Below are 72089 nucleotides of genomic sequence, written 5' to 3'. Positions count from 1 at the left end.
GTAACACGTGGTAAACATCATTTGTCTTCAAGACAACGTTCTGCGTAGTTGTGAGGGAATCATGGCAGAGCTGAAGGAATTCCAATGCGGTCAAATTGTTGTGACCTGCATGGTGGGTGCTTCTGTAACAAAGGTAGTGGAGGTTTTTGCTGTATTACGAGGCACAGCATCTACGATTATGACCGCATACAGTAAGACTGGAAAAACCGTGTCCGACAAACCCCAGCGTGGACGGAAATGTGTGTTGAGCGACAGAGACAAGCGATCATTGTGAAAGATTGTGATTAAAAAAAAGCAGATTAGAGTTTTGGTGTTTCCATATTTTTGTCCACCCCTTGTACAAACTTTATGCAGATTTTGCCCTTGCTCAGATTTGCATATAGGACCCCAGCACTGCAAGGTAACAGTGCTAACCACTGAATTTCCTGCTTCGATAGGCTGAATTACACGATAAGCTTTGGACTCTTCTTTGTTGCTGTGTGTTTTGTTTTGTCTTACTATCTGGATTTTTAATGTATATTAAAGGAGATGTCCCGCGCCGAAACGGGTTTTTTTTTTTTAAACCCCCCCCCCGTTCGGCGCGAGACAACCCCGATGCAGGGGTTAAAAAAACCACCCGCACAGCGCTTACCTGAATCCCGGCGGTCCGGCGTCTTCATACTCACCTGCTGAAGATGGCCGCCGGGATCCTCTGTCTTCATGGACCGCAGGGCTTCTGTGCGGTCCATTGCCGATTCCAGCCTCCTGATTGGCTGGAATCGGCACGTGACGGGGCGGAGCTACACGGAGCTACACGGAGCCCCATAGAGAAGAGGAGAAGACCCGGACTGCGCAAGCGCGGCTAATTTGGCCATCGGAGGGCGAAAATTAGTCGGCACCATGGAGACGAGGACGCCAGCAACGGAGCAGGTAAGTATAAAACTTTTTATAACTTCTGTATGGCTCATAATTAATGCACAATGTACATTACAAAGTGCATTATTATGGCCATGCAGAAGTGTATAGACCCACTTGCTGCCTCGGGACAACCCCTTTAATAAAATTTAGCTTTTTGGTATAATTTATGTTCAGCGTGTTGTCTTTGCTGGTGAAGCTTCTATGAGCGTTAGATTTATCATTCAGCCGAGCTACTAAGCATTTTAAGAATGTTTAGTCTAAGGCTTCTTTCACACAAGTGGATTTCACGGCTGGCCGAAATACATTGGGGGCGAAAAACCTGGTGAATGGGCGCACAAATTAAATGTTTGTGCGCCCATTCATATGGCCTGGTGAGGCCGGCGCAAATGTGCCGACCTCTCCAGGCCATTTCCCCTCCCCTTCCCTGTGCAGGCTCACCTCTCTTCCTCCCCGCTCGCTCTGTGCAATGGGACAGGGGCGGAGCTAAGCTCAGGTCCACCCCGCCTCCTCCCATTGATGGTTATGGACAAGGGGCAGGGAGAGGGTGGGCGCTTAGCTCTGCCCCCGCCCCTCCCATTCCACAGAATGAGCGGGGAGGAAGAGAGGTGAGCCTGCACGGGGAAGGGGAGGGCTAAACTCCCTCTCACCTACGGCTGCTGCCATGGGCTCTCATAGGAGCCCATGCAGCGGCCGACAAATTCCGCCCCAAAACATAGTTCCAGGACTATGTTTTGGGTCCGACATAAAAACGCCCGGTGCTATATTGGGCTGGCTGGGCATTTTTACATATCACAAATACGCCCATGTGAGAAAACAGCCGGCCAATATGCGCTTGTGGGAAAGAAGCCTAAGGCTAGTTTCACATGCCCGAGAGCGAGTGTCACAGCCCAATATAGAGCTCGCCAACGTGCTATTTCTCCACAGATGCAAGGCATTTATGTGTCGAAAACGCCTCGCATCACTTCAGGGAAGAAGCGATCCTCAAGGATCGCCAAGTGTTTCCCATTGTTTTCAATGGGAAACCACGCATCGCACTCGCGTGCACTTTGCAGGCTGTGCAATGCTTTTGCCGGCCCAACTGAAAACAATGGGAGATGCGTTCCAAGGGAACCCCTGAAGATAGGACATACCACGAATTGCTCATGTGTATGACCTCATTCAAAAGAAGGTCATTTATATCCGTGCAAGATTTTCTCGACCGTGTGAAAGCAGTCTAAGTTTGCAGTTTAACTTTTAGAGAGTATCAATAAATAAACCCCTGTGTTCCTACGAACCGCCAAGCTATTGCCTCTATAAAGAAGTGTAACCAAAAAGCTATTTGTCTTTGTAAAAATATGTAAGCACCAAGCCTGCTGCTCTCATTGACAGATTGTAATCACCACCCCTTTTACCTCATAGTAAGGGCCCTCCTTCACTGAACGACTACGCATGCATAAAAATCATATTACGATTGGCCTATGCAAACAGGCAGTTGTTAATATATAAAAGACTGCCTGTTCAATGTGAATAGAGGCGAGTGGGCCAAACATTCCCCCTCTTCGCCTGTAGTCAATAATGATGATCACTCCTACAGGAGCGATTATCGCTGGGATGGCTGAAGGGCACTTACAGTTGTTCCATATTAAGAGGGTTCTAAGTAAACGTTCTTTCTCGTTAACCCTGCTGTGTCCATGCTGAGTAGCGTTCAAGTCACACACTCTGACCTATAACCTGTAAGGACTGAGCCCCTTACAAATGGTCTACTGACTATTCTGAAATGCAAATGTTAGTCTGAAGTCAGCATATTTAAGAATTACAGAAGTTGCCCAATTCCTCCAGTTCTTCAGTGAAGTCTACTACAGCACATACTGATCCATGAATAGCGGGGAAATTTTGCTAAAAATAATAATGTTAAGTGGAGCTAAATTTTAAGTCCGGCTGTTAAAGAAGGTGTTTCCCCTGAACTCAATGATTCATGTGTCTGATAGGAACTCTCAGTAAACTATGCAGATTGGCAGCAATTTTGTGTGCAGCATGAAAGACCTGCCTTGCAGTTGTCAGTAATAACTTGTTCCCAATGCCCATGCATCAATCATTCTGCATCATATATTAGTGATGACAACCCCTCTTTACCAGAAAATGTCTAAAATGTTGTCATGATTGCACCCCAGACACAAGTACAACCATTTGTAAAATATGATTAACTACATACTGCACATACCACGAGTCACATTTCCTATAAGGGCCTGTTGAACTAACAAGGCGGTAATCACCAACCTTAAAGGGGTTGTCCGGCCACGCAGAGTGAATTGTTTTTATATTAGTAATGCTTTCCTTTCCGTAAGCATTGTAACACACAGCATACATGGGTTCAAAACGGCAGGCGTATCAGCTAAAAGGTATGTTTCTTACTTTGTAATCTGATGCTGTGGGCAGCTATCAAAGATGGCGCTGTTGTGCTGACTTCCCACAATGCCATGCGCCTCTCCCCTCTGTGTACGCACTCCCGATGACAGGAGAGCAAAAAATGTATTCTCTCCTGTCCTCGCTCAGCTCCCACCCACCTCCATTGAACTCAGCAGTGTTCTGGCCCCCCCAGCACAACAAGCTACACTGACAGCAGTCAGTTAGTTTTCAAATTTATCCATATGCAAATGAGCAGAGAAGAGTCCTTAGGCCGAGAAGAGTCATGCTGATTCACTACATATATTATGAAGGCTAATGGAATTCTATGGAATGTCATTTCTTGACGCAGAATCTACATTAAGAAATCTGCATGCAGATTTCTCTCATTGAAATGGGCTAAATTCATAGGTTCTACAAGTGCAAATATCAGAGATATTTTGCGCACGCTGTTTTCTGTGGTCTCACTTGGACCTTCTTGCATTTTTTTTGTGCGTGTGAAAAACATGGTGAACACAGATGCAACATGGACATAAAAAAAATACATACGCACCAAAAAAGAGCAACGAGAAGTATCAGAGTAGTAGTCATAAGGGGGGATACTTGCGAGCACATGGGGCAGAGACCAGCTTGGGGGAAGGAAAAGTCAGATGGGGCTGTGCATCCTAGATTCCCCCTTCCAAAATTGCTTGTGGAAATAGGCATAGCAGGCCAGGGTAGTAGCAGGTACAGGGCAGAAGCAAGAAATTTGTATAAGGGGAGAGGAGGCAGGAAAAGGGAGGTTGCCGAATGCAAAGATAGAAAAAGGGGACGGATCCTGGCCTGAGGGGATATGAAATTGACGAGTCCCAGCAGTACTGTTGTCAACGGAGCTGTGGGGATCAAATGATGCTATTCCCAGAGTGGTGCTACCTCCCCGGAGTAAAAACTCCCATTCACGAACCAAGTGGTACTGCTATTGATAGCAGAACTATATCTGTTGAGGAGGCCAGGTTCTCGCGGGCCTCATATGGTGCCCCGGGTGAGAGAGGAAGCGCGCAGCTGACAGTGAGCATGACTATCGGGTGGCAGGCATAGCTCGATTAGTTTCGGGAGCTGGGTGGCAAGCGAAGTCCGGCAACTCTCAGGAGGACAGTGCCACGATTGGAGCAGTGGGCTCCCCTTGCGTTAAATATAAATAGTAGTGGATCCACAGAACTTTTTTCCAAAATAGATGCTGAATGTAAGTTTTGTTTACTGTGCCATCATGGTTGGGTAGTACAGAAGCTGCGGGCAAATCTGCACCACTTAGGCTGGGTTCACACGGGGCAGATTTACCACGGAAAATTAGCCTGCAGCCGCTTATCCCAGGATTAGCCAGCAACATGGACGAGATTTCTCAGAAACCTCGTCCATACAGGACGGCAAATCCGTCGCGGCAAAGCTGGCGTTGTGGCACGGATTCGCCGGCCACAGCATTTCCATTCTTTTTTCTTTTCTGTTGCGGCCACGCTCTCCTCTATGGGAACGCTGGCCACAACGGAAAGTGTGCAGCCAAGCTACTCCAAAACCCGCAGCTAAGTGTCGCGGGTTTTGAAACAGCACTTTCCCAGCTGAAATCTCATGGTTTTTAGCTGCGGCCAAACCGTGAGATTTCCGCCGGGAATACGCCGTGTGGGAACCCAGCCTGAGGCGTTTTTCCCACAAGCGCATATGTGGCACGTTTTCACGCCTGGGAGCATATACGGTACCCATGTAAAGCATTGATTTCCAATGCAGCTGTTCACACGGGCGAATATATGGCACATAAATACATGGGTAGCGCGAAAAAAAGAACATATACGCGGCCAACGCATATACGCTCAGCCAAAACATAGTTCTGGAACTATGTTTTGGCCAATATACGCCAGCAGGTCCTATAGACTTCTATGGGAGCAGGGAAAGAAAAGGAAGGGGAGGCATTTTTGTAGCGTCCAACGCTCCGAAAAGCTTACAGGTGCCTATACATAGGCACTGGAAGGCATCCCGAGGATTTTGGCAGAGCGAGGGTTTTCCAAGGTGCGGCATATTTTTTCGCTAAAAACGACGCTTGCAGTCGTGTGAATAGACGAGAAAACGCTGGCTGTGATCGCAGAAAAACGCCCATTCAGGCGCTTATACGGTGCAGGTGTGAAAACGTAAAAACGCGGTCTTCGTATATGCCCTCGTGGGAAAGAACCCTTAGGTATACATTCGGCCACTGCATATTTCCAGCTTAATTGCTACAGGTTTTCCGTTGTGGAATGCCTCCAGCAATTACGCATAGTGTGAAGGCGGCCTAATAAAGACCCTAAACACTGTATGAATCCGGCCTTAAAAAGGGTTTTTTTTTTCCTTTTTGCTTTTGCTTATTGTTAAAGTTGTGTATAGAATTGTGTGTCTGCAGAGAAAAGAAAAAGACAGCATCATTTATGGAAACAAACAATGATTTTCCAGAGAGAAATCCATCTTACCCAGAGATTACCGCACGCCAACGCAATTGTTCTCCAGGAAACAAATTATAGGGTTCTTACAAGAACAAGCAACACACATGTCATCTTCAACTCCCGGCAATTTATCCCCTCTTCTACTCTTCACAAATTCCACTTGCTGGCTTATTATCTCACAACTGTCACCTAGGCAGCCCAGGGCTATAGAATCCATTCAGCAGAAAATAAATGATACATCTGTATTGTTGTGGCACATGGGTGCTTTCCAAATAGTAAAACACTGGTATCCACAGCACTCAATCACTCAAGCCTGACACATCCCCAGATCACATGCATGAAATTACACTTCAGAGAACACTTCTGCAGTGTCATCAGCCCACTGCGCCTCCACGCTGAACGCATCAAGAATATTGTGTTAAGGACTATGGCGCAGATTTATTAAAACCGCTGTTTCCTACACTGGCCTCAGTCCGAAGCCTGCTGTCAGAAGATACACTAAGGGCTCATGCCCATGACAGCGTGCACAGACGTATGATACGCGGTGAATGGGTCAATGAAAGTCAATGGGCAGAGCGGAAAATTACAAAAAATAAAATCACACTGCGCAAGTCTGCGAGCGTTTGCTTCATGGGCATGCACAGTGACATATGCAGTTGTACGTACCCACTGACAGCAGGCAGCATGGCTGCAAAATGTGTTGTGCGCATAGGCTGTGCACATGGGCGTTTGCAGAAACACAGCGTTTTTCAACGCTGCGTTTACTGTGGTTTCAGCAGCGTTGGCATGCATTTTTGACAATGTTTCTGTGCTGAAAACGCAGCCATATTTGCTGAAAAAAAAATCAATGCTCACCCAGCTGGCGCTGTCCGGGTCTCTCCCGCTGCTCTCCGGAGCTCCCGGTACTTGTCATCACCGACAGAGGATCTTTTGCTAGTGACGGGGTTTGAAGTCCCTGCCTCCAGCAAGAGATCGCTGATTGGCTACGCTCACGCAGTGTCAGCAGGCTCAGCCAATCACAGCGAGGGTTGGATGCACCAATCATAGCCATTCACAGTCAGCGCTTCTGAAGCAATCAGAGCAATCTCTCGCTGGGAGGCGGGGATTTCAAGCCCCCTCACTAGCAATAGATGCTTTGTCAGCTTGACAAGTACCCGGCAGCCTGCCCGGAGCTCTGGAGAACAGCAGCAGGGATCCTGACAGTGGCAGCTTGCTGAGTATTCCCTTTTTTTTTAGGTAGTGCAGCTAGTGCTTGCGTTTAGCGCTGCCAAAAATGTGGTCCCATGTTTTCCCCAGTGGTGAAACCACTGCGCATTCATTTCAATGAGCGACACAGGGCTGAAAATGGCCAAAGATAGAACATGTACCGCTGTTGCAGACGCTGCGTTTTGATGCTTGTGTGAACAGCCCAATTGAAATGAATGAGAGCGTTGTACAGCGTTTACCGCAGCACTGAAAAGGCAGCGCTAAAACGCTGTACAAAAATGTCTGCGTGAGGGAGGCCTTAATGTTACTAAGAGCTGCAAGTCTCTTAATACATTTGGCACATCTCTGGCCCTTTGTGTGCCACAATCCAAAATCTACTCCAAACATGAGCTGCAGATTTGTGTTTGGTGTTCCAGATCATATCTATTCAAGGAATGAGCCTGTGCTGCAATACCAGACACAGATAAAGATACAGTGCAGTTTGTGGAAACATTTTTTGCAATTCTGGATAACTCTTTCACCTCTAAAGGACCAGGCTACTTTGTGCCTTAAGGACCAGACACTTTTTAGGGATTTTGCCCATGTGGTGATTTTACTGCCTTATTTTTTTTTCTTCAGCTACCAAAAAGCTAAGAAAAAAAAAATATATATTTTTTATTTCTTTATGGTTGTTTACTTTTTAAATTAGTATATTTGTGCTAAAATAAAGTTTTTACTTTGTTTCAGACATTTTAATATATAATTTCTCGTCTCAGATTACAGAGGACAGACGATGACGGTTTTGGTTGGCTTTGGGTCATTTTCTTTTTTATGTATATATTTTTATTTTGTCAGAAATTTTTGTAACAATTTTTTTTACCATCTATGTCCCCCATGATGTCATATAAGAACTCTGGGGGTCATTCACATTTCTTTTTTTTCTTATTGCATACTTTTCCACTTCAACTGAGGAAGCTATAGAAGCAGTATCCATTGGACCCCCAGTTATAGGGGATAACATCCCCTTGTAGTGACAATAGTTACTAACACAGCTGATCAGGGTCTGCTAAGACCCTGTAGCTCTGCTGTACCAGGGGGCACCCGGCATTCACGTGACCGCTGGGTCACATAGCAAAACTAACACTTCAGCTTTTGCTTCTAAATACATAATGCTCATGGAGTGCTATATAGTGGGAAATGAGAAAGCAGAAGCAGTTAAAAACCACTTCTACCTTCTCCTTTGGGTCTTCAGCTGTGTCTTACAGCCAAGGACCTGACCTGCTCCAGCTTGATTGCAGGAACAGAGGCCTTAATCCTGCACTGTATTTTTGCTGTCGTTGGACATTAAAGTCCAGGACCAAGCGCTGTATATTTACAGTGCTGGGGTTAAATAACAACATGCCTACTTCTCATTTATTATAAATGTCCCGACTTCAGGACACTTTGCAAATGAGCAACTAGTCATTTTAATAGTGTATGAGGAAAAAGTCCAATGGCGTGAATTTCTGGACTAAAGACCTCCACAACAAGGCCCACATCACCATGAACTCTCAATAAGGCCACATGTCCACGGGGAAAATCAGGCCCGCTACGGATTCTCCATGGAGAATCCATAGTGGGTCCCTCCTGCCCCGCGGACATGAGGGCTGAAAACAAGCATAAACTTACCCGCAGCGGACCGTGCAGATCTTCTCTTCTTTGCGGCCGGATCTTCTTTCTTTGGTAGGTGGATGTGCTCGGCACGCCAGCGGCGTGCCGCGCGCATGCGCCAGGCCGAAGAAAGAAGATCCGGCCGCGGAGAAGAGAAGATCTGCACGGTCCACTGCGGGTAAGTTTATTCTTATTTTAGGTCTCCCACAGATCCGGACGGCTTCCATAGGCTTCAATAGAAGCCTGCGGGAGACCCGCACCTAAATGGAGCATGTCCACTTTTTTTTCATACTCCATATTTTTTTAAATTCACTTTTATTGACCATCCGCGGGTATTTATCTACCCGCGGGTGGTCAAGGCATCCCTATGGGGTGCGGATCCACGTGCGGGAGAAGAGTTAAAATCCGCTGCGGATTTTAATTCTTCTTTTCCCAGTGGACATGAGGCCTAAGAGATTTTCCTTGAACGCAAAAGGATAATGAATGTAAATGTGTAATTACTACAGGCTGCAGTATATCTGTGCTGTTTGCAACATCTCATTATCTTCTACATCACTGTGTATCTATATGAAACACAGTAAAAAAAAAAAATATGTTGCGAGTAAAAAAAACAGGGTTCTGCCCTGACCTTGCACTGAGCTTTCATTTCTCTATATCTCCTGTAAGTGTACAGAGATAAGCAGAGACAAACCACTCCTTCCTCTCTCTATATACAACACAAGGGAAGTGATTACGCACTGCTCATCTCAGCAACCCTTTAACTGCTTCACCGCCAAGGCACATATCATTGCCACAAGCCTACACAGTGTTGAGATTAGCACAGTGGTCTAGATTCGGTTTCCTAGGCTCTATGGCAAGAAACAAGTCCCCAACCACAACCCCCACTAACACTAACCTGTGATGAGTTTCTCATGTAAAAAAAAATGTTCCATTGACAAGTGTACATTTTATGGTCATTATCTCCAGGTATCAAAGAAGATCTACCAGAAGATAATATTTCATGTGTTTTCTGTAGCATCTTGCATGTCATAGCATATGTAGAAATCAGATATCTTGCATGTCATAGCAGATCTACCAGAAGAAATTTTAAGAGACCCTTAGATAAGGTGACCAGGTTTTCCCAGAATCAAAGCAGGACAAAGAAGGGTTCGGTCAGGGGATGGGGTTAATCACAACATATGATTTTACCCCGTTGTTATAAAATGTACAAGGCCGTTTCAAGACAAGGAGCAAATTTCGCAGCATTTCTGAATCCAAAAAACTGTCAAAATCTGTAACATTGCTCCCACACTGCAAGGTTGTGTGTTGGGACCTGTGGTTCTACAGGTTTCCATGAGCACAGCTTCACAGGTGAGGGTAATTGAGCTGGCTGGGTGTGGTATTCTCCACCAGCCAATCCCCTCTGGTTTGCTGAATATAAATACCAGCATCTATTGGTAGTAGATCCTGGTCATTTTAGTGCTTTACTCTGTGTTATTCCTACTCTGGTGTTATGCATGCTTGTCTGAAGTGTCTCTCTCTCCTTCCCTAAGGACAGTCTGGACACCTCCTTGTGTTCTGGGGTGCGTGCATCAAGTAGTGTGTGGTATGGTGACCGCACAGATGCATACACCCGCAGGTCTCTCCCTATCCCTTTGCAGGTGCGGCCTACATGTCTGATGTGTGTGTCAGGTGGGTGATGCCTGACACTGTTCCCTGTTATTCCAGAAATGAGAAGAAGGGACCAGCAGCACAGCAAAATTCACTCCCAATATAAACGTAGATAGGAGAGCCTGAGAGGGAACACTGACATCGGGCCGAAACGTTGCCTTTTATGGAGATTTGAATAAAGAAAGCACCACATAGTAAAGAATGCCTCGTGTGCTGCTCCATCACTCTCTTTTTGAACAATACTGTTCCCTGTTATGTCAGCATGGTCGCTGACTCTCTATCCCCTTGATGTGAGGACACTTGGACTAGCTATAGTTTGCTATCTATATGCGTGTGAGCTCTGGGTGGGGTTCCTGTTCTATGTGCTATGCATTACCGTGTGTGTGTAGGTGTGTACAGCAACTTGTCTTGTATGTCTGTGCAGGTGTCCAGACATGTGGTGTATGTGCACTCGTGTTCTGTGTGTTATTACCAGGTGTGTTGGTGTGAATAGCGACTTGTTTTGTATGTCTGTGCAGGTGGTTAGACATGAGGTGTGAATAGTGTCGTGTCCGGTGTTTTGTACATCTCTCCAATTTCCTAATCAGGGATAGCCAGGTCCCAGATGAAGACAGTGGGGCTGTCCTTATCGGAACAATCACCCTGCTTTTAGGCAGGGGTTCCCCAATTTCCCTGATTAAAAAGGGATTAGACAGGTGTCCTTCCATCTTTATCTGGAGAGGTGTAATTGGTCTACGCAACATTATGAGTTGTTGCGGTTTTATTAGGACACGATCTTGCGTCCGTGCTGAGGCGTAGCGCTTCAGTGCGCTGCATGGACATAACACCTTCACCTCCTCAAAGGTTTCCCGCTGTCAGCGCTCCCCAGCTAATGGTTCCCAGAGGCCTGTGGACACCTACAGGCCTCACTTGACCAGCAGCGCCGCACCTGACCAGGCCGCTGGCAATCGTTAGCCAGGGAGCACTGACAGCGGGAAGCCTTTGGAGAAGATGAGGGAGAGCGCTGCATAGTATGAAATCAGCCACATATCTGCAGCTGATTGCCAGTCAAAATCCGCACCAATGGTGCAGATTTTGACTGTTTTTTGGATGCAGAAATGCTGCGGAATTTGCAGCAGAAATTCCTGCTGTGGACATTCCACAGTATTGTAAACATACCATAAGTCAGCTAGAGGTATTCTGCCACGTGCAGAATGGCCTCAGTAGTAATAGTGTCCCTTATTTCGGCCCCAGTAGTAATAGTCTCACCCATATAGTCCCTAGTACTAATAGTGACCCCCACAGTGGCCTCAGTAGTAATAGTGACCCGCACAGTAGTCTCAGTAGTAATAGTGTCCCCCACAGTGGCTCCAGGAGTAATTCTGACCCCCACAGTAGCCTTAGTAGTAATGCTGACCCCCACAGTGGCCCCAGTAGTAATAATGACCCCCACAGTGGCCTCAGTACTAATGCTATTACTACTGGGGCTGATATATGGGACACTATTACTAATACTGTCCCCTATATTGAGTTCAGTAGTAACAGTGACCCCCCCCCCCACAGTAGCCCCAGTAGTAATAGAGCCCCCCATATACTTGCCTTCTGCTTGTCTTCAGAGCATCGCTGCTCCTCTTCTCAGCGCTGCTGTGGGTGGAAGTGTGTGCCCCTGCAACAGCATCTCCTCCCTTCTCATCTCCTCCTGCGGAACAAAGGGTAAGAGGTCGGGGGAGGAAGATCCCAGATGCACCCAGATGGTAATCACTCTGCATCCCACCGCGACGCAGCAGAGTGATTACCAACCGGGGAACTGCCGCACCCGGGCTGGTAATCACTTTAATGGCGACCAGACATCCCAAAAGCGGGACAAATGGCTGCCCCACTGGGGTAAAGGTAAAATAGGGACTGTCCCGCTTAAAAATTGGAATGTCTGGTCACCTTACCGTAGACATACAGTAAAAATGAAAACCAATATCCAATATTTTGCTTCTAGGCAGAGATATGATTGTTTGAAATAAGACCTTGTTCACATGGTGTAAAATCAGTGTGAACTCTCACTAACCAAGCCAGGATTCTACTGCACACTGATGAGGGGCAACCACTCTGAAAGAACTGTCTGTGTATGGATTCAGGCTTGGTTTTCAATTCCCAATCATTGCTCCAAAGACCTGTCTAAAGGATCAGGCATTGATTTGAAGAAATACTGCCATCCAATTGTGGCGCTGCAGAGGTATTCTTCCTTTTACCTTATTTGCATATTACCCAGAGGAGCCTGGATGGCCTTATAAGTCTCCTCATTCACCTTCTTGGTGCTCTCCCTAAGGAGTGATGTTACCCCTCCCAACCCTCATCATCATATGTAATGCAATACTGGTGAGTGCAGGAGCCACTCCGAAGATAATGAAGACCAGTTGAGTTCCAGAATATCATGTAAATACTTATTGAGCATTTGAATTTAGGTTAATACGAGCACTTCATCTGATTTCATTAAAGCCCCTATGGTGGTTGAGGGGTCACCCTTACAGAAATAGTTGCAGACCGGATCAGATAAACTACAGCCTTTACTTTCACTTTTCTTTCTTTGCAGTAAAGTGGCAAAACACGCTTGATTGTTGCAATTCATATAGTAAGCAATAGCAAGCTTGGTAACTACAATGCACTCTAGGTGGAGCTACACGCTTGGTGGTTGCTGATCACTCTCACTGGCATAGATGCTAGAATGTTCTAGAACAGAGAACTGTTGTTTTTTAATCAACTAACTCCGGGAAAGTCAATGTTAGCTTTAAAGAGACCTCAGATCACTGTTACCTTCACACAGATCTCTGGAAATTGACAACTCACATTATAACTTCTGCAACAAAACTTTGTCTGTTAAACAAGAGTGGTATTACTCTCATACCTGGCCTTAGGCCTCATGCCCACGGCATCAGATTCCGACTGCGAGATTCACGCAACGGGATGCAACCCATGCCCCGGCATTGATCTCCAGCTTACCTGTCCGGCGTCTTCTCTCTCCGCTCTGTGAGGCCTGCACAGAAATAGGACATGTCGCGATTTTAATACTGTGCGAGTTTTCACGTGGTCAAATCGTGGCTAGTATAAGATTGCATAAACCAATGCAATCCTATGGCAGCGTGCAATGGCAAAAATTGCGCGCAAAATATCGCCGCGGAATTTCCGTCTGTGGGCATTGGGCCTTACTCAATCAAGCGCCCTCACAGAGCCAACATCTCATACAACTTGTTTTGAGTCCACTATACCACAGGACTAATCATCCCGGCTAGGTGACAGGCCTAAGGACAGCAATCTCTTGCTACACAGTGGCCACCAGTCCCTGCAAGGCTGACATTCCTCACAGCCTCGTCTAGGCAGGGGTGAAGAATCCCCCCCTCAAAAAAAAAAGGCCGGAGAATGAGGCAATGTAGGCAGAGCTATCAGAATAGGCAAAAATATTCAGTTAGCATTATATTTGTGAGCGTGCTAATGAAAATAAAAGGCGTGGCTATGCAAATAGAGACTATAGTACGGTATTTTGTGATGCTACCTATCATGCAGTGACCAGACAGTGCCAGATGCTAGTTCTCAGACCACATGCAATCTGTAAATTTCTGATCTAGTCATACATCACTTGTGATATACTTAGAGGTATTATATGGTTTGAGGTTTTAATAGTGCTCTGAGTATCTGCATTTGATGCAGCAGTGCAGGATCAGGCTTACAGACCGGCAGTAATGTCATTTTAAGATATCTTTGGGCTTTGTTCACACAGTGCAGTGTTGATACAGTACTTGAATGTCTTATAGACCCTATATCAGCAAGCAGGAAAATGTCTTATTTTATTTGATGAATAGTAGATATCTGTCCATGACCCTGAGGTCTAGTAGACTGGCTAACCAGAATGAAAGCATCCTCTGTATTGATTGAAAATGCAGTTGGCTCATGTCTCTTCGTAACATATTACAAATACCTTTTACTCATTCTGAAAAATAAATATATTATTACTAGAGATGAGCGAACGCGTTCGTCCGAGCTTGATATTCGTGCGAATATTAGGGTGTTCGGGATGTTCGTTATTCGTAACGAACACCATGCGGTGTTCTGGTTACTTTCACTTCCTTCCCTGAGACGTTAGCGCGCTTTTCTGGCCAATTGAAAGACAGGGAAGGCATTACAACTTCCCCCTGCAACGTTTAAGCCCTATACCACCCCCCTGCTGTGAGTGGCTGGCGAGATCAGGTGTTCGCCTAATATAAAAGTCGGCCCCTCCCGCGGCTCGCCTCAGATGCGGTGTGAGTTAGATGAGGGACAGTGCTGTTTATACCGGAGCTGCTGTAGGGAAAGAATTGGTAGTTAGTGTAGGCTTCAAGACCCCCCAAAGGTCCTTATTAGGGCCACTGATAGCTGTGTGTTGGCTGCTGTTAGCAGTGGGATTTTTTTTTTTCTCAAAATCGCCTCTGCAGACCGTTGCACCTGGCATTAGGGACAGAAGTGCTGCATAGGCAGGGAGAGTGTTAGGAGTGAGTGTAGCCTTCAAGAACCTCAACGGTCCTTTCTAGGGCCATATTTATCCGTGTGCAGTACTGTCCAGGCTGCTGTTAGCTGTGCTGCATTTTTTTTGGGCTTCTCAAAATCGCCTCTGCAGAGCATTCCACCCTCCATTGATACTGCAGGGAAAGAATTGTATAGGCAGGGCCACAACACAGTTATTATTCATAGAATATACGCAGTGCTGCCTTTTGGTGGGAAAAAACTGAAAACAAATCTATTTGTCCAGCCTCTGTCCGTCCTTACGGGCGGTGGAGACGTGTGAGCTGCGTGAAGAACAGTGCTAAATCATACGCACCCAGCTACGCTTTACTGCTGGCTTCGCCATTTGCTTTCCTTAATTGGGAAAAAAAATACCTGCTCTGCCAGAGTTATAATAACTCTGCTACCCTCACGTTCTGTGACACATAAGCAGGGACACAGCACAGTTATTAAACTTCTCATGTTCATAGAATATACGCAGTGCTGCCTTTTGGTGGGAAAAAACTGAAAACAAATCTATTTGTCCAGCCTCTGTCCGTCCTTACGGGCGGTGGAGACGTGTGAGCTGCGTGAAGAACAGTGCTAAATCATACGCACCCAGCTACGCTTTACTGCTGGCTTCGCCATTTGCTTTCCTTAATTGGGAAAAAAAATACCTGCTCTGCCAGAGTTATAATAACTCTGCTACCCTCACATTCTGTGACACATAAGCAGGGACACAGCACAGTTATTAAACTTAGATAATTCATTCACTAGAGGCAGTGGGGCCTTTCGTTTTCCAAAAAGGGCAAAAATTATATTTGGCCTGCAGTCTTGCGCCAATTTATTTCCTGCCTGTGAAATCAAATCACTGGTAACACAGCATGCTGAGGGGTAGGGGTAGGCCTAGAGGACGTGGACGCGGCCGAGGACGCGGAGGGCCAAGTCAGGGTGTGGGCACAGGCCAAGCTCCTGATCCAGGTGTGTCGCAGCCGACTGCTGCGCGATTAGGAGAGAGGCACGTTTCTGGCGTCCCCACATTCATCGCCCAATTAATGGGTCCACGCGGGAGACGGTTATTAGAAAATGAGCAGTGTGAGCAGGTCCTGTCCTGGATGGCAGAAAGTGCTTCGAGCAACCTATCGTCTACCCGCAGTTCTGCGCCGTCCACTGCTGCCAATCCGAATCCTCTGTCTGCTGCTCCTCCTTCCTCCCAGCCTCCTCACTCCACTACAATAACACCTGCTCAGGAGCGGGAGCACTCCCAGGAACTGTTCTCGGGCCCCTGCTTAGATTGGGCAGCAGCGGTTCCTCTCCCACCAGAGGAGTTTATCGTCACTGATGCCCAACCATTCGAAAGTTCCCGGGGTCCGGGGGAAGAGGCTGGGGACTTCCGCCAACTGTCTCAACAACTTTCTGTGGGTGAGGAGGACGATGACGATCAGACACAGTTGTCTTGCAGTGAGGTAGTAGTAAGGGCAGTAAGTCCCAGGGAGCAGCGCACAGAGGATTCGGAGGAAGAGCAGCAGGACGATGAGGTGACTGACCCCACCTGGTGTGCAACGCTTACTCAGGAGGACAGGTCTTCAGAGGGGGAGTCAAGGGCATCAGCAGGGCAGGTTGCAAGAGGCAGTGCAGTGGCCAGGGGTAGAGGCAGGGCCAGACCGAATAATCCACCAAGTGTTTCCCAAAGCGCCCCCTCGCGCCATGCCACCCTGCGGAGGCCGAGGTGCTCTAAGGTCTGGCAGTTTTTCACAGAGACGCCTGACGACTGACGAACAGTGGTGTGCAACCTTTGTCGCGCAAAGCTCAGCCGGGGAGCCAACACCAACAGCCTCACCACCACCACCATGCGCAGACATATGATGGCCAAGCACCCCGCAAGGTGGGACAAAGGCCGTTCACCGCCTCCGGTTTGCACCCCTGCCTCTCCCCCTGTGCCCCAACCTGCCACTGAGATGCAACCCCCCTCTCAGGACACAGGCACTACCGCCTCATGGCCTGCACCCACACCCTCATCTCCGCTGTCCTCGGCCCCATCCAGCAGTGTAGTTCAGCGCACCGTTCAGCCGTCGCTTGCGCAAGTGTTCGAGCGCAAGCGCAAGTACGCCGCCACGCACCCGCACGCTCAAACGTTAACCGTCCGCATCGCAAAATTCATCAGCCTTGAGATGCTGCCGTATAGGGTTGTGGAAACGGAGTCCTTCAAAAGTATCATGGAGGCGGCGGCCCCGCGCTACTCAGTTCCCAGTCGCCACTACTTTTCCCGATGTGCCGTCCCAGCCCTGCACGACCACGTCTCCCGCAACATTGTGCGCGCCCTCACCAACGCGGTTACTGCCACGGTCCACTTAACTACGGACACGTGGACAAGCACAGGCGGGCAGGGCCACTACATCTCCCTGACGGCACATTGGGTGAATTTAGTGGAGGCTGGGACAGAGTCAGAGCCTGGGACCGCTCACGTCCTACCCACCCCCAGAATTGCGGGCCCCAGCTCGGTGCTGGTATCTGCGGAGGTGTATGCTTCCTCCACTAAAGCACCCTCCTCCTCCTCCTCCTCCTCTGTCTCACAATCAAGATGTGTTAGCAGCAGCATGTCGCCAGCAGTCGGTGTCGCGCGGTGTGGCAGCACAGCGGTGGGCAAGCGTCAGCAGGCCGTGCTGAAACTACTCAGCTTAGGCGATAAGAGGCACACGGCCCACGAACTGCTGCAGGGTCTGACACAGCAGACCGACCGCTGGCTTGCGCCGCTGAGCCTCCAACCGGGCATGGTTGTGTGTGACAACGGCCGTAACCTGGTGGCGGCTCTGCAGCTCGGCAGCCTCACGCACGTGCCATGCCTGGCCCACGTCTTTAATTTGGTGGTTCAGCGCTTTCTGAAAAGCTACCCACGCTTGTCAGACCTGCTCGTAAAGGCGCGCCGGCTCTGCGCACATTTCCGCAAGTCCCACACGGACGCTGCCACCCTGCGCACCCTGCAACATCACTTTAAGCTGCCAGTGCACCGACTGCTGTGCGACGTGCCCACACGGTGGAACTCTACGCTCCACATGTTGGCCAGGCTCTATGAACAACGGAGAGCTATAGTCGAATACCAACTCCAACATGGGCGGCGCAGTGGGAGTCAGCCTCCTCAATTCCTTTCAGAAGAGTGGGCCTGGTTGGCAGACATCTGCCATGTCCTTGGTAATTTTGAGGAGTCTACCCAGGTGGTGAGCGGCGATGCTACAATCATTAGCGTCACCATTCCTCTGCTATGCATCTTGAGAAATTCCCTGCAAACCATAAAGGCAGCTGCTTTGCGCTCGGAAACGGGGGCGGGGGAAGACAGTATGCCGCTGGATAGTCAGGGCACCCTCCTGTCTATTTCTCAGCGCGTACAGGAGGAGGAGGAGGAGCATGAGGAGGATGAGGAGGAGGGGGAAGAGACAGCTTGGGCCGCTGCTGACGGTACACCGGCTGATTGCCTGTCATCCTTTCAGTGTGTATGGCCTGAGGAGGAGGAGGAGGAGGAGGATCCTGAAAGTGATCTTCCTAGTGAGGACAGCCATGTGTTGCGTACTGGTACCCTGGCACACATGGCTGACTTCATGTTAGGATGCCTTTCTCGTGACCCTCGCGTTGCACGCATTCTGGCCACGACGGATTACTGGGTGTACACACTGCTCGATCCACGGTATAAGGAGAACCTGCCCACTCTGATTCCCGAAGAGGAAAGGGGTTCGAGAGTGTTGCTATACCACAGGACCCTTGCGGACAAGCTGATGGTAAAATTCCCAGCCGACAGCGCTAGTGGCAGAAGGCGCAGTACCGAGGGCAAGGTAGCAGGGGATGTGCGTAGATCGAGCAGCATGTACATCCCAGGCAGTGCAACAGTCTTTAAGGGCCTGGCCAGCTTTATGGCTCCCCACCAAGACTGTGTCACCGCTCCCCAGTCACGGCTGAGTCGGCGGGAGCACTGTAAAAGGATGGTGAGGGAGTACGTAGCGGATCGCACGACCATCCTTGGTGACGCCTCTGCCCCCTACAACTACTGGGTGTCGAAGCTGGACACGTGGCCTGAACTCGCGCTGTATGCCCTGGAGGTGCTTGCTTGTCCTGCGGCTAGCGTCTTGTCGGAAAGGGTGTTTAGTGCGGCTGGGGGAATCATCACAGATAAGCGTAGCCGCTTGTCAACCGACAGTGCCGACAGGCTAACACTCATCAAGATGAACAAAGGCTGGATTTCCCCAGACTTCTGTTCTCCACCAGCGGACAGCAGCGATACGTAAGCAATACGTAGGCTGCACCCGCGGATGGAAGCTACGTTCTCTCTCACCATCCAAAACGGGGACATTTCTGCTTCATCAATCTGTGTCTAATATTCCTCCTCCTCCTCCTCCTGCTCCTCCTCCTGAAACCTCACGTAATCACGCTGAACGGGCAATTTTTCTTAGGGCCACAAGGCTCAGTCAAATAATTTTTCAGAACAATTTTTAAAAGTTTCAATGCGCTTAAAAGCATTGGAACTTTAACTTGAACCAATTTTTCGTTACACTGGGCTGCCTCCAGGCCTAGTTACCACTTAAGCCACATTAACCAAAGCGATTAATGTGTTTCACCTGCCCTCTTGGCTGGCCATGGCCAATTTTTGGGATGTACATTAGTACTGTTGATACAGCAATTTTTGTGGGCCCTCGCCTACAGTGTAATCAAATTAATTTTTAGCCCACCTGCATTACAGCTGACGTAACCTCAGCTGTGTTGGGCAATGCAATGGGATATTTTTGTGTACCGCCGGTGGGTTCCAGGGAGCCACCCATGCTGTAGGTGCACACGGAGTTTTTAATACATCTGTACACTTCTAAAGAACCCCAGTCTGACTGGGGCATGCAGTGTGGGCCGAAGCCCACCTGTATTACGCACAACATTACTACCTCAGCTGTGTTGGGCAATGCAATGGGATATTTCTATGTACCGCCGGTGGCTTCCTGGCACCCACCCAGGCAGTGGGTCCACAGGGAGTTTAACCTACATGTGTCCACTTGTAAAGAACCCCAGTCTGACTGGGGTATGCAGTGTGGGCCGAAGCCCACCTGCATTAAGCACGACATTACTACCTCAGCTGTGTTGGGCAATGCAATGGGATATTTTTGTGTACCGCCGGTGGGTTCCAGGGAGCCACCCATGCTGTAGGTGCACACGGAGTTTTTAATACATCTGTACACTTCTAAAGAACCCCAGTCTGACTGGGGCATGCAGTGTGGGCCGAAGCCCACCTGTATTACGCACAACATTACTACCTCAGCTGTGTTGGGCAATGCAATGGGATATTTCTATGTACCGCCGGTGGCTTCCTGGCACCCACCCAGGCAGTGGGTCCACAGGGAATTATAAATGCATCTGTTTCCACTTATAAAGAAACCCAGTCTGACTGGGGCATGCAGTGTGGGCCGAAACCCACCTGCATTAACCCTTTCCAGTCCACTGTGTGACCTGTGAAGACATTAGGGTTTAAGGCTGTACAGCTCCGTTGTTGGTAGACGTCCGTCGGGGTTCTCTTACTGTATATTGCCAGCCTCTCTGCTGTCGGAGCCTATCCTACGTGTCAGCTCATGCAGTACTGGCTTTAGCCAGCATATAGCGCCGTTGTATAACGGCAGAAAAAGAGTAAGCGCCCTAGGAAAACCATATACAAATTGGATTGGAAAGGGTTAAGCACAACATTACTACCTCAGCTGTGTTGGGCAATGCAATGGGATATTTCTATGTACCGCCGGTGGCTTCCTGGCACCCACCCATGCTGTAGGTGCACACGGAGTTTTTACTACATCTGTACACTTATAAAGAACCCCAGTCAGACTGGGGCATGCAGTGTGGGCCGAAGCCCACCTGCATTAAGCACGACATTACTACCTCAGCTGTGTTGGGCAATGCAATGGGATATTTCTGTGTACCACCGGTGGGTTCCAGGGAGCCACCCATGCTGTGGGTCGACAGGGACTTCACAATAGGGAGTTGTACCTGCCTGTGTCTATGAATTAAAAAGCCCGGTCTGACTGGGGCATGCAGACACCTTGACAGAATGAATAGTGTGTGGCACATAGGTTCCCCATTGCTATGCCCACGTGTGCAGCTCCTGATGGCGGTGGCACAGGATTCTATTTCTCATTGCTTCTGTACAGCATTGTGGGCTATCGCTCCGCCACTTTTAAAGAGGGTCGCTGCCTAGCCGTGCCAACCTCTGCAGTGTGTGCCTGCGGTCCCTCGTCATGGCAGACGCAATTCTAAATAGACATGAGCGTGGTGTGGCATGAGGGCAGCTGAAGGCTGCCCAGGGACACTTTGGTGTGCGCTGTGGGGGGGAGGGGGGGCGGTTGGTCAGCATGTAACCCAGGAGAAGTGTCAGTGGAGTGTCATGCAGGCAGTGATTGTGCTTTGTTGGAGGTAGTGTGGTGCTTAGCAAAGGTATGCCATGCTAATGAGCGCTTTTCAGAAGTAAAAGTTGTTGGGAGGGGGGGGGCCCACTCTTGCCGCTATTGTGGCTTAATAGTGGGACCTGTGAACTTAGGATGCAGCCCAACATGTAGCCCCTCGCCTGCCCTATCCGTCACTGTGTCATTCCCATCACTTTCCTGAATTGCCCAGATTTTCACACATGAAAACCTTAGCGAGCATCGGCGAAATACAAAAATGTTCTGGTCGCCCATTGACTTCAATGGGGTTCGTTGTTCGAAACGAACCCTCGAGCATCACGGGAAGTTCGTTACGAATAACGAACACCCGAACATTTTGGTGTTCGCTCATCTCTAATTATTACCTTATAGCATATGTTACCAAATGTTATTTACTGTAGAGTGCACCTGCAATGAAAGGAATAATTGAAGCACCTTTGCAGTAGGTCTTAATGGGGTTGTCGCACAAAAATATTGCTCATACAGTACTGTGAAAAAGTTTAGGCAGGTGTGGAATAAATGCTACAAAGTAAAGGCCTATTTAGACCCAACGATTATCGCTCAAAATTTGCTCAAAAGCCATCTTTTGAGCGATAATCGTTGCGTGTAAATGTGACCATCGTTCACTTTTCTGCCAAACGATGGATTTCAGTTCAGCATGAAATCCATCTTTCAGCAGAACAACTGATAAGCAAGACTGCACGCTGTGTTGAGCGTTGATTACAATGTCTAAGCTGTCAGCCGCGCAGCAGAACAAAGCGAATTTATTCAGAGGACAGCGGGTGGTCTGTTTCCTGAATACAGCTCCCGGCGGCTCACACACTACTAATTGGTACTAATAGGCATTAATACCAAGTAGTAGTTTATGCAAAAATGATCGCTCAAAGGCCATCTTTTGAGCAATCATCTTTGTGTCTAAATGCACCTTAGGGCTTATTCACACAGTCGTCTGCGTTTTTATGTTTGCCCGCCAGCGACGTAAAAAAAGTGAACAGGCACACAAATCTAACGTTTGTGCAGAGCCCGCAATGCCGTTGGGCAGGGGGGAGACAGTTTGGCTCTTCATGTATACAAATAATAATCGTATAATCACCTCTCTTGGCTCACCGCAGCTCTGTTCTTGGCACTGGGTGTGTGGACAGACTGCAGTCAGCCTATTTACCGAACGTCACAGGCTGCTGCAGTAAATTGCAAACATCAGCTCAAATTCTGAGGCCTGTGATTGGCTGCAGCAGCCTGTAAGTCCTGTGATCAGGCTGCTGCAGCATCACAGCAGAGATTTGAGGATGTGGTGCTGTGGTAGATCCAGGAGATGAAATTATATGATGATTACATAGGTATCACTTATTTTTTTTATTTAACTCAGACAATACATTTAAAGTAACAGAGACCCCTCTTCTCCCTTCAAAGTAATGGGGTCTGCTCTGTGACTCTCCCTCTCCAAAGAAAAGGTTACCTGAATCTTAATGTCTTTCCCACGGACCCTGCAACCCATATCCGCTGAGCAGTAGGAACAGCCTTCCTAATACAGCAAACATGCTGCCTTCGGCCGAGTTAAGCCTACTGCACACGGGCGTATTTGCATTGCGGAATCCGCAGCGGGCGTCTGCCTCCGGATTCCGCAGCCAGTACTGCCCATAGACATGCTATGAAAAACAATAGCGATTTTCCGCTTGCGGAGGGAAAATGGCAGCATGTCCTATTTTAGGGCGATTTCCGTGTGGACGTCTTTCATTGAAGTCAATGGAAGCCGTCCAATTTACAGCCCGCCCACAGCTGACACTATGCATGGACCACGGAATCCGCATCATCGCCTAGCGGCAACGAGGCGTCATCTGTAGTGTGCATCTGCCGGTCGGCACATCTGCATTACAGATTGAAGAAACTGTGGACAGGTACGCAGGGGGTCCGCAGGGGTCACCCAGCCTTATGCAGTCAGAATGTGGAATGACTCCTTCCCCGTCCTCCTGTTCAGTATGTGCTCCAGGCATCAGTAATTAGGAGACATTGAGAGGAGTCACTTCATACTCTGACTGCATAAATCGTCCAACGGGTAGTGTGAGTGCAGCACAGCTGTTTGCTCAACCAGGAAGGCTGTGAGTTCCTATCTCTTTTGCCGGACTTGGGGCAAGGCAGCAATGTTTGTGTTAAGGGGAGCCTCAGGGCCCCCCTAGCTTAGGGGCTTTGTCACAATTGTGACCCCTGTTGCTATGCCACTGCTTTTAACAATTACTAAGGTGGACATGGAGCAGAAACAGCAGATGGCACTATTCTAACATTACTTCTGGAATATATGGGGATCGAAAAGGTTTTTTAAATAAGTTTAAACAAAAAAATGTTTAATTATGGAATGATTTACCTTAAAGCAATATTTTTTCACTGGATAACCCCTTTAAGTAATAACTTCGTAGTGTTTGTATCTATAGGTCCTATGCAGACCCTATGCAATTTCACGGTAATAGACAAACCCTGTGTAGTCTGATTCTGCAGTGTTACTTCCTTCCATTTGTCCCCTACCTTATACCAACATACATTCAGTAGGTTAGCAAGAAGGTGAGGACAGATGGAAGAGAGCACTTTGTATGAGTGCAGGATCCGCTAACAGCTTAAGGGAATGTTTTTCCACGATCTTCTGGTTTCAGGAAAGACATTAAATCACGGGACTGGAATACCCAGAGAGGCTATCCAAATTGGGACTATTTACTCTAGAAAAAAGAAGGTTAAGAGGCGACCATATAACCATGTATAAGTACATAAGGGGACAATACAAGGATCTCTCCCAGGATCTGTTTATACCCAGGACTGCAACGGTAACAAGGGGGAATCCGCTACGTTTAGAGGAAAGCAGGTTTCATCACCAACATAGAAAGGGGTTCTTTACTGTTAGAGCAGTTAGACTGTGGAACTTTCTGCCTGAGGACGTAGTGATGGCAAAATCCTTAGAGGAGTTTAAAAGGGGACTTGATGTCTTTCTGGAGAGGAAGGATATTATAGGTTATAAATCTTAGGTTAATTGTTGATCCGGGTATACAGGCAGGTAGGAACTATTAGGGGTTGATCCAGGGATTAGTCTGATTGCCATTAGGGAGTCGGGAAGGAATTTTTTTCCCCAAAAGGGCTAATTGGCTTCTGCTCTTGGGGTTTTTTGCCTTCCTCTGGATCAACAAAACCGGCGGCTAGACAGGCTAGACTAGATGGACATTGTCTTCATTCAGCCTTACGAACTATGTTACTATGTATGTTACTATTATCTCATGACAACAGAAACTATTTGGTGCTCAAAGTGGTCCGCACACCATGTCGTCCAAATTCAATTTTTCCTTCTTTGATTCTCCTAGAGGTACCAATACGCAGGGGCATCGTTTAAGGTTAATGGTCCCTGGTGCAAAAGTGCAATATAGACCCCTACTCGGTACAACTTCACTGCATGCCAACTGGCCATGGTCTGCCCATGACTTTTAGCTGCATTGTTGAGTGTACAACTTTTTCTGGTCTGAGGGCCACATTGCCATACTGAACCACTTCCAAGGGCCGCATGGGTATTCCCATGTGAGACATTTATGGTATATCCTAATTATATGCTATAAGAAATCAAAGTAAGTTCCACTTCCAGGGCTCTCACCTATTGGAAGAATATAGGTCACCTTCTTCCCCAATCAGCACTCCGGAGAGGAGGAGACAATACATGTCTTGTAGATGATGGATATTGAGGTAATGGCCTGGCAAGTCCTATACACTACAATGGAGAGAGTTGTCTGCATATATGATGCCTTAAACTCGTATAGTCGAGGGCTAAATGAGTCAAGAAACTTTATTCTCCTAATATATAGGGGACCCAGACATGGCTACACAGGGCACCCTTACTAATTGTCTCTTCCTGCTGCCCTGCTATGTGCCACTCATCTTCATACCCTGACATAGAAACCACATGTGAACAGCCATGCATATATATTTCTGTGTTCAAATGATTGGGGCCACACAAAATGGCATTGTGGGCCACATGTGGCCCCAAGGCACATATTGTGCACCCCTACTCTAAATCTCAGTAGGTAGTGACTGGGGCAGTTAGGTGATAGAGAGGTCTGTACAGTTGTAATTGTACAGCTGCACAATTCTCTCTTTGATCAAGAAGACTAAGAAGTGTTAGTGGCTCAGGGGCCTGATCAAAATTGCAACCACTGTGATCCCTACACTACTGCAAATAGAGATGAGCGAGCATACTCGCTAAGGACAAATACTTGAGCGAGTATTGTCCTTTTCCAGTACCTGCCCACTCGTGAGAAAAGATTCGGGTGCCGGTGGGGGTGAGTGGTGTGTTGCGGGAGTGAGCAGGAGGGAGTGGGGGAAGAGAGAGAGATCTGACCCCCGTTCCTCCGCGCTCTCCCCCGCCGGCAACAGAATCTTTTCTCACGAGCGGGCAGGTACTCGAAAAGGGAAGATGCTCGCTCGAGTATTTACCCTTACCGAGTGTGCTCACTCATCTCTAACTGCAAACACTCTTTATGATTTGCTCTTTTCCTTATTTACTCCGCCCCCAAAAAAAACATTTTGAAAACTGTAATAAAAATATATTTAAAAAATAAGTAACAACGTTTACATTGATAGGTGAGAAGATGACAATTCTGTGAGAGGTCGGCGTCTTAAAATTTCAGCAAATTAAAACTAAATTAATCAATGAATAGTATGATTGACTGGGGCTAAATCTGTGTGCAGACCCGCTTGAAAATTGGTAGCAGAACACCCAAGCTCAGCTGGAAATTAAAAGCATCTGATCCAAGTTGGAAAAATCTGAGTTAACAGTCCGTGTGAACATGCTGTAACTCTTAAACTGGTGTGTATGTAATAACTAGAAGCTTGCACGGCCAAACGTGCCCGTGTTACGGCACTCTGACCCCCGAGCGCCAGGTGGGGTGCCCTGAACTACCCGCACCCCACTGTCCCTGCCTACTTGCCTCGGCCCTGGCTAATCCCAGACGGACAACTGGACGGCGGTCCCTGCACTGGCTAGGGACCTGGCGACTGACAAGAGAAACTAACTGATGGGGGGACAGAGTGCCGACAGAGAGGCAGATGGAAAAGACCAACAGAACAAACAAAGCTACAGGCAGGCTGAAGGAAACTGACTGGCAAACTAGGGCTAGCTGAGGGTAGCTGCAGACAAACTAGCTAGTAGCAGACAGAACCAGAACAGACTGAGTAAAAGGCACACAGGAAAGAGACTGACTAGCAACTAGTACTGACTGACACAGCCAGCACTGACTAGTGGCTAACAGAACCAATAACTGGCAGTGAGCTCAGGTCACTGCCAGCCTTATAAACGAAAGACTCCGCCCTGGGGTGGAGAGTGGGAGGAGCCAGCTCCCCCACTACTGCACAAGAGAAGTGGAGGAGTGCGGGCAGCGCCGCAGCACACCAGCCGCTCCACGTCGACGGTAGAGCCCCGATGTCAGGGCTCCAGGACGCCGGAGCTGATGCTGGGGTGGCGCGCGTTGACCGCGGGACCCTGCGCTGCCCTGCATGGTAACAGCCCGTACCACTCCAGTTACTTCAATGGGACTGCTGTGGATTGCTGGAAGCTTGTACTTGCCTATCCCCAGCAGTCCCATTGAGGTCAGTGGAGTGGCTGTGTGCATACTCGGCCACCATTCAAGCTTTTCCTCACTGCCATGGGTGCATTGAGGAGGGGGGACACGAGAGCCTTATTTTTGGAAATGGTAATAATTAGAGATGAGCGAGCATACTCACTAAGGACAATTACTCAATAAAGCATTGTCCTTAGCGAGTACCTGCCCGCTTGGAAGAAAAGGTTCGGCTAGCGGCGCGGGTGAGAGGTGAGTTGCGGCAGTGAACAGGGGGAGCGGGGGGGGAGAGAGAGATCTCCCCTCCGTTCCTCCCCGCTCTCCCCCGCCGCCGGCAGCCGAATCTTTGCTCCCGAGCGGGCAGGTACTCGCTAAGGGCAATGCTCGCTTGAGTAATTGCCCTTAGCAAGTATGCTCGCTCATCTCTAGTGATAATCACAGTAGTTTGACCTCTATGACCAACATTGTACAGGGCAGGTAGGGTGAATTGGTTGCTAACAAAGCAGGAAACTGGAACCTCCACCGCTGATGTGAAAGCACCCTGTTTGTTCCATATATATGTAGAGTCCAATGATACAATCCTTGTTCTCTCTATTGGATTTAGACACATAGGAGGTGGAATCGGATATGGATTCCTCATGTAATAAGCGCCGCACTCATTTGAATCTGCTCCGTAGTCTACGCAGTGCAGATTATTTTTCGCGTGTGAATTTGGAAATAAATAAGCAATGTCACTTCTTGACTTGGAGTTTGTTACGATGCCCCTATGCGGATTGGCCCCACTGCATAGGATAATCTGCGTGATCTCCGGTAGCTGCGATGCACAGATTTCCACTGAAAGGGTGCGATCGCACAGCAGAATCCCCTGTAAGGACGCTTTCACACAGCTGTGAAAATCACGTGAGATTTGTGCGTTGCGGGATGCACAAATCCTGCACGATCATGAATCCCATTGTTTTGAATGGGGTCGTACACATGAGCGATTCTGTTTCCCTGATCCAGCCTGCATGTAAAGTTCCTGACAGAATTCCGTGTGACGCCACTCCCTCACCGGGTTCCATGCAGAAGCGCATTGGAAATTCCTCGCGTGGTTTTTGCCCTCTGGCAAAACTAAATCTGAATGCAGATCTGCGGCAAAACCAAAGAAGAGCCCCGGATTTCTGCCACATTTTTACAGGCAGCTTCTGTGTAAGCTACATTAACACGGGCGAGCGCGATATTGGGCCGGGAAACGCTTGTCAGCGTGTGTTTAACCTGCGGACATTTGGTGTTTTTTTTATTCAAAACCGCCTTGTACCTGAATTCTGATCCTCCGGCGCTTGTTTCACGCATATCAGAGGATTAGCAAGTGTTTACCATTGACTTCAACAGGAAACATCACATCACACTTGCGTGCGCATCGCTCGGCCTGAGATGTGTTTTAATGTCACATTGCAAATAATGGGTGATGCGTTACGCGGAACGCGAAAAAGTAGGACATGCAATTTTTTTTTTTAACCTCACAGCATTGCTCCCATGTATGACTCCAAAAGAATGGAGTTCATATAGTGTTGTGCGTCTCGCAATGCGTGAGATTTGTGCTCGTGTGAACGCAGTCTTAACAGATCTAAATGTGTGCTGTTTTTTCATGTGGATTTTTACTATCAGAGCATAAACCTCAGCCTGCGGCCGTCTATTACATCGGGGTGCACCAGCCCCACACCAGTTAGTAACTACAGTAGTCCACATGGCAGGCTCGCGCATTCCTCTTATACCAGTCCTGACCACATCACGTGACTGATCAGAGCGCAGGCCGCTCTGTGCGGACGATAGAGTTCCGGAGCTGTTCTAGAGCGTCCTCCAGCGGGATACCATAGAGACCCGGCTGCTGTAGAACCAGTTTGTACTTCCGTTGGTAGTGGTGACGTATTTCCGGTGTGTACAGCGATGGCGTTGGAAACCGTACCGAAGGATTTGCGGCACCTGAGAGCGTGTTTACTGTGCTCCGTGGTGAAGGTGAGGCCGTACATTGTGGAGGAAGTCAGTTCTGCTGCTAATTGTTTACAACCAGAAGTGGACATGAAGAAAATCCTCCTCCCCCTCTGCTTCAGAGTTTATGGTCTACCCCTCTAAGCGCCCTTTCGCAGGGATGAAGTGTCTTATCTGTGATGCAGAGTTTACTGCTGTAGAATTATGAATCTAACCCGCAGGGCTAAGACTGCTCTCACACGGGTGTTAAGAAACCGCGGCTCGAAATTGTGTCATTTTGCACGCATGTGATCATTGAGGAGGTGTGTTAAAAAAAGGTGAAAACGCACAAAAATAGGATGGCGCTCGAAAATGGTGGTGTTGGAAATGTTGCGGTAAAATGCAGGTCTGCGAAGCGTTGTACTGCGATTAGCGCAGTGAGCGTGAGAGCGGCCTGAATGGGGATTTTGGTGCGAATTTGCAGGATATTTAAGGGGAACCCGTCACCTGCCTGAAACGCTACAAGCTAACTTACATTGCTGTAACGGCAGGTGGCGGAGGGGAGCTATTTTCGTACTCTACTGTTTTTCGCGGTCCCCGCCTGTGAAGTCGGCACGCTGGCCAAAAATCTAACTCCCTGTTTTTTCCCCGAGTCCCATGTGCGCTCTCCTATACAAGCCTATGGGAAAGGAGTCTGATGTTTGGCCGGTGCGAGAACTTTTTAGGTGGGCACTGCGAAAAACAGGAGACTATTGAAAGACCCCTCCCTGTCGCCTGTCGTTACAGCGCGGTAAGGTAGGTTATAGTGCTTTAGGTAGGTGACGGGTTCCCTAGGAGCCATTTTTATTCTACATCAAAATCCGCAATGAGCTGCGCAGAATTTATCGTGGTGGGAAATTCCGGCCACGAGAATGTGACTAACGCCGCAGTCCTATCCAGCTGGTAATGGTTCTCAGTCCGTGCATACCTCCCAACTGCTGAACAGAGGGGCAGCTGTAGCTGCGTGCGTAGCATGGCAAATTTTTTGGAAGGCCACGCCCCATTTACACCAAGCCACACCCTCTATCTAATAATAGTGCTCCCCTCAGAGTAATGGTGACTGAATCTGGGGCTGTCCCAGGGATGGTTGGGACACACGCATAAGTAGTGCAGTGTATTATACTAGCAATGAACTGATCCCATCTCCCCCTCCTCAGTCATAGTAGAGAGCGATGCTCTGTCTCCCCATCTTCATCCCTCATGCTGGGCCAGCAGCCTCTCAGCACTGCTGTGTATAGGGACTTCACCCCTCACTAGCACTGAGCACGCTGTGTCCGCAGTTCATGGGAGGTGTCTGTAGACACAGTGCTGCTGTCCGCAGCTGAGCCTCAGAGTCCTGTTATGGATCTTCATGCACAGCCGCACATAGGTTTAACCCCTTAGCCTGGGTTCCCACACAGCGGAATCCCGGCGGAAATCTTGCGGTTTGGCCGCAGCGAAAACCCACGAGATTTCCGCTGAGAGAAGCGCTGCTTCAAAACCCGCGGCACTTAGCCGCGGGTTTTGAAGCGGCCTGGCCGCTCGCTCTTGCGCTGCGGCCGGCGCTCCCATACAGGAGAGCGCCGCCGCAGCTGAGGAAGAAAAAGAATGAGCATGCTGCGGCCGGCTAATCCGTGATGCAGGGCTGGCTTTGCCGCAGCGGATTTGCCATCCCGTGTGGACGAGATTTCTGAGAAATCTCGTCCACATGGTTGGCAAATCCGCCCCATGTGAACCCAGCCTTAAAGGGGTTGTCTCGCGAAAGCAAGTGGGGTTCAGCACTTCTGTATGGCCATATTAATGCACTTTGTAATGTACATCGTGCATTAAATATGAGCCATACAGAAGTTATTCACTTACCTTCCCTGCACTGGCGTCCCCGTCTCCATGGCTCCGTCTAACTTCAGCGTCTAATCGCCCGATTAGACGCGCTTGCGCAGAAGGGTCTTCTGCCTTCGGCTCTGTCTGGCACGAGTGGCGTTCTGGCTCCGCCCCCTTCTAAGCGGCATCGCGTAGCTCCGCCCCGTCGTGTGCCGATTCCAGCCAATCAGGAGGCTGGAATCGGCACACGTGATGGGGCGGAGCTACGCGATGATGCGTAGAAGGGGCGGAGCCAGAACACCGCTGCTGCCGGACAGACCCGAAGGCAGAAGACCCTTCTGCGCAAGCGCGTCTAATCGGGCGATTAGACGCTGAAGTTAGATGGGGACGCCAGCGCAGGGAAGGTAAGTGAATAACTTCTGTATGGCTCATAATTAATGCACGATGTATATTACAAAGTGCATTAATATGGCCATACAGAAGTGCTGAACCCCACTTGCTTTCGTGAGACAACCCCTTTAAGGACCAGGTTGTTTTGTACCAGACACTTTCTAGCAGATTTTACCCATGTGGCGGTTTTACTCCCCTATTCTTTTTCCTTCAGCTGCAAATTGTTTTTGCTGGGTTTTTTTCCTGTGATATATAGGGCTGTATTTTTAATATCTTTTTCACTTTTTTCATTTTTATTGGGGGTTGAAAGCTTAAAAAAATAAAATAACATTTTTTTTCAAAAACATTTTATAGTTTTTTTAAATTGGTATATTTACACTATAATAGTATGGGAATGGGTTTCTCTGTTTGTTTCGGACGTTTTGATATGTAATATGTATGGTTTTGCATTACAGGATGTATACGGTGACGGTTTTGGTTGGCATCGCCTTTGGGTTATTTTCCTTCTTATGTATATATTTTTATTTTATTCTGTAATAATTTTATTTTTTTACTATGTTCCCCATGACATCATACAAGACCTCTGGGGGGGACATTCACATGTTTGTTTGTTTTTTACACGCTTCGGGCTTATTCAGACAACCGTATATCGACTGCGTATTCACGCCGGGCGATATACAGCGTCTCTCTCTCTGCAGGGGGAGGAGGCTGGAAGAGCCGGGAGCAGTGCTCTGAGCTCCCGCCCCTCTGCACTATTTGCAATAAAGGGAGCTGGGGGTGGGGCTAATTCTCAGTAATTAGCACCACCCCCATCCCGCCTCCCCTTATTGCAAATAGTGCAAGAAGGGTGGAGAGGATGCAGAGAGGGGGCACTGCTCCTGGCTCTTCCAGCCTCCTCCCCCTGCAGAGAGAGACGCCGTATATCGGCCGGCGTAAATACGCGGTCGATATACGGTCGTCTGAAAAAGCCCTTTCACTGTATCTGAGGCATCCATAGGAGCCCCAGTCACAGGGGAAAACATCCCCTGCAGTAACATTAGTCACTGGCAGAGCGGATCAGGGTTGTAGGACCCTGCAGCTCTGCTGTGACAGGGAATCCCCGCGGTCACGTGACTGCCAACTTGTGTAGTGGAAGTCATATTTCATGTAAAACCTCATACTGTCGTTATTCCGTCACGTCCTAGCCCGTTGGAGCTGTCCCAGTGTTACTGAACATTTACTAGCCTGCGGCTCTCCGTTTTCACAAGGAATTTGTTGACAGGCTATCGTTTTCTTTTTGCAGACCATCGACCAGTTTGAATATGACGGCTGTGACAACTGTGATGCCTACTTACAGATGAAGGGCAATAGGGAGATGGTGTATGATTGTACCAGCTCCTCCTTTGATGGGTATGCTGCTTTTCTATTACGTTTTCTACAAGGGGATGCACCCAAATAACCGTATGTTCATAAGCTTTCCGATTTAACTAAGTATCTTGGTTCTTATATAGAAATATAAAACAACTGACAGAGCACCCCACGGACAGAAAAATGGTTGGGCTCAACTCACAGTTATAGCTAGTGTGTATCTTGCCTTAGTGGCTATATTTTGTATACAGTACCTATTATAGACCTATGTGTTAGGCTGGATTCACACGAACGTATATCAGCTCGGTTTTCACGCCGAGCCGATATACATCGTCCTCATCTGCAGGGGGGGGGGGGGGGAGGATGGAAGAGCCAGGAGCAGGAACTGAGCTCCTGCCTCCTCTCCGCCCCTCTGCACTATTTGTAGTGAAAGGAGGCGGGAGGGGGGCAGGGCTAAGTTCCCCGAATTGAACCAAGGTGTCTTGCTGGTTCATGTCTGTTTGTACATTAATTTTCTGTCAGTTTTGTGTCAGTTTGTTCTGCTGAGTTTGTTTGCTATTTCTGTGCTAGGGTGGCCCTTAGGGTCCTCTAGTACAGTGTTCCCCAACTCCAGTCCTCAGGGACCGCCAACAGGTCATTTTTTTTTCTGGATTTCCCCAGTATTGCACAGGTGATGTAATTATTGTCGGTGCCTCAGACATTGTCACAGGTTTTCTTACTATAGGATATCCTGAAAACATGACATGTTGGTGGTCCCTGAGGACTGGAGTTGGGGACCCCTGCTCTAGTAGATGTCTTGCTAGTGTAGGGACTGCAAGACACAAGGGGCCTTGCCGAGGCTTGCAGCTTAGGTACATTGGCCAATGTACGAACTAACACCTCGCTTTTATATTCAGCTTTACCATCTGCTATTAGTGTTTGCATTGTGGCTGCTGTATGCTGTGTTTTCTGGCTCTGTGTGTCCTGTTGTTCAGTCCCTGTCATGTGTTATGTGTATGTATCCTGTTCTGGAGTGTGGTTCCTAGGAGCAGCTAGGGCCCAGTTCCAAAGACCGCTGTGCCGCCCTTTATTGGGGCGATGTCCACGATTAGGTAGGGCCATGTCATCCTCCTGGTAGCACAGGGTCAGTTGTCTGAGACCCGTGTGCGTGCAACTCCTTGGACACGATCGTAACACTGTTATATCACTTTCCTGCTTACTTTAATACACACAGTATGAATTATACCCCTGAGTATCACAGCTGTGTCAGTATGGGAGAGCAAGGGCTAGAGACGCACAATGCTTTGAAACTAGTAAGGGGTACAGAGAGAGAAGTACTTTACAGGGGATGCCCACTGAACTTGAAGATCCACATATACAAGCAGGTCTTGAGAGTAAAAGAAACTATACAAAAGTCAGCCACCCACATAGTGCACCCTGATCCTTTACTGATACATCTCTAAAGATATTTCTATGACAAATTTCTACATGGATTTTGCTTCTATAATTTGAGAATACAGAAGTAACGCCTGTCTGATTTCTCTCTACAGCATTGTTGCTATGATGAGCCCTGATGACAGCTGGGTGTCCAAGTGGCAAAGAATAAGTGAGTACAGTAATCTACGGGAACAGTTCACTGGTATTTAATGGTTCCTATGAAGATTGGCCTCTACATCAGAGTGGACCGAACCCCTCCGCTGCAGCATATTGTAATCTAGTAGTCAGAGCTGAGACACTGCAGAGAATTACTCTGATTCATAAAGGGCTTGTCCTATTAAAGACCTTCATCTGCCTTCCATAGGACAGGGTATAAATGTCTTGAGCGCTGCGTGTCTGACCACAAGCCCCCCACCACCCCCCAGTGACCCCAAGACCGGCACATTCCAATGCCCCATGTGAATAGATCTGCTGGACTGTGCAATCAAACTTAGAGAACTGATACAATCGGATGTTGTTTGTCATTGCGGACTTCCTAAATATGTGTAAACACCCTGAATCGGACACATGAGCATAGTGATTGTGAACTATTGGATATTCAGCTCACCTTTTTGGTGTTACTTCTAATTAGGAAATTATAGTACCAGTGTTTCTGGTAGCGCAATGCGCCCCACAGCTGTGCTACATGCACTTCAAAAAAGGATTTGTTTCCAGCAATAGAAACCAAGTAATCTTGTAGATATGATACCTTTTAATGGCTAACAAAAATACATGATGTAATAGCGAGCTAATGAAGGATCCTGAAAGGTCCAAAAGCTTGCAATAACATCATGTATTTTTGTTAGCCATTAAAAGGTTTCCTATCTACAAGATTATTTGGTTTCTCTTGCTGGGAACAATCACATTGTGCTCTACTGGCTAACAGGATACCAAACTTCTTTTTTTTTTTTTTACCACATGCACGTTGCACACGCAGCACTGCTACATACATTGTTCATCCCATACAACAGGGATCAGAAGCAGCACAGCACTGGAGATGAAGGATGTCACAGTTATGATGACAGTCATGCTCCGCCCCTGATCGCATGATGGTAACGCTGATCCTTTGTGAATTACTTGCATGCTCCGCCCCTTATCACATGACGGTGATGTCATCAAAGGTCCTGCATCCTTGTGCAGATTACGGGCAGACTACAAACCCCCTGCACATATATCACTATTCCACACAACCTCTACTTGAGCCAACCCAAATAACCAATCACCAAGAATGAGTTAATCCAAACAACCAATCAGGTTGTGAATGGTGTGGAATTTAGTTATACACCAGCTGGACAGCAGCCGTGTGCATATAGGACCTGTGATGTCACCATCATGTGATCAGGGGCGGAGCATGTAAGCCGCTCACAAGCACCCGAACGGACAGGTCGTCGTTAGTAGTTTGATTTAGAGTTCTTTCCATTTTATAAATTGATGGTGAAATGCGATCACTTTATGATCGGTAGATCTGACCTCTGGGACCTCCAAAACGGGCCTCAGCTATGTTTGACACTGAGCGGTCGAACAGCCAATGATCATAAAATAATAGCGTATCCTAGCGATAGGTCATGAGTTTATGATGGAAATACCCCTTCACTGTAAAGGGACAAAGTTGGTGCCGCTCACAGCAACCAGATTTAAAAAAACAAACAAAAAAAAAACAGACCGGTTATGTAATTGGCTGCTGTGAGCGATGCTGAGCTGTTTTTCTTTGCACTAGTTTTTATGAATGCGGCCCGTTTATCATTGCTAGTAAGAGGTGCAATATAGTCATTACTCTTCTCATATAGCTAGGTAATGGGGGTCTACTTCAAGCTGCTGCATCATAATTGGTTAGACTAGCAGGATAAAGCATAAGGCCGCCTGCAGACGAGCGGGTCGGATCCGGCAGCGAGGATTCTCGCCACGGGACCCGACCCGAGCGCCTGCAGGGACGAGCACGTACTCACCCGCGCCCGGCGGCCCCGCCTCTTTCATGTGCCAGCAGCCGGCTCATGCGCAGACCGGAGCCGGCGGCCGGGTGAGTGATGTTTCTGTGTGGGGCTCTGCGAGCCCCGCACAGAAATGGGACATGCCGCGGTTTGTTTGCCGCGCGGTATTTCGCGTGGCCATCTGCATAGGATTGCGTTTGTTAACGCAATCCTATGCAGGCTTTTGAGCGGCGGAAATCCCGCCGTGGGATTTCCGCCCGTGTGCAGGCGGCCTAACAGTAATAGTTTTATGATAATATAGTACAACGGTAATGGTTTTAGATCTATAACCTTTTATGTATGAATTCTGGAGCTGCATGCTTGAAAGATGTAGCAGCATCAGAACTAAGCAGTAGGCCAATTATGTTTTATAGCCAAGAGGTTCTCTACCTAAATGTATTCCTAAACGCAGGCTGAGCTGGAAATGTCGTGGCAAACCACTTCTAGTCTGCACATTGATTTGATTGCCGTTGTATGGCTGAGGACCTTTTATCTGACTGGTTTCGGGGATATACGGAGTATGGCCTCATACAGATTTTGCACATCTGCGGAGAATGTTTGGTCCCGATTTCACACTAGGAATCTGCTGTAAAGTACAGTGCATGTCCATGCATTATCAACACCAGTCATGTGTAGTGGATTTTTCAGCTGCAGGTCTTCAAATCTGCGGCACGTGTTTTATGTTGGTGTTTTGTCACCAATTTTCCCCCCTAGTTTAATTTTTTGCCATGTAAATCAGCAGCATAATAATCAACAAGACTGTTTTTTGCCAGAGACTTACTCTGGATTTGTAGAACATTCACAGCAATATGTGCAGGAGTTCCCTTCTCTGCCACATCTGAACTCCAACTAAGGCCGCCTGTCCACAGGCGGTGCAACATGCCGCCGCCGCAGGGGAGCATTATGTCTGCGATTTTCCACAATCATTATGATGACATGCTCGTGTACACTTATCCTATGGAAAGCGTTCATTGCGTTACCCATCTGCAGATTATTGCCTCGGGTAACGTAGTGAAATATCGCCCATGGACAGGAGGCCTAATAGATAACCTTTTTCACATGCGATTGGTTAGTAAACGTGTAACAAGTCTGTATTCTACAACTTTGGTTTTAGCTCCAGAGCTATGATGTCATTGAGCTTTGGGAACAGAGGGGATGAGGCTTTAGTCAGATGTTTCTCTATTTCTGCCATTGTAGTTCTATTCCAGGACAGATGAAGAACCCTGTATATTTTACAGTCTCCTACTGATATGTTGCGTTTGCTTTCTCTCCCACCCAGCTAACTTCAAACCCGGGGTGTATGCAGTATCTGTCACAGGGCGACTTCCGCAAGGTAAGCATAATCATTAGTGACATGATTCCAAAAGGATACAATGTATTGGGACTGTCTTGCAAACAGTAATTTATTATTGTTGACATATCGGATGATTTGAGTGGTCTCAATAGGGGATCAGTATTTCTCAGTGCATTGGTGCTTTCATCACAAAGCTCACAAGAAGTTGCATTAAAGCGATGTTCATTAATTTCACAGTTTGAATATTTGCTCCTTTTTTGTTCTGCTAATGTAGAACTATAAAGAGAACAAGATCAGCGAAAGTCCTTCATCTTAATGGAATACTCTATTGTACATGCCTTATAGTGGAGGTCCGTGATCTTTGTCACCTATTAAAATGTAATGTTTCCTTCCACTTTGAATATAATCAGTAACTGATACTGAAACTGTTTATAAAAAGTGTTGCTATTTTTCAGTTTGCTACTAACTTTCTATTGGAGCAGTTTCCTAATATACATGCCCAGGTAGAGAACCTACACCTCTCTAACTGCAGACTATCATAAAGTCTTAGGCCACTTTCACATGTGGGTATTTGGTCCATGTTTTGCATACCATAATATGAAGCTAATATCAATCTATATGTATGTGTGTGTGTAATATATAATATTTTTTTATTTTTTTATTTTTTTTTTTCTTCCCTTTTAGGCAGCATGGCTTTTTTTTCTGTATTTGCCTCCATATTGCTATTCTTTTATATTGGGTTAATATAGATTGGTATTTGCCCAGTAGAAAATAAATCCACAGAGGCAAATTCTGATAAAATCGATGAAATCCTGATTACATAAAATTGTAATGCCATTCTTAACACGTCCATAATATGGATCTGTAATTAGACACGTTACAATACGCTTGTCTGATGCCGATCTTGTAGTGTTGTCTCACCAGAAGTATAAACAAGATAATTCACAAGATACTCGAGAAATGTATCATTTCGATGTGACCAGCATGTATTTCCCTCACACAATACTACACTACATAGTAGCATTTATCATTAAACTGTCTGAATCGGGAATGTTGCAGTGTTCAGATAAATAGAGAAGATTGTATCCGTCAAAGCAGATTTTCTAGTATCGTAGAGTAAACGCTGCAAAATTGCTCGACCCATGAATAATAAACATGTCTATTGTCAGCTTAGGCCTCGGTCACATCTACATTGATGGTTCCTTTTGGTGCTTCCATTAAAATCCAGTACAAAACACAGTGTACGGCCCTATTCCATCCAGGCAGATGACTGAGGGCATAATGGAAGCTGGACAGACTCCTGAACGTCAGCGGGGTCCGTTTGGCATTTGTTCTCAAAAGGGCTTTCTGTCTACCTGCTCCCATGATGGAACAGGAAAACAGAAACTGTTGGCGATGTGAATGAGTCCTTCAGCTAGTAGTAGATAATTTCAGTTACAGAGGCGTAACAAAGACAGGAATTCATATACTTGCTGTTATGGCTGCTTCCAACATAGTCTCTGTTCTCGCATAAATCCTTTCACCTCAGCCTAGGTGAGAGTTCGGCTTCACCGCCCAGACCCAAGTGGCAACATAGTAATAGCATATATTTTCTCAAAAAAAGGAAAACTAAGCCAGTGATTCTCTTAAAAAGGATATGCTTTTCTTTATTAATCCAACGATGCCATTACATATCCCATAAAAGCAGCTGGAGGACGCGTTTCAGCTCCTTACATGGAGCCTTGATCACCATGTAAGGAGCTGAAACGCGTCCTCCAGCTGCTTTTATGGGATATGTAATGGCATCGTTGGATTAATAAAGAAAAGCATATCCTTTTTAAGAGAATCACTGGCTTAGTTTATCTTTTTTGGAGAAAATATATGCTTAACTTAAAGGGGTTGTCCCGAGGCAGCAAGTGGGTCTATACACTTCTGCATGGCCATAATAATGCACTTTGTAATGTACATTGTGCATTAATTATGAGCCATACAGAAGTTATAAAAAGTTTTATACTTACCTGCTCCGTTGCTGGCGTCCTCGTCTCCATGGTGCCGACTAATTTTCGCCCTCCGATGGCCAAATTAGCCGCGCTTGCGCAGTCCGGGTCTTCTCCTGTTCTCTATGGGGCTCCGTGTAGCTCCGCCCCGTCACGTGCCGATTCCAGCCAATCAGGAGGCTGGAATCGGCAATGGACCGCACAGAAGCCCTGCGGTCCATGAAGACAGAGGATCCCGGCGGCCATCTTCAGCAGGTGAGTATGAAGACGCCGGACCGCCGGGATTCAGGTAAGCGCTGTGCGGGTGGTTTTTTTAACCCCTGCATCGGGGTTGTCTCGCGCCGAACGGGGGGGGGGGTTTAAAAAAAAAAAACCCGTTTCGGCGCGGGACAACCCCTTTAAAGGTCTTGGACTCCAATGCAAATTCTGTAACGGGGCTCCCTCCCTATCATGTGCCACTTATAATATTGGTGTCTTTGGGGCCCTTAAGGCTCCAGGGCCAATTAGTGACTGCTACCTCTGCACCCACTATTAGCTACATCCCTGTTCTGTTATGTACAAGCTGCTATGGAAACTTGCCATCCTATGATCGGAGCTCTTACAGTGTCCTTGGGCTGTATTCACACATGCGAGTGCAATTTTGGTCCGTGACAAATTTAGTTTTTCATGTGCTTTTCATGCAATTGCTTTTTTTCCTCAATGCACAATTTGTATCCCTCTTAAATCCAGTTTTCACTGCTCTGATCTTCCTGCATTAAAAAAAACTCATCACACTCACATGCAAATGGCATGGCATGTGATTCAGATTGTTATTTTTTTTTACATTTTTTTATATAACATTACTCTAGAAAATAATGGGTGATTCTTGAAGAGAAACATAGTCTCAGCTGGAAAATTCCCTGCATGTCCTGTCGGTCCGAGAGGTTGATGGCTTGTGTAAATTAACTCATTCAAATAGGTTCTTTTCTTGCGCAAGTTGTGTCCATCTCAGAATCGTTCAGCACGCGCACGGGAAAATCACCTATGTGAATAATGCCTTATTATGGTATGCATGCTTGGGGTTTTTCTCTGCCTATTTAGTTCTTGTAATATGCCTTTTGTCTTTCACCTGCACCCTGATGGTCTGACTGTGTTACAGGTATCGTACGTGAGCTGAAGAGCCGCGGCGTGGTTTACAAATCCAGAGACACTGCCATCAAGACGTGACTGCAGAAGAAGGGCTGAAGCAGAGATTGGGTTGATGTCTCTGTCTTCTCTTCCGTTGGTTTTATTTTCCTGTTATGTTGCTGAAACTGTGGTTTCCCTACAGTTGGGGGAGGGTTGTACGACTGAGCGCACCGCAGATACAGGCACCTTATTTGTTCCTACACCAGACAAATGGAAACCAAAAGACACTTACGGCATATTTTCACAGTTTTGTGTTTAAACAAAATAACAATAAAGCTTTTATTCCATAAGTCTCCTGTTATCACAAGTGTAGAACGGCTGTTTTGTGTGTTTTGTATTATTGTTTTTTTGTTACATTTCACTTTATTACTATATTATACTTGTAACTGGCTTCTACTGGACCGCATTGAGCTGTCGCCATGTGAAACACATAATCGTTTCTAAGCATGCGGTGTACAAATGGCACGGAGGCGAAATTCACACTAGTGGTTTTTTGTTTAGCTCTTCCTTCGTGGGGCTGGCTAAACAGAAAACACTGCCAATAAACATGCATTGAGACTGAAGACCTCAAGTTTCAATCTGTTTGTCAATTTTACATTTGCCATTCTGTTTTTATCAGTAATGCAGACTGCTGCGTTTGTTTCCAGTTCATAAAAAAGGAACCAAAACAGATTGCAACATTTCCATCAATGGGAAAACTGAAAGCTATCTATTTGCTTCCGTTTTTCATGTCCGTTTTCTTTCAATTTAGCTGTTCCCGCAACAAAACAGTAGGACGGAAACAAAAACCGCTAGTGTGAACAGGCCCTGACGGTGCTGCAGGAAGAGCCTAACGAGCTCCATAAGGCATAAACTACGTGATCGCTCTCTTGCATTCAGCAATCCACCTCTGTCCGGCGGCTGTGCCCTCTCCTCTCTTTGGAATGTGTAAGGCTAATGCCTAGTTCCCCGTATACAGACAGTGCAGACTGTACGCCGCTTGCTTAGTAGTGTATGGATTTCACATAGCAATAGCCTAATGTGGGCCAATAAAGGTGTTTGCAGAAGCATAATAGGTTAATAAAATTAAATTGCAATGTTCAATATTATTGCATATCCTCCTGAAATTCAGGAAAAAAATATACTCGATCTCTAATGAATGTTTAACTGGTTGTCAGTATCTACCTCCTGCATGAAACTGCAGAGACCTGCTTTACTGCCTCTTTCCGGAGCCTGATGGTTGCGTGCTTTTTAAAATAACTAGTAAGTGTGAAACTGTGCAGCAACCCCACAATTCGCTTTTAACCCCTTCCATATCTGGATGTCACAAGTCCTAATCTACTAGGGCTGTGGAAAGGAAGTGGCTAACAGTTACTGTGAGAGCTAAACTGAAAGAGCGCCGTTACTGAAAGCGTGAACTCTCTCCCCCTGCCTCGCCCTAAATAGTACAAAGTCAAGGTTTTACTTCTGCATGAGTATCTTGTATACCTGCATGTACTTCGATGTATGTTTTAATCATATTTATTCTGTTATCCTAGCTTTGAACCTAAAACAGAATTTGTGGGCGTTTTAGAAAGGGTTACATTTCAACGCGCTGTGTATTTCCATATAAGGATACAACAGCTCCTCTTAAACTGGCGGCCGAGAAACCGGCAAGTCGTAACAAGCATTGTCACTTCCTGTGCGGTCAGGCGGGAGGCAGAAAGAGAAGCTTTCTCAGAGAGAGGGGGCAGGAAACTAGCTCTATCGAGTCTGCAGTCAACATGCATCCTATCTTCACAATCGCTTCTTTAGGGCCGCCATGCACATTCTTTTCATTTAAGTCATTCTTTTTATTTGGGCTAATTTTGTCGTTTTTCATAATTCCTTTTTTGTGTTAATTACAATTCAGTCAGTATTGTTAATATATGATCTTATTCCATCTGATAGCAAGAGCACTTTAGAAAAGAACTTCGGTTCATATGGAGTATATAGAACAGCAGCGTTTCTCAACTGTAAACCTCCTAGTGTCAGAGGCAATTAATAGGGTAGAAAAGTCCAACTCATCCAGGAGTTTGGAAAAAATATGTAAAAGCAAAAAACTATTAAACATTTAGGAAAACGTGTTAATATAAAAAGATGGCCACACAAACTCACTTGCTACTTATTTTCCAGCACCCTTTCGTTGTAGCAAAGAAACAGCTGAGTGCAGCTATTGCGCATGCGCTCCATAGATTCCGGTCTCCCAGCAAATTGTCGCATGCTGAGTTAGACGTGTGCATGCGCTGGCCATCACCGCCCCATAGCAGAGGTAGCTGGTACCCCAAGCAATGAGCAGTAAACCACTTTTAAAGCAAATACAGGTTTTTTGCATTTTTGAAAGACATGGTACTGGGTCAGTGCTTTAGTCTCTTATTTGCAGTACATTGGAATGGGGTTCCCAAGATGGGAATGCGGCCTCTTTAAGGGGCAAAGAGTAAATTCAAGGAACCTAGAGATGACAACTGAACATTAAATATAATCATAGCCTTACTTCTTGCTAGACTCACTACTGTGTTGGCTATGGTTATAGTCCAATCAGTACTTGACGTGCCACTGTTGTGTACTCTAACTGGTCTTTCCATAGTTTCTCTTTTGACGATATTTCCATTCTTTCACTGGAAACATAGCTGTATTTTCAAATTTGCATTTTATATCTATCTAGGAGGCTTCCTGTCTGCGATGCATCTAAGGTATCGTACAGTTAGCACATTATTGTCTTTAGAAAGATTTGGGCCCAGGCTTGGTCTCTATGCAGGTATTCTCCAGAAGCAAGGCTCATCAGAGAAATTATATATGCTGGAACAAAGTACACTATTCATTACTGCAAGTCTGTAAGTGCAGTTCAGCATGTAGAACTCCCTGCCTGTATTTTTTTATAGTATATATTTTTTTTTTGTCACAGTTCGCACTACTAAGCTGACAAGTGAGCTCTAGGAAATGCCAGTTTGTATTCTAGTGGCTAGTATAAAAAACTGGAATATTTATTTCAGCATTTTATGTCAATAAGGGTGCATTCAGATGACCGTATATCGGCTGGGTTTTCACGCCCAGCCGATATACGGCGTCTCTCTCTGCAGGGGGAGGAGGCTGGAAGATCCGGGAGCAGTGCTCTGAGCTCCCGCCCCCTCTCTGCCCCCTCTCCACCCCTCTGTACTATTTGCAATGAGAGGAGGTGGAACGGGGGCAGGGCTAAGTTCCGAGAATTAGCTCTGCCCCTGTCCCGCCTCTCATTGAAAATAGTGCAGGGCGGTAGAGAGGGGGCGGGAGCTCAGAGCACTGCTCCGGACTCTTCCAGCCTCCTCCCCCTGCAGAGAGAGACGCCGTATATCGGCTGGGCGTGAAAACCCAGCCGATATACGGTCGTCTGAATGATCCCTTACATAGATAGATATATAAAGCCACCATCAAAAATTGTACATTCCCTTTCATTCCAAATATGGCAGTGTGTAGAACGCCTGAGACAAACTTTTTGTAGTGGCTGCTTGAAGACGGAAGCAGCAGAAAGCCAAATTCTTTTTAGTAACCTAAGAAATTGCAGATTTAGACAGTATATTTACTTTATTGCATCAGTTTTTTTTGTTTTAGTTTTTGTGGTTTTTTTTTTTTTGTTTGTTTTTTTTTAAATGCCATCATTGGATTCTAAGTGCAGAAAACGTATAATGGAAACATTTTTTTTTTCTCTTTGTATCCACTCATGGTTTTGGTTTAAAAACTGATGCAGAGTACTTAACCAAGGTGTTCTGGGCTTGTTGTTCACTATATTGGTGTTGTAACAGGTTTTGTTTGTCATTCACTGATTCCCCCTATACCAGGGGTGTCAAAACTCCTTTTCATAGAGGGCCACATCAGCCTTATCGTTTCCTTCAAAGGGCCGCTTGTAACTGTGTAGTAAGGGCTTGTTCCTATCAGCATAGTTGTGCAGCAGATTATGCTGTGAATAGAACACATTAATTTTGGTGGGTTCGTTCACATGAGTTTTTTTTCTCACGCAATGTGCAGTCATGTGAAAAAAATACGCATGGCCAATTTTGGTTTGTATTACGCACTGCAATAGGCCATTGCAATAAATGGGCTGGTGCAAATATGCAGTGAATTCGCCTCAAACTTGAATATTCACTGCATATTTGCGCACCATTTCAATGAGCCTCTTGGCGGCTTTTTTTTTTTTCCGTGTACAAGTACGCAGTGTATTTGCGCACATAAAAACATGCCAAAGTGGCCATGAAGCAGGTTTTGGTCCTGCAAATATGCTGCTTTTGTTTGCAACCGAAATCTGCTTACACTTGTGTGAACGAGCCTGAATCATGACCTGAATAGTGGTTGCAGTAGTAATACTGACCCATCCCCATAGTAGTCCCAAGGATGCTGCCTGGCCAGAGGCCAATAGCAGCCTCCCTATTTGTCTTTAGCCGGCAGCATCCCTCCAGGCTTTACACTCACCCGCCTGCAGCTCTGGTCCTGTGACGGTAGCAGCAGTGGCAGCCCCTACGGAGTCTGTGACCTCTTACCTTGGTAGCAGACTCTGCAGGTGGGGCGAGTAGACTTCCTTTAGAGGCGTTATCCAGGCAGCGCCCATTGGGATGTACTAAGGGTTGGAGTGGAGGCACTCCTCCGACCCCCTTGTAGTAGCCAGCGCTTGTAATTGCAAGCGCATCTCCTTTTGAAATCAATGGAAGCTGCAGTTGTAATTGCAGACGCAGCTCACATTAATGTCAATGACCGGTGGGCCTGTAATTGCAAGCGCTGGCCACTACATGGTTCAGAGGAGTGCCTCCACTCCAGCATTATCCAGTGCATCCTAGTGAGTGCTACCTGAATAACCCTGTGGGCCTTGTGTTTGGCAGGTGTGCATTATATTATATTATATTATACTATACATATGGGATAATCTATTCATTGAACTTCCACACTTCACCTGGAATGTCTTGTTCTGTACTCTGAATGCCCACTTTATCAAAGACACCAGCCTTTTCATAATTGGAGCTTCTTTGTATGGAAGTTAGACATGTGACCCTGAAGTGCAGTATAAAATAATCAAGTAAGCACATTTTCTATGGATTCGTTTCTGTTAGAATGTAAAATCGAGCACTCTGCCCACCCTTGAACACGGCCTGGTCCTTGGTGTAGACTAACGGGGGACAGTATTTCAAAATACTGGTAGATATATGTGGAAACTGTCAACTTTGTGGGATTTTCTTTTGCAACAGTGTGGTGTATACAGAGAATGGTGTGTTCTAAGAAAAATATCTGGTGAAAAAGGATCCTGTGGCATAAACAACTCGTCAACGAACAGGTCAGAAGAGGGTGTCAAGAATCGTTCTACCAAATAGGCGATGCCCTCAAGCAAATTTCAACTAAATACATCACTGGTGCTTCAACTAATGTAATAAATGCCCAACTTAGCATATTTAGCACAGATGGCCTATAACGGTAGATGAGCAATTCGAGTGCCATTGCTATCCAAAACAAACAGAAAGGCAAGACTTCAGTGGGTAAAAAAAAAAGCAAAAATGTTATCACTGAGCAGTGAAATAACATTGCCTGGTCAGATGAATTCAGATTGCTGTTGCACCATGCTGACTGGAGGGTCAGAATTTGGTTCAGGTAGTAAGAATTTATGAACCTGTGTTAGCAGTTCAAAATGGTGGAGGTGATGATGTGGGGAATATTTTCTTGGCACACCCTGGGCCCTTATGATACTTGTGGGTGGAGGTTTAAACAGTAGGGCTAAGCATTGTAGTCAACCAACTTCAGCTGTTTACGCTATGGCAGTAGGACACTTTCAAGAACACGGCAGCTAGTTTTCATTGCTTTTCCTGCCTTCACAGTCCCCAGGTCTCAAAGGGCCCCTCGAGTGTTTTTTTTTTTTTTCCCCTTTCGTTATATAGGTAGCCCCCAGTATATATGGCAGGTAGTGTTATCTTGGTTAGTTATACTTTTCTATATGAAACTCCTGGGCTTTCTCTTCAGATGGTAATCTGATCTCAATGCTAACCATCTCAGATTTACTTGGGGTTATGTATTCATTTCTTGGTGAGTTTCTCAGTGTGTGTGTGTGATGCTGTTACATGGACCCTACCACAGAAAATGCCTAGAGGGGACACTGGCTCTCCTATGCTGATGATTAGTGATTCCTGTCACACAATTATAACAGAGGACATCACAGCTCATCCTCTTGACTGTATACTTATGTTATGTAGCTTATTCATGAGAATATAGAAAGTAATGTTGTCTAAACTGTTAAAATCACAGAGGTGAGAGAAAAAATGTACAAAGGCATAACTCACAGAAAAGGAAGCCAAATACGCATCACCTGATACTGCAGGGAAGGCTCAATCACCATATCCCCTAGTAGCATGCAGAAAGCCAGATTGCAATATGGGAAAGTGAAATGTTCAGTGCAGACTCATTTGCAGCCACTCACCTCAACCCAAGATTAAGGGAGGGTGACTGCAGGCATCATAGTCTGCATATGTGAACTGATACCAAGGATGCCAGCCATAAATAAGTGAGCCACACCATACAGGAACACAACCCATACTGGCAACGCAATGGATTGCCCTGTATCATCAGAGTGCGTCACACTGGCATGACATCCTGGTCTCCCCTAGCATCCGTAGCGCACTTTATGCAACAAAACACTGATAAATGCAGGTATTAGTTTGCATTTTGGCCAAAACATGTAAACTGACAGGCCACGGCAAGGCTACCATGCGTCCATCAGAACATATGCTATCTGACTGATTAAACTGTTCACCCAGTAAGCAGAAATAGTACAACTCTAGCTAATGCTGTGCTGATGCATTATGGGATTTATGTAAGAGTGAAAATAAAAAAATCACCATCAAGATGGTGCCTGATAAGCATCAGACAGGAGGGCGCACTGCATGGCAGTGGCTGCAATACACAGAGGAGACCTGAGTGGCAGGCAATCAGGTGAGAGGAACAGGGATAGAAAAATCTGTTTTTGCTGGAGTAGGCCCATAGTGTTTTTACATCCTGCCTAAGTGGGTTTTAATCCCCGAGGACATAAAAACATGCTTCCTGCGAGGATTAAAGCTACATGGGCTATAGACGTGACAGCTTCATGCTGTCGGTACCCGGGGGTACCTGACAACATGGAGCGGTCATCCCGGGCCGCGGGGAGCTCCCCGGCAATGCGATTAATCACATTAAAGTGCAAAAAAGTTTTTAAAAATGTAAAGATTCAGCTGCCCTGATAAATCGGATCCATCAGGACAGATGAGATTTCTCACCGCGGTCCACCGGGTCCCGCGGTGATCTAATCCTCCGGGACCCAACATCGCTCTTCGGCACATGCACGCGCAGAAGGCCGGGGCCAGGAGATGTCACCGGGGACCGAGGTGAGCAGTCCCCTGGCCCGTGATCGCCGTAATCCAGTGGATAACGGCAATCATGGAAAAGTGAAAAAAAAGTTAAAGTTTCATCTCCCCTCGTGGATTGGATCCATGAGGGGAGGTGAAAATACTCACCCCGGTCCTCCGTGATGTCTCCTGGCGATCGGGACCTGCCTTGGGCTTCTATGCATGCACCGATGTGGCGCGCATGTGCAAAAGGCCGGAGAGCCCAGCAAATTTAAAATTCCACTGCATCCGGCTGTCAAAGATAGCCAAGTGCTTGGAGATGTGACCGGGCACCGTTGTATGCAGTTCCCGGTCACATGATCACTGTAATCCATTGGATAACAGTGATCATGGAGAGTTAAAAAGTTAAAGTTTCAGGTCCCCTTACAGATCGTTTCAGTGAGGGGAAATTAAATGACATACCTAAGGTCCTCGGATTTGTCCCCAGATGGGATCTTCATCTGCGGATCTTGGCTTCGGCGCATGCGCCCGTCCGCAGAAGTCCATGATTGCCCGGGAAAATTAAAATATCTCTACTCTTGGCTACTAAAGGTAGCCGAGAGCCTGGAGATGTCACGGGGGGCCGCAGTATGCGGTTCTTGGTCACGTGATCGCCGTTATCCAATGGATAATGGTGATCACGTAAAAGTTTTTTAAAATGTTGAAGTTTCATCTCCCCTCAGTGATGCGATCGGTGAGAAGAGATAAAACGTCTTACTAGAGGCCTCCACATTTGAACCCCGATGCAATCATCCTCCACGAACCTTCCCCAACTCCTGTACATGCCCCTGCCAGAAAAATGACGGACACCTGCGAAGCAGCTGGGACGGGCCCGGAAATTTAAAATCTCTTGCTCCCGGTGACCAAAGGTCGACGAGAGCCTGGGGCAGTAAGCGGTGGCCTCGTTCAGTGGACCCCTGTCACGTGATAAAAAGGTAACGATGTACCTTACACCAGTCTCAGACAACCGGATAGAAATTGAGGATTCCGCATACGTCTGATTTGCGGTAATACACAATTCCGCTCACATTAGCGGGTTGGAATTACGTAATCCACTCGCAGCAAACAGAATGCAGTAGGTTCTATTTTACTGCGGATATCCGCAACATGGAGCCCATTGTGCTCTATGGTTATGGATATACCCGCAGCCCATACGCAACTACATTGTGTACAACCTACATTGCAGGTACCCGCAGTATCACTGAGCGACAGCAGGGGAAATATAAACAAGAAAAGGTGCACTGCGCGTGACCGCCATTGTGAGTATGCAGTTATACGCAGTACATTACACAGCCATACGCAGGGCCATGGCCGGTCTCACAGCTGGGATCCACTGCGAGCCTCCGCAAGCGGATTCCACATACGGCCGTGTGAGCCCGACATTATTCGGATTACTACCTGTAATACGTAGTTTACAAGAAGCCCCGTGAATGCTTGCCTTCATGCAGTTCCAGGAGCAGCTTGTTAAGCTCCTTCTGCGTGAGACCGCCGCTCCTCGGCAAGCTTACGAAGCCTCACAGAGCGCCACTTTTTACACCCCATACCCACCACTGAGGTAAAAAAATACCCTCCAAAAAGCATGGGAGGAGGAGGGATGCCCGATTTTATTGCCCCATGTACCCATCCCAACCAGGCCCCACTAATTACCCCTGTCTTTGGACATACCACAGTTTACATTATTACTTTTATCTAAAATTTAGGGGACCCCAAAAAGGAGGGGGGAATATTTTTAGGGAGTCCATTTTTTTTCTGCACAAGTAAACAATGGGGCCTGAAATGTATTCAGTTGTGCCCTGAAATCCAATGGGTGTTTCCTCTATTATAGGCCTAGCCATTAGAGATGAGCGAGCATACTCGTTAAGGGAAATTACACGAGCGAGTATGGGCATTTTCGAGTACATGCCTGCTTGCCCGAAAAGATTCGTGGGCCGGCGGGGAAGGAACGGGGGTGGAGATTCCCCCTGCTCACTCCCGCAACTCACCTGTGCCGGCCCCCGAATCTTTTCGGACGAGCAGGCATGTACTCAAAAATGGCGATACTCGCTCGAGTAATTTGCCTTAACGAGTACGCTCACTCATCTCTACTAGCCATGTGTCCTGTAAGTAGATTAGGGCCACAATGGGTATGTATCTGAACACAGGACAAACAGGGGCATCCATTTTGGGGTGAAAATTTTCATTGATAGCTGTGCTGTACAAAAAAAACTATTTTTAAATTGACACAATTGCCAAAAAAATGAAAATCGTAACAAGTTATTCACTTACCTGTTCCGTTGCTGGCGTCCTCGTCTCCATGGTTGCCGTCTAATTTTCGCCGTCTAATGGCCAAATTAGACGCGCTTGCGCAGTCCGGGTCTTCTCCTTTTCTCAATGGGGCTCCGTGTAGCTCCGTGTAGCTCCGCCCCGTCACGTGCCGATTCCAGCCAATCAGGAGGCTGGAATCGGCAATGGACCGCACAGAAGCCCTGCGGTCCACCGAGGGAGAAGATGCCGGCGGCCATCTTCAGCAGGTAAGTAAGAAGTCACCGGAGCGCGGGGATTCAGGTAAGCGCTGTCCGGTGTTCTTTTTTAACCCCTGCATCGGGGTTGTCTCGCGCCGAACGGGAAGGGGGGGGGGGGGGTTGAAAAAAAAAAAACCTGTTTCGGCGCGGGACAACCCCTTTAAGGCTCCTGGGTCCGGGTGCAACCACATCCCCTGCATCCCCTATAGTTACGCCAGTGCTCTGGCGGCACCCCTGAATTGATTTTTCAGGGAAGGGCCTTAAGTATAAGCTCTTCCCTGAAAATGATCCCTTTTAGTGTAAAAAAATAAAAAATTATATATATATATATATATATATATATATATATATATATATATATATATATATACACACACACACACACACATACACTTACCTGTCTGCCGCTGCCATGTCCCCCGCGGGGAATAAAACATTCCCCAGCACAGCTGTCAGAGATAACAGCTGCGGTAGAGGATCCAGCTGCCGGCACCCCTTAATTGTTTTTCAGGGAAGGGTTTTAAATATAAGCCCTTCCCTGAAAAACAAGCCAAAGTAGTTTAAAAAATTTAAAAAAACACATACTCACCTCTCTTTAGCTGCCGGAGCTCAGCCGCGTCCTGTCTGTGCTGTCCCCGACTCTGCACTGAAGTTCTTTCAGCTGGCGGGAAATTAAAATCCCCACCTGCTGAAAGAGCTGCTTCTGATTGGCTAAGGCACTCAGCCAATCACAGGCAGCTCCCGCCTGTCATTCATTCAGCGAGAGCTGCCTGTGATTGGCTGAGCACCAGCAGGGAATTCTTTATATCCCTGCGGGGATGAAGAAAACATCTGCCACATGTGGCAAATGTGTTCTTCATCCTAGCTGGGGACACGGCAGCGGGCGACAGGTAAGTATATATATATTTATTTTTTTTACACTAAAAGGGAGGATTTTCAGGGAAGAGCTTATACTTAAGGCTGCCTGCAGATGGCCGGGTCGGATCCGGCAGCGAGAATTCTCGCCGCGGGACCCGACCCGAGCGCCTGCAGAGAGCAGCGCGTACTCACCCGCGCCCCGAAGCTTCGGATCTTTCATGTGCCGGCTGCCGGGCAGCCGGCGCATGCGCAGACTGGAGCCGGCGGCCGGTGAGTGACGTTGCTGTGCGGGGCTCGCAAATAGAACATGCTGCGGTTTGTTTGCCGCACGAGATTTCGCGCGGACAAACCACAGCCGTCTGCCTAGGATTGCGTTTGCTAACGCAATCCTATGGCAGCTTCCAAGCGCGGAAATTCCGCGGGAAATCCCGCCACGGAATTTCCACCCATCTGCAGGCGGCCTAAAGCTCTTCCCTGAAAATCACTTCAGGGGTGTCGGCAGACTATTGAAGGCAATGTGTGCATTCCCTATGGTGCACGCATGTCCTATCTTTGCAGTCGCACACCTGTTAAACACGGATATGTGAACACACCATAGGGAATGCAGTTGTTGTAATAGATGCGTGTTTTTGTGCGCACGTATGCAGTCACATAAACACGCTCGTCTGAAGGCACTCTTACAGAGTTATTCTATGTTAAAGTGACACATGTCAGATTTCCAAAAGTTGGCTTGGTCATTAAGGCGCAAACAGGCTTCGTTACTAAGGGGTTAATCTTGAGCATTTCTGGGACAAGGTAGAACGGGCTATTTAGGGCATTTCAGTACCTCCAACTAATTTGTGGCAACTACAAGAAGCTTCCCTGTCCACACGGGCTAACGCTGTGTTCGCATCAGCGTTGGAGGTTCCACTCAGAGCCTCCATCACTGATTGCTGTGAAAATCCCAAACTAAATAGCACAACATGCTGCGCTATTTCATCTGGGAGAACACCTGGATGGAAACCCAACGCATCCTATTATAGTTAAGGGGGTTCATTTGGCACCGTTTGGTTCTGTCATAAGACGGATCTGTTTGGCCAGTGGGTTCCGTTTGTCTAATCCTATAACAAAGCAGGAAAATGGAACCAATAGCACAAGTGTGAACAAGTCCTTACACAGTGCAGCTTGGTCTGATTTCTTTCTGTTTTTCTTCCATAGCCTGAGGGTACATCCTACCAGATAACAAGTAAATGAATACCATCTACTACTTTCCCTTTTGTTACCTATTCCTGTGAATAAAAAAAATGACTATGTTTATTACATATTAATTAGTACTATTAGTCTATGATATACTTTTGAGTACCGTACACCCATTTATTTTAGAGTCTACTGTTACTAACTTCTTTCTCAATTACTTGGGTACTGAGTCCTATGTGTGTTCACCCAGCCCCCTCCCCTCAATTGCTCCTCTCTGCTGTGAATGCAAACCACAGCAAGTTGCGGAGGAGGCTGCTTGAGGAGATAAGTTGTATCTTTAGCAGCTTCCATGTACAAGTGCTGACTGTCACTATAATCCTTCCCTGTATTGCACACCTCACTGTTCTATGTATACAGGCCTGCTATTTCTTGTTCTTCAGATCTTTGTATGCGGAGCTGGCTTCTTCTTCTACCTTTGCACATGTCAGGTCTGATAGCTATCTAGATATTGTGTCACACTAGAGATAAATAAGGGAGAGCGCTCAAGTGAACGGACAGTCATCTGAGTTTCCCCACAAGGAAGTGAATATCAATTTACTTTTAGGCTTTGTGTGAAAAGCATGAATGTAGCAACCTACGAAATCCCATGTGTTGTACCAGATATCTCTGTAGGCCAGGTTGTGCAATGGGTTTATCAGCCCAGCTTTTGGTCTGGTTTCCTTGCGGCTTTTTGTTTAGCCGGGGCCTGAAAGCTTTTATCCTCCTGGATGTCTGCAACGTAGAGCACTGGCTACACTTGCATTTGATTGCTAGTGTTTTATAGTTATGTTGGCCATACTTTTGAGCATTAGTTAGACATTCCCTTTCTGTTTTATTTATGGTGAAAGTATTCCTATTGGACATAAAATATCCCCCATGGTTCCAATGCTATGGGATGGTTTTCAGATGACTTCCTCTAAACTTACTGCTACATTTGACAAAGTTTCCAGATATTTCTTTCAATTAGTTTTATTCTATTGTCTCTATGATCAAGAAGACATGACTTGCGACACACAGCGGCCCCTCTTCAGACATTAACGCTTCGCTGTATGGTGCATGGGTGGAGTTAGATCTAGTTCCTCTATCTGTGGTTAGTGACGTTGGCCATTGGGAAAGGTTAAAAGGGGAGGCTGGCCTGCTTTCCATCCTTTTACCCTCGGTCCCTGGTGAAGCAATGCATAAGTTGCGCTGGATTATGAAGAAGGAGAACCCCCATCGAGCAAAGCAGTGATCACCTACAGTAAGTACATGTGGGTGGTGAAAATTCAATAATATGAAATAAGCGATCTCTCATGGAGTCATCACTGGGTAGATTTCTTTTATTATAGCTCAAATTATAGTTTCCTTTTTTATTTAGGTTTTTTTAGGACTTTGTACCTATTTCCTTTAAATAGTAGTACTAACCTACCTATTCCATCTAAAACTGACTGCTTAAGTAAAAGAAGTAGAACGTGAAGGTACAACACTGCACCTTGGATCTTAGACCTGAATGGTGTCACATCGCTCTAGGAACCGTTGGGTAACCTTCTGTTCCTCTTGTATTGTATAGCTTCCTTAAAATAAATACAGCCCTGCAACTAGAACTTTCTGTAAACTTGGCATAGTTCTTTTCATGTGATCAGTACAATCCACTTGCTGGATGATTTGGCACTTTAAGTTTTCGTTTTATCTAGATCTCTGGCGTATTCATTGGTTTGCATTAAGCTATAAACCTAGAGTGCCAAAATATCCACTTTTTAAATGGCAATCTAGTTTTTTAGATTTTTTTAAACTCTTATACCATACTAATTATAATATACTAAAAGTTATTACTTTACCACCACTGTGCAACTTTGTTACTATAATACTACGATCACGCAACAGTCAACCACACACAAAAAAAACCCTCTTCAGCAAAGGTGACAGAAATGAAATAATTGTTGCATGATACAATTCAGCGTTGTACCCCAGCAGGTTAAAATTGTCCATAGAGTTTGACCAGATCCACTGACAATTTAATGTATATGAGACGCTTAATAGATGACTTCCTTTAGGGGATAACGAGGATGAATTTTTATGATCCTCTATTTTTGATTGCCTTGGATATAAGAGTTTTAGCCATCGATTAGTCGATGATCACCTTATTTGTTGTAGGTATAGTAGATATTACCCATAAATGTCAGGGCAACTGCAGAGAAGTATCCTCTTTTGGCCTAATATGTCTCTAGCAAGTAATATAACTCATAAACTTTACTTTCATATTACTGAGCTGTCTTCCTATCGGGTTCATGAATATTTCTACATCAATCAGTCTGGGGTATGGTCTAAGATTCTTTTAATTAGCTTTAACTAGCATTAACTTGTTTGAAGGCTTTGCTTTGCATGGCACCTATACATATCAACAAATACATATATTTCTTTCAAATGAAGCAACACAACCAAATCACTAGCGCCCCCCTGTCTGTATCATGAGAACTACCGATGATCGGCAATATATGTAATGACATGCATGAGATATAAAACTAGGGCAAGGGACCTGCACTATTTTAATAAAACAATTAAGCCCTAATTAATATGCACAAACATACTACATCCTGCTACATTCTCCTTTACAGCTATTAAAATGTTCTAGTGAACTCTAGGGTCCAGTGCAAAAAGGTGTGATATCAGTATCAAATACGTCACTACTAATTTAGCATGAAACATTTTATTTTTTGTCACTACACGGATAAGACTGTAGAGAATATTACTTTCAAATCCAGATTATAATATAGGTTTTAGTAATACAAATGGCTTAATATGTCATAGATAGTCCCTCAAGCCAATACAGTAGGCTCTTCTTTTGTGGCGTATTTTCAATGGCCACCATTTCCTGTCATGCAATGTTCTAAAAAATACAAGCTTCATGAACACTGAGGACTTGTATGAGTCAGAAAAAGCAGAAGTGAAACCTTGTTTGGCGGGAGGTGGTGATCTGACGAATGATACGCAGGCTGAGTTTCTCTTTACTAGTGGGGTGCAGACTAACTGAAGAAAGGATTAATGATGCATATCGCTGAAGCAACTTTTATTTCAACTACTCAGGAAGTTTAGAACCGTTGAAGATGCCACCTGGATAATAGAGATGTGGCTTCAAAAACTAGAGGTACATTACTGGCCTGGTTTGGAAACTTTACACCTGTTATACCACAGGGGCAGGGAAATATACTGTAACTTTAAATGTCCATGAGTATGAAATTGGCGCACAGTTTTCCTTCATTTATTTGTTTCTGAAGTTGCAATATATTTGTAATTTTATAAAAGGATTTTTATTATTGTCAGTGGGATACGTTACAGAACTAACCGGCATAAGAGTAACCTACTGGAGTTATAGTATCTGCAAATTTAACCTTACATTGATATTTTAAAAGTTTTTTACTAAAATGCCCTCTGCTAATAGTATTTACAGTACTACATGGGGTTACTTTTATGAATGTTATGCTAACAAATATGCAAAAATTAAAAAAAATATATTTTTGTTACAGAATCATTAGAAGAGATAGTAAACTGCTAGTCTAATATGTTATCTTTTCTCAGTAATATATCAACACAAACCTAAAGTCATCAATATTAAGAGGAACCTACTAGTAGTATACCAGTGTATGTATATATATATATATATATATATATATATATATATATATATACACACACACACATATATATGTGTGTAGTATATATATATATATATATATATATATATATATATATACACTGTTAAATATATATATATATATATATATATATTTTTTTTTTTTAATTTCGTGGCTTCCTCTATCCATCCCTGTCTTTTTTTTATTTATCTATTGCTTAAACGATAGCTACAAAGAAAATGTAATGCCAACAAAGTATACACTAGAAAAAAGTCAACTGTAATATTCTTTCGCTGTTGTTACAATAGAAATTATATTTTTTCTTGCAGCTTCTAGTATCAGTATTCTAACACCAAATTGCTACGTTATAAACATCTCGCCATTTTTGTCACACTTCCTCTAACATAAATGTTTAGTTCTTCCTCAAATACATAGGCGTAAGCATTTGGGAAGTAACTGCCTGCCAGGAACATCTTGCGCCACATATCTTAAAGCAAAACATAAGGAATGAGTAGGGACTAGAGATGAGCGAGCATGCTCGGTTAGGGAAATTACTTGAGCGTGCATCTGCATTTTTGAGTAACTGCCAGCTCGTCCAAAAAGATTCGGGGGGCGGCGGAGGTGAGCAGTGGGTTGCGGGAAGGAGAAGGGGGAAGAGAGCTCCCCCCGTCCCCCCCCCCCCCCTCTCCCCCACCGCCCCCCGAAACTTTTTGGACGAGCAGGCAGTTACTTAAAAACGCTGATGCTCGCTCAAGTAATTTCCCTAACCGAGCATGCTCGCTCATCTCTAGTAGGGACAAATCCAGGCTTACTAGTATATTGTTTCTGCCTGATATTAGATGCCTGACAACCTCATAGTCATTGGATCATCAACAGATCCGGTGCCTTCTTCTTGAAGTAAAGCAACCCTCCACTCCTGGACAAACAAAGATGGCCACATTGCTTCTCTGTCTACATGATGCACACCGGAGGAAATTTACGAAGACCGGCATTTCCGGTTTTAGTATAGTTTCCGCCGGAGCACGATGCACGAATGTGAAGAGGCGCATGCAAAAATTAGTGACCTTTCTTCACCAGAATTCTGGTGTGCAGCACTTAGTAAATGTCCCTGACTGTGCATTAGTATGCTTCAAAGGCATTGGTAGTCTAAGACACTACATACTGTTCCAACTGGCCAATCCTGCTCACGCGGGCAATACTGACCAATCAATGCAGCGGGTAGCGTGTTACACTAATGATGCACAGTGTGCATCAGGTATTCAGAGAAGCACTTGGTCTTCTTTGTTTATAGAGGGTCACTTTAATGTAATGTCTATGTGCAACATTACACTTGCTGTATGAAAGGCAAGCCGTACATCAGAGAAGGCAGAATGGTGGACATGGTATATAGTTAGAGCCTACTAAATTGTATAAGAATTAAATTATCCATTATCAGTTTTTCTATAAAATATTTGTGGAAAGAGAGCACATCCACCATGGAGTAAATCTAATGTATGTATCTAGCCTTACATGGCAAAATCGATATGTGAGTTGTATCCATATTCTCCTAAATTACTATATTTCTTGATATTTTTTTATCATGGTGTTTAAGGTTTTCCTTTAGATATATAATTGATATATTGTCATTGGGTAGTTAGTTGGTAAATTCTATATTTTGTGGATATCTGGGTCATACTTCCTTGACATCACAATCCTGCTTTCTTATTATTCGCAGAACGTATACAGATCACCAGGAGTAATCTGAGTACTATCGGCCATAGTTACATTCTTTTGGTAAGTGTTCATGTTAGATCACATTGACGGCCACCTTGGAAACACCATAGGAAGAGGATCCAGCTGTGGAAGCATGGACTTACAGTGCAGCCATCCATAAAGTAGAAAGCACTACTAGACAGGCCTTAACGCTGTAGTGTTTCCTACTTTATGGATGAGTGTACTGGGCGCTACAAGACAACATCCGCAGAAGTGAAAGAGAAACCCTTTACTACCATACCCATGATTTTATTATTTCCTTAAACTAATAATGTATGTAGTTTTCTAATTTTTGTACATTTCTAGTGATTAATTCTGCAAAAAAATCCAGTTTGTATCAGCAGCTACTACAATGTGTGGAAGTTACATATTACGAATTCTATAGCATTTAATATAGATTTTGCATTCAAGATTTCTTTCTGCCATTCTGAAAAGTTTCATTTTGAATTTATCATATATGATTGAATAACCAGTATAGATGAGCAAGTATACTCACTAAAGGCAATTGCTCGAGCAAGCATTGCCTTTAGCAAGTATCTCCCCCGCTCGAGACTGCAGGTTCGGGTGCCGGCGGCGGGCACGGAGCTGCGGGGGAGAGCGGGGCGGAACGGAGGGGAGATCTCTCTCTCCCTCTCTCCCCCCGCTCCCTCCTGCTGACAGCCGCTACTCACCGCTCCCCCGCGCCGGCACCCCAACCTGCAGTCTCGAGCGGGGGAGATACTCGCTAAAGGCAATGCTCGCTCGAGCAATTGCCTTTAGCGAGTATACTCGCTCATCTCTAATAACCAGGCTTTTGTTGAGAATTTATATTATGTTATAAAATGCTAAAATCTGCCATCAACTGAAGGAAGACAAAACCAGACGGACTGCGAAGACTGACATGCAGTGCAGTTACCCATAAAGTAGAAAGCACTACTAGACAGGACTGAAAGCTGTAGTGTTTCCTACTTTATGGATGAGTGTACTGGGCGCTACAAGACGTCGTCTGGAAAACAAGAACATGGGAATCAACATTTCATTTCAAGCATTTGCGTCTCCGGCCAAGAATTATAAACACAGTAATAACATTGTATCTGTAGTTTGGAGTATGCTGTTGTTAACTCAATAAATCCTGATAATTAATAAGTGTATTTGTCTTCCATATTTCTGTTTATTTCAATGTGTATTGGTTTTATTATTCCATTTGTGTTGTTTTTTTGTTTGTTTTTTTATTACAGGAGTTAAAATAATTTTAATGTCTTGTAGAGGGTAAAAAAATAAAGTTAACTTGTTGCGAAGCTCTTTTTTAATTAATATAAATTGCCAACATGAAAGCTAGGTGACAATTACTCTGCGGCATATGGACTTCATAAACAGGCATTCCCTGTTGGCAGAGTGGCTCTCGTTCTGGCTTACCTGTCTTTTTATGGCCTCATGTCCACGGGTGGGTCGGGTTCCGTGGGCGGTAGCCCCGCCACGGGATCCGAACCTGCCCGTGGCATGAGCACATAACTTACCAGTCCAGATGCATGCGGGTCGTCTGTCATCTTCTCTGTGCATGTGTCAGGCGCTGGCACGCCCTAAGCCCCCCCACCACCTGCACAGTGGAGATTTCTTTTTTTTTCTTTAAATCTCCAGCTTTCCCCCGGGACCCGCAGCACAACTGGTGATAGTTCCGGGTGTGCCGCAGATTGGACGGCTTCCTTTGACTTCAAGGAGCATGCTGCGATTTGTTTTCCAGACTAGAATTAAGCTGCGGGCCGCCCATGATTGTCTATGGGAGGATTGAACTCCGGATCATCCATGCGGGTGCCCCACGCGGATACCCGAATTCAAACCCGCCTGTAGACATGAGCCCTAAGTATTACATCGATGGGCATTTATTTGAATGGCTACTATGTAATACTACATTTTCCCTTCTGCGACTGCTACAGGGAAAATGTCTGGTGAGATGTGAAATTCTCTGCCAGTAGCAGCTGATTACTGGGAGATTCTGAACCAGACTAGTGCAATCAGCTGGGCACTAGGCTGGCTCTGTTTGAAACATGAGTTGACTTCATGAAACACCTTTAAACTGGGCTCACACAAGCGTAATTTTACCGCGTATCATGCAGTGAAAGGAGTCAATGAAAGTACATTGATTTTCATTGATCCATTCATACTTGCAAATATTCATTGCACAAAAAAGAATGCAGTATGTTCTATTTTGGCGCATATTATGTGCGATAAAGCCCATTGTTCTCCATGGCCACGTAATCAACGCTGCTCATATGCAATTATATTGTGTATTGGCAGCATTTATATGCACCATTGCGAAGCGACAGAGTGGGAAATTTAAACAAATGAAGAAGCCAGGAAGTCTGCGCATAGCAGCCTGCGTGAGATACACTGTCCAAAGTCCCTACCATACGCAGCGATAGGCCGGCACACCGCTGGCACCACAATGGTTAAACACTTAGCTTCATAACTGTGGATACAAATATTTTCATAGCTCAACACACAACAATATAAATAACTAATACCACCCTAAAATCAGGGCGCACAAACTTATTGGGTCACATTTTTAGAGTACTAGCTAGTTGGGTCACAATTAAATACATGTTAATATTGGTACATCTAGCACTTTAAATTAGCATTGTTCATATAGGACTTTGTAACTCTTCTAAGTCTTTTATGTACATCTGGGCAACTTTGCATCTAGATGAGTACTTTTGCTTCTATATGAAGTGAATATACTTTACGGTGAATACACACGGGCAGATATAAATTGAGGAATCTGGAGCGGGCACATACCGCCCATAGCATGCAATGCAAAAATGATTCTTCATGCTCATGAGCAGAAACCAATTGCGCTCCATTTTCCTGTGGATTCCTTACGGATGTTTCCATTGAAATCAATGCAAGCCGTTCGACCCGCGACATGTCCGCAATTGAAATTGCGAATGGGCTGCGGATTCCGTAGGAATAGCAGGAGTTAAAAAAAAAAAAATCCGTACTGCGCATGTCCGCAGTACAGAAAAGAAGAAGAAATTACAGGTATGTGTGGATGCTGGCTGGCCACAGGGTCGGATTCCGCTGCGGGCTCCCACTTGCGGAATCCGACCCGCCCGTGTGCATGCGGCCTTAGTCTTATTGGTTGGCTGGGTTAAAATGAAAAGAGTTGTCTGAGAATAGAAAAAGGTAAACTGCATTATTGTTGTCTAAGGTTATATTTGGTGTAACAGCTCAGCCCCATTTTGCAGTAAAGAGTCCATCAAAGTTACAATCTGGAAAGCCTCTTTAATTCTAACAAGTACAAGACAGTAAAAGACAGCCACAGCAGCTAAATCACATGTGATTGAGAAAAGTAATGAGTGGCAGTGTAAAAAAGCAAACCATAGTCTTTCATAGAGAAAGTAGGAGAGCCATGAGCCTAATGAGCAATATACAGTATATGTGGCATGTGGAGTAATTGGTTGGGGTTATTTCAGTCCTTTTTCCACATTTTATTGACTTCAGAGTATAAGGCCTCCTTCACACGGGCGATACCGCATCGCTGCGAGAACATCGCAGCGATATCGCATCACTGCACCGTACGATATTGCTGTGATTTTCTCGCAGCAATACCGCGATTTTGTAGCGCTACAAAGTCGCATGTGACGCTACAAAATCACTCGACTTTGTATCATCTGCTACTGTCAAAGTTGGATCGCATGCAAACCGCGTTTTCGTGTGATGCGATGCAACAGAGAGCAAGGCTCCATAGAAACATCGGCTACAAAACTTAGCGTGTCGCGGGCATATTGCCGGACCTGCGAGGTTTGTGTGTCGTTTTGTAGCATGCTATAAAACATCTCATGTGTGAAGGAACCCACAGGAAACCATGGGCTTCTCATACATGCGATTTGTAGCATCGTAGCAATGCTACAAAATCACGCGACTTTGTCGCCCGTGTGAAGGAGGCCTAAAAGTGCGTTTATCCGTGGGCCCGATTTGTGGCACTTTACTGCAATTTCCCCGCACAAAAAATGTATACTGCAAGATGCATGTTGTTTTTTCCCCCCAATGAGTGTATGCAACTGTATACATGTCATACAATTGTATACTTTGCCAAAATTGTGATCAGCGTTCAAACATTGCTCTTAAAGGGGTTGTCCAGGTACCCCACCAGTTAGTTGTTCTCTGGGCTAGTGCGCTTGTGCACTGAGCTGATTTCTGCAGCAAGCAGGCACCTCTATTCTCACTGTAGAAGCCTGGCAACTTGGGAACTTGGCCTGTAATACCAAGCTGGGCGCCTGCAGTGGGAGTGGAACTGTCTGCTTCCTACAGAAATCATCTTGATGCATGAGTGCATCAGCCCAGAGAACAATTGATCGTCGGAGTACTTTGGAAATAGACCAATCTGCTATTGATGACGTATCCTGAAGATAAGACATCAATAGTTTACAACTGAACAACCATTTTAAAGCTTTTTAATTTCCATTACATTATGTTTTATTTTTATATATTTTTTTCTATTTTACTAATTTTCAAAATAAAGGGAAAGCTACATTACACAATAAAGATAGATTTACACAATGCTCGATTAGTCACTCGATAGAGAATGTAAGCGATAGGTGTTCCAGTTAAACATGGCCACCAACTGAGTCGCTTTGTTTCAGCTCACCTAAAAATAGTCACATGTTGATTATCATCTGAAAATTATTGTCTTTCAATGGCTGGCCAACAAGTTTGCAGGGAGGTGTACACTTGTTTGGTATGTGCTTCCCACCTAGCATTGATTCGCTCCCTACTTTTTTGAATTCTGCCCTCCCACTTAATGCTCATTGGTTCCTGAGAACACATAAATGCAAGTGAGTGATCCTCAACTGATCAGCCCCTGTTGGTCTTCAGAAGAACACTAGCTGCTGCAATCTCTGGTTTGGCCTTCTGCGGACTCTTGCAGTAGTGCTTGTTCACTTGAAGACCTCTCACATGTATTTAGGAGGGTTCAGTGGACTCGCAACCAATAAGTGTCTATGGTTGAGGGATAAAAACTTCAAATACATGCCCGTCAATTAACCTCACGCCCCTAACTAGTCGACAAACGATATTTTGTGAAAAGGCTCCCAGCAATTAGTTCAGCAGTTGCAAAATTGAACAGGTTAACAACAATCGTTCTGTGTTAGCCCCTTTAAGACATGGCCTAGCTTGGCCAATTAATTTTGGGGGATTTTCATCTCTACTTTCAAAAGCCATAACTTTTTTATTTTCCTGTCAACATGGCCATATGAGGACTTGTTTTTTGCTTGGCAAACTGTACGTTTTATTTGTACCACTCTTGCATACCACTTTTTAGTTTTCCATGCACGGAGTTCTGTGAGGGCTTGTATTTTGCGTTATGGGCTTTCGTATTTATTGGTACCATTTTAAGGTACAAACATCCTTTTTTAATCACTAAATAAGCAATTTAACTGTTTTTGCCATGCAGGATGAGTAGTGTGTTCAATTTATCATACAAGTCGTTATGAATAAGATAACACCAAATTTTAAACATTTTTTTTATACAAACAAGAAAGTGCACAAAAAAGGATTTTTGCAAAAAGAAATTTACATGTTTTTATTATTATTTAACATTTTTTTAGTACATTTTTATGTCCCTATAGCGGATTTGAACCTTAAAAGCTCTGATCGCTATGATAATGCATTGCAGTACTTCTATACTGCAATACATTATTGCTCAAAATAGCGATCACAGGCCATGGCAGGCCCAGACACCAGTGTATAACATGTGGTAGCCATGGCAACCCATCAGCCCTCTGTGATTATTGCTCCCTCTGTAAACCCTTTACATGCGGCAAAGTATATTAATCGCGGCATGTAAGGGGTCAAGAGTGGGAATCGATGTTCTCAATGATTCCCACTGTTGCAGCTGGAGCCCAGCTATCAATTACAGGCAGCTTCCACTTCTGAGTCTGCAAGATCCACAGGACGTAATTTGTGCGCATGTACCCTAAGGCCACTCTCACACATGCGCTTGTAAAAATGCTGCGTTTTTTAAAGCAGCGTTTGACTGCCTTTTCAGCACAGTTATAAATGCAGCCAAGCAAGCTGATAAAGCCAGAAGTGGAAAAACGCAGCTGAAAACGCAGTTAAAAGCGCGGCAACCACATTCTACTGTGTTTTCAGCAGCGCTGAAAATGCACCTCATTCATTTCAATGGGCAAAACATCGGGTTTTTAGACACAGAAAAGCATGAAAATAGAACAGACAGCACTTGAAAATTGCAGCATTAAAAACATTGTGTTCATACGGGGCGGACTTTCTGCATGAAAATTCAGTCTGCAATCTTAAGCCCGAGACTAAGCAGCAATGTGGACAAGATTTGCGGACAGTCCGTTGTGGCTTGACCATGCTGAAACTGACACGCCGCGCGGAATTCAAAGCTGCTGCATGTCAATTGTATCGCTGTTTCTGCTGCGGGCTCTCTCTTCTGTATGGGGAGAAATGGCCACAGTGGAATAAGCCGTTTTCAAAACCTGCAGGACTTCAGCTGCAGAAATCCTGTGAAATTTCCGTGTAGTTCCGCTGCGGACATTCCACAAGATTTATACGGGCTTTCTGCCCCGTGTGAACCCAGGGTAACGCTTGTCTAAGAAGCCCCATTGAAATCAATGGTAGTGATTGACAGCATTTAGTAATGCACTGAAAATGGTGGGATAGGAAAGTAGGGGTTGGTTTTATTAAGAAGCTTTGTGGTCTCACAAAGGCAAGTTATAGGTCCTGCCAACGGGCGATTGTGCACTGCTTTCCCCGTGGTGATAATCCGCCTGCAGGGAACGCAGTGAACGCAGGGCCCCTGTCCACGAGTAAAGAATCATAGTGATTCTCTGATCGCGGGTGGCAACTCGCGGCATGCCGCGATTCTCTGTGGTGAGCCTATCTGTCACATAGGCTCCCAGCGGAGAACTGACAGTTCTTTCCCCTGCTCCTGGGCGGTGGAATATCACTAGCGATATTCCGCAACGCCCGTGGACAGGCGGCCTTACTAATACTCTGTACAAAATGCTAATATTTAAAAGCTTGATAGATTTCTCATTACTGCAAGTTTTTGGTAATGATAACCAATAGAACTATAAAATTAAAACAAAAATGAACTATGTCATATGTAGACGAAGCTTCCGAGCCTATTCAAAATGACTATACTGTACTTTATGACAAGCTAGAGATTTCGCTGCTTGACCATAACTGCTCGAGGGATAAATAATAACTGAGTATACAAGCAAAATCTGACTTGATGCTGTAAAACAGAATAAAATTATTCTTTAAAATAGAAGAAACAGAAGTTCATAAGCTGATCCATCTTACTATACAGATTATATCCAGTGCACCACTAAGGGCGATGACCATCTACCCCACAGTTTAGGGACTTAAGTGGTTAACAGTACAGCAAGAAAAAATAATGGCATAAGCAAAATACTAAAGTAGGTCACACTTCTGCCTGCCTCAGCTAAGTGGAAACTTTGATGTGCGTGTTTTGTAGCCCAGGCAAAACAGAGATTATACTGTAGCTGATAGCAATAATATAGAGAGCAGCCACAGAATCTCATTTTGTGCACCCCTAGGCCAATTCTTTCTGTGTCATCTCCTAAGTCAGTCCTTCATCCAGTCATATCTCCCCATTGTGTACATCTCTATTGTTTCTCTTCTATGAAACTTTATAGCTGTGACAAGACTGTGACACTGAATTACTTCTCCCCTTAGCGGGATAAGTTTGGGATACGATTGAGTGCAGTATTCAAACTGCATGATATTATAATTACAAATATGAAGGTCCTGTCCCAAAATCACAGACGCTCTACATTTACATGGCCTATGAAGAAATTATAGGAGAGTTAATAATGCAGTCATTTGAAATTTCTATAACACGGGAAATCATTACTTTAGTGAATAAAATTGACCAGGATTAGGAAAAGGGTCTGCATTTTTCAAGAATTAAAGCCATTCAGGCTGTGTCTGGTATTCACTTGAATGCGGAAGGGCTACAACACCAGACACAGACCACGGACAAGAATGGCTGCTCTGTCTGGGTCAAAATGATAATAAGAAGACTTTTTCTAATCTTGTAAATCTTAAAGCATACCTAACTTTTCAAGTGACTTCCGAGAACAAAATCTTATATGTGTGTACATAACGAGTAGAAGTATTTCAAGTCATTATATGACTTGTATATGGCATTTTTCATCAGTTTTGCCTCTGAAGACCTAATCTCTAATTCTCAGTTTTCCATGAGCAACTGGGTGGAGACTAGCTGCTATGTCTTCCATACACTGCACACATAAAGTACTGTGCAAAGGTTTTAGGCAGGTGTGGAAAAAAATGCTGCAAAGTAAGAATGCTTTCAAAGCTAGAAGTTTATTTCTGTCAACTAACAAAAGGCAAAGTGAATGAACAAAAGGGAAATGTAAATCAAATCAATATTTGGTGTGACCGCCTTTTGCCTTCAAAACAGCATCAATTGTTTTTTACATATACTTGCACACAGTTTGTGGAGGAACTCAGCAAGGAAGTTTTTCGAAATATCTTGGAGAACTAACCACAGATCTTCTGTGGATGTAGGCTTGCTCAATTTCTTCAGTCTCTTGATGTAATGCCAGACAGACTGGATGATGTTGAGATCAGGCTCTGTGGGGCCATATCATCACTTCCTGGACTCTTTGTTCTTCTTTAATGCTGAAGATAGTTCTTAATGACAATGTCTGTATGTTTGGGGTCATTGTTCTGTTGCAGAATATATTTGGAGCCAATCAAATGCTTCCCTGATGGTATTACATGATGGATAAATGTCTGCCTGTATTTCGCATTGAGGACTGTATTGCAGAAATGCAGCCATAAACTTGCAAGGAACCGTCACCATACTTCACTGTTAGCCTGCAGACACTCATTATTTTCCCGCTCTCTAGCTCTTCGGTGAACAAATTGCCTTCTATTACAGCCAAATATTCAAATTTTTGACTTACCAGTACAGAGCACCTGCTGCCATTTTTTGCACCACAGTTCTTATGTTTTCAAGGTATGCCTTTTTGGCTGCAATTCTTCCATTAGGACCACTTCCTGCCAGATTTCTCCGAGCAGTACACGAATGTACCTGGGTGCCAATGATTTGCCAATTCTAAGCTGATAGCACTGCTGGACATCTTCTGATTTCACAGGGAAGTAAAGGCCCTTTTAGACACAAGGATTTTCGCTCAAAAATTGCTCAAAGCCATCTTTTGAGCAAGAATCGTGTCTAACTGCACTGACATAGTGCAGTTTTCGTTAAGCTGTCGATGATCTTTCAGCGATCAGTTATCAGGGATTCACAGCGGGATACAACTGATACTATTGTTTTAGCTGTATCCCGCTCCCTGGTGACAGGCGGGGTATGAAGAACAGAGCTGTCTAGCTGTGTTCTCCATACCCTGGTCGGGGCGCTCAGCTGTATAACAGCTGGGCCCTGCGAGCGGGGAACAGCTGAATGCAGAAGACAAGCGGGGACACCCCGCTTGTCTTCTGCATCCTCCGCTCGGAGTGTAAGGTGATTGCTCAATGTTTGAGCGATCAACTTACGCTGAAAAAGAACATAACGATTATCGCTCAAAAATCGCACAAAAGATCGCACAAAATCGCAGCCTTAAGCATGGTGTACTTTCATCTGCTTCACTTCTTCACTTTTCCTTGGTCAACCACTGCGTCTACGATACTCAACAGTGCCCATTTCTTTGTGCTTCTTCAAAAGAGCTTGAACAGCACATCTTGAAACCCCAGTTTGCTTGGAAAATTTTGCCTGGAAGAAACCTTACTGATGTAGTATAACTACCTTGTGTCTTGTTGCTGTACTCAGTCTTGCCATGGTGTGTGACCTGTGACATAAAACTGTCTTCCACAACCACTTCTTTACCTTTTGTAGCAGTTTGGCTGCTCCTCACCCAGTTTTAATCTTCGTATACAGCTATTTCAGTTAATGACTGGATTTCAAACTACATATTAAAATGATGCTGATTATCGCCTGTTTTGTATAATTGGTTTATCATACACCTAACTATAATGCTACAAAGTCCCTGACTTTGTGCAAGTGTGCGTAGAAGAATTGATGCAGTTTTGAAGGCAAAGAGTCATACCTAGAGATGAGCGAGCACCAAAATGCTCGGGTGCTCATTGCTCGAGTCGAACTTTCCGTGATGCTCGAAGGTTCGTTTCGAGTAACGAACCCCATTGAAGTCAATGGGCGACTCGAGCATTTTTGTATATGACCGATGCTCATACCAAATTTTGATTTGATTTAGATTTCTCTTTTGTTCATCCACATTGCATTTTGTTTTCAAAATAAAGCTAACTGTCATGAGACAGGTTAATGTTACCCTACTAATGAACCCTGCAACAGGCTGCGTACCGATGTATAGGATTACATATATAACCAGGGATGTAGTGGCACCCGATTGGGCTAGAATTGCCTGGATGGCTCCTTTAGATCCTGCTTTCTCTCTAGTGTTTATTATCAAAAATTTTTGGGAGTTCCTCATTTTTGCTGGGAAGGACTTCCCTTCTCTACATTTATTCACCATAACCATGATGAAGGTCTTTGCAATCCCTTTTTGAGAAAACACCCTGTTGACAGCTTATTCTTTATGGAAGGAACAGTAGTATTTTCAGGTTGAAAGTATCTTCATGTATCTTTTTGGCTACTTGCTACTGTGATTTGTTTTGCAGTAACAATCTGCTGCATTTCCACAGCAGAATGCGCATGCTGTGGATTTGAATATCTGCAGCATGCTCCGATTTCTGTGCACAAATTTTCCAGTGTTTCGAAACCCCATGTAGTTGTACTGTACTGGATCTGGTAATAATCCTCATCCATTTCCCCTGAACCGGCGTCAGCAGCAGGCAAACGTGGGCAGATGCCAGGGCCCACTGTACCTGGGGGGCTCACTTAAGGGTAGGATCGATCCAGCCCTTATTCTTTGAAATTATTTTTATCTGCCCCTTAAAGATACAGGTACAATTGACTATATCAGCAATACTGCAGGAAGCCAGGCTTCGCCATCTGGGTCTTTCTCTGTCACGTGAGTGCTGCGATGATATCATCATACTGCATGCGTCATTCCGCATGATCCTGGCCAGAAGAGGCCAAAGCACAGGATGGAGGATGCTAAGAGAGCATGCGGAAGGTGAGTCAGTTTATTATTTTATTTTATTGCTGGGGCACAGTGGGCCTCAATAATTGCTCACAAGCACAGTGAGGCATATAAATTACTAATAATTATTAATGACTCAGGTAACAATAGGGCCTATAGATGACTCAGGTGCATAGCAGGACCTGTAAATGATTCAGGGGTGTAGAGATAATTAAAGGGGCACAGCAGGGCCTGTAAATCACTAAGGGCCCCTCGTCACCCAAGGGTCTTCGTAAACCTGCTGCCGGGCCTGTATTTCCCACATTTTTTGCTGTGATAAAAGAACAATTTTCACATGGAGGCACACAGAGGTAAACTACAAGAATTCTACAGGCATTGCGATACTGTATGCATGAGCTCTGAATGTGCGCTCAATGGAATCTTCTAGTATCTGTGACATAAGCTTCACTTTTATAAGTAGATTTATGTGGCAATGTGTGGACATTACACCCACCCTGATTTCACTCAATTGTGAAAATTAAGTTTTCACTATATTAAAGGGAACATGTAACCTAACTACAGCAAAAAAAACTAAGTTATGGTGCTATTGGGGGAGGTGACAGGGTGCCAGGTGATGAATTTTTTATGCTTGCCTTTCCCTGGTTCCCACGGGGTCCTCCTCTGAAGATCACGCTTGCAGCAAGCTCTTGTTACTATGCGGCGGTTGCTGGTTCTCCCGAGGCGGCGGTGTGTGGGGTCCCGCAGTCGGGGTGCGTCCCCCCCAGCTTGTTGTCCTGCTGCGAGGGGCGCGGGTGCCCGGCAGGTGTGTTACTGATGGCGCGCGGCGTTGTGCGTGCGCGCACCTGTGAGTGCAGCTGCCGTGCACGAGCTCCCTTTTATTATGTTCTGTTGGGAGTTGGCTGTCTCCCTCTCTCCGCCCCTGGGCGGAGGCTTTTGTTTAAAGATCGGGCAGAGACTTGCAGTTATTGGTTTCCCTCAGTGTGTTAGCTAGCCTGCCTCTGTTGGTCTCCTGCCTCTGTCATCTTGTCTGCTATACTTTGCTATTGTCTGCCAGGTTTTTCCATCTGCCTCAGTTCTGCTTAGTATTGTTTGTGTTGGTAATTTACATCTGCCTTTACTGTCGGTATTCTACCCTTTCCGTCCAGGTACGCCAGCGTCCCTTTTCGGTCCCTAGTGAGAGTAGGGACCGCCGCCCAGTTGCCCACCTGGGGTTAGCCAGGCGTGAAGGCAAGCAGGCAGGGACAAGGGTTGTGGGTGAGATCTAGGGCACCCGGGCTGGTGTATCAAGGGTAGTATACCATAACATAATAACTGGCCCTTAAAATTGCTCTCCAATGGAGGCCATGAGTACCCTCGCAAGTCAGTTGCAGGATTTAGTGGTCGTGATCCAAGACCTGTCCGGTCGTATGGTCGCCCAGGAGCAGCGGGAGTTAGTGCATGTTTCTACTGCCCCTTCTACTCCCGAGCCCAAGTGTCCTCTTCCTGAGGTATTTTCAGGGGAGAGGAGCAAGTTTTTCAGCAGGCATGTAGATTGTATTTTCGGATGCGGCCCCGCTCCTCCAGCTCAGAACCCCAGAAAGTTGGATTGATAATGTCCTTACTTCGGGGTCCCCCCCAGACATGGGCCTACTCCTTGGCCTAGAGTTCGGCTTGCCTGCAGTCAGTTGATTTGTTTTTTCAGGAACTTGGAGGTATTTTTGAAGAGCCGCATCGTGCAGGGTTGGCAGTATCTCATCTCATGTCTCTACGTCAGGGGCAGCAGTGGGCAGAGGACTATTGCTCTAAATTTAGACTGTATACAGGTGAAACCTCTTGGAACGATAGCGCCCTTAAAGATGTGTTCTTGTTGGGTCTTTCTGACGCTGTCAAGGATCTACTCATTTCTTATCCCGCTCCCGTGACACTCAGCGGTGCAATGGAATTGGCGGTCAAAGCTGACAGGAGGCTGAGATCTAGAAAAGAGGAATGTCAGGCCCGTAAGGCTAGGGAATCCAGCAGACCCGCTCCCTCTTCTCCCATGCCAGCTTTTGGTGCCGAGCCTATGGAGGTGGATTAGCCAAGTCCCAAGGAATGGCGACGGTTCTGGATGACTCATCGCCTCTGCCTCTATTGTGGGAAAGCCGGACATCGTGTAGCGACCTGTCCTCAGAAGGGTCTACAACATCAGTCTGAACTGGCAGAAAACTTCAGATCCAAGGCGATCTTTGGGAGGATCGCCTAGGATCACAGGTACTTCCTAAGTTGTTGGTGCCTTGTCAAATTGGCTTCCGGAATTTCACTCGATCGGTCAAGCTTTTATTGATTCCAATTTGATTCCAATTTGCCACCAATTTCATTAGTTTAAGTTTTGTCAGACTTATGATGACTGAATTCTCAGCAATAAAAATTCCTGTATGCTTCACTAGTATTGATTCTACCCCTCTGTCTGCAGGGGTTGTACAATGGAGGACTCCCATGTTACAGTTCACTGTGGGTGTTCTCCATTCTGAGAATCTGTCATTCTTGGTAATGCAAAGGATGTCTGTTGATGTAGTGCTTGGTATGTCCTGGTTGGAACTGCACAATCCCCGATTTGATTGGTCTACTCGGGAATTGACACATTGGGGGTTCTCCTGTCATAGTCACTTAGCTACTATATGCATGTGTTCAGCAGATACCATACTTATTCCTGAGTATTTGTCCGATTTTCATTATGTATTTTCCAAGAAACTGTCTGAGACTTTGCCTACCCATAGGGAGTGGGACTGCGGTATTGATTTGATCCCCAACAGTCCCATCCCTAAGGAAGCCATTTTTAATTTGTCTGGGTATGAGCCCTTAAGTCCTATATCTCAGAGTATCTGGCAAAACGACATATCAGACCGTCCAGTTCCCCTGCTGAGGCAGGTCTCTTCTTTGTAGAAAAGAAGGATGGGATATTGAGGCCTTGTGTGGATTATCGGGCTTTGAATAAAATTACAGTGAAGAACCAGTGCTCCTTGCCCTTGATTTCTGATTTATTGAATCAGGTGGTAGGGGCCCACTGGTTTTTCAAATTGGACTTGAGGGGGGCTTACAATTTAAATCACATCCGAAAGGGAGATGAGTGGAAGACCGCGTTCAACACCTCGTTCGGACATTTTTAATGTCTAGTCATGCCCTTCAGACTTTGTAATGCCCCCGCTGTGTTCCAGGGATTTATGAACGCGGTCTTCCACAACTTTTGGTCATATATCTCGAAGACATGCTGGTGTACTACCCAGACTGGGACTCACATGTGCGGCACCTGAGGCTGGTTCTGACTCGTTTGCGTGAGTACCAACTTTTTGTCAAGTTGGAGAAATGCATTTTTGGTACTATACAAGTGTCTTTCCTTGGTTATATGATTTCACCCACGGAGATTCAAATGGAGTCTGATAAAGTGGCAGCAATCTTCCAATGGGTCAGACCAGATAACCTGAAAGCTCTCCAGCGGTTTTTAGGTTTCACAAATTTGTACCGCAGATTCATTAAAGGGGTTGTCCCGCGAAAGCAAGTGGGGGTATACACTTCTGTATGGCCATATTAATGCACTTTGTAATGTACATCGTGCATTAATTATGAGCCATAC

General features: G+C 45.7%; 1 protein-coding gene across 1 annotated transcript; it reads left to right on the top strand.

Annotated features, from left to right (window-relative positions):
- Positions 1 to 28584: 28584 nt before the first annotated feature.
- On the top strand, positions 28585 to 40378 carry SUPT4H1 (SPT4 homolog, DSIF elongation factor subunit). The gene is made up of 5 exons (XM_066599820.1): positions 28585 to 28701; positions 32165 to 32271; positions 33759 to 33814; positions 36931 to 36984; positions 40060 to 40378. Exons 1-5 carry the CDS (start codon positions 28633 to 28635, stop codon positions 40125 to 40127), a joined length of 354 nt encoding a protein of 117 aa, XP_066455917.1. The 5' UTR covers positions 28585 to 28632; the 3' UTR covers positions 40128 to 40378.
- The last annotated feature ends 31711 nt before the right edge of the window (positions 40379 to 72089 follow it).

Source organism: Eleutherodactylus coqui, chromosome 4 (genome assembly GCF_035609145.1).
Source record: "Eleutherodactylus coqui strain aEleCoq1 chromosome 4, aEleCoq1.hap1, whole genome shotgun sequence".
In the NCBI taxonomy this organism is placed as follows: Eukaryota; Metazoa; Chordata; class Amphibia; order Anura; family Eleutherodactylidae; genus Eleutherodactylus; species Eleutherodactylus coqui.
This window is presented reverse-complemented; position numbering and strand designations above follow the sequence as displayed.

Bases quoted from the DNA above. Each gene is read 5' to 3' on its own strand.
- SUPT4H1 (XM_066599820.1), top strand. From the start codon at position 28,633: ATGGCGTTGGAAACCGTACCGAAGGATTTGCGGCACCTGAGAGCGTGT. The intron at 28,702-32,164 runs GTGAGGCCGTAC...TTCTTTTTGCAG, and splicing joins TACTGTGCTCCGTGGTGAAG to ACCATCGACCAGTTTGAATA. The intron at 36,985-40,059 runs GTAAGCATAATC...ACTGTGTTACAG, and splicing joins CACAGGGCGACTTCCGCAAG to GTATCGTACGTGAGCTGAAG.